The sequence below is a fragment of the Eriocheir sinensis genome, chromosome 58 (genome assembly GCF_024679095.1).
Source record: "Eriocheir sinensis breed Jianghai 21 chromosome 58, ASM2467909v1, whole genome shotgun sequence".
Lineage (NCBI taxonomy): Eukaryota > Metazoa > Arthropoda > Malacostraca > Decapoda > Varunidae > Eriocheir > Eriocheir sinensis.
The window spans coordinates 1,847,203-1,919,077 of NC_066566.1; the positions used below are offsets into that span (position 1 = coordinate 1,847,203).

The 71,875-nt window shown below is 41.0% G+C and overlaps 3 protein-coding genes and 1 non-coding gene across 9 annotated transcripts in view; 2 read left to right on the forward strand and 2 right to left on the reverse strand.

The window, feature by feature from the left end:
• LOC126985033 (DNA replication licensing factor mcm7-like) overlaps positions 1 to 4,614 on the reverse strand; it is a 9,841-nt gene extending 5,227 nt beyond the window's left edge. The window contains exons 1-5 of the mRNA XM_050839279.1: positions 4,459 to 4,614; positions 3,025 to 3,159; positions 2,481 to 2,590; positions 2,229 to 2,353; positions 813 to 993 (exon numbers count right to left, since the gene is read on the reverse strand). Of these exons, the coding sequence (XP_050695236.1) occupies positions 813 to 993; positions 2,229 to 2,353; positions 2,481 to 2,590; positions 3,025 to 3,159; positions 4,459 to 4,495 (588 nt within the window). The 5' untranslated portion in view covers positions 4,496 to 4,614. The remainder of the gene's footprint in view (positions 1 to 812; positions 994 to 2,228; positions 2,354 to 2,480; positions 2,591 to 3,024; positions 3,160 to 4,458) is intronic.
• Positions 4,615 to 5,736: 1,122 nt separating this feature from the next.
• LOC126985035 (DCN1-like protein 1) lies at positions 5,737 to 12,752 on the forward strand. 4 transcript variants are annotated; one of them, XM_050839284.1, is made up of 5 exons: positions 5,737 to 5,878; positions 7,839 to 8,052; positions 8,537 to 8,705; positions 9,168 to 9,381; positions 10,034 to 12,752. In XM_050839284.1, the coding sequence occupies exons 1-5, from the start codon at positions 5,876 to 5,878 to the stop codon at positions 10,205 to 10,207; spliced, it is 774 nt and encodes a 257-aa protein (XP_050695241.1). In that variant the 5' UTR covers positions 5,737 to 5,875; the 3' UTR covers positions 10,208 to 12,752. The 4 variants fall into 4 exon arrangements, with proteins under 4 accessions (XP_050695241.1, XP_050695242.1, XP_050695243.1 ...); XM_050839285.1 differs by lacking the exon at positions 5,737 to 5,878 and adding an exon at positions 5,924 to 5,945; XM_050839286.1 differs by lacking the exon at positions 5,737 to 5,878 and adding an exon at positions 6,201 to 6,222.
• A 1,465-nt stretch (positions 12,753 to 14,217) lies between these two features.
• Positions 14,218 to 41,069, reverse strand: LOC126985034 (nuclear protein AMMECR1-like). 3 transcript variants are annotated; one of them, XM_050839281.1, is made up of 7 exons: positions 40,868 to 41,066; positions 37,819 to 37,962; positions 26,445 to 26,608; positions 23,953 to 24,063; positions 23,552 to 23,757; positions 21,989 to 22,119; positions 14,218 to 20,168 (listed from the first exon to the last, which is right to left on the reverse strand). In XM_050839281.1, the coding sequence occupies exons 1-7, from the start codon at positions 40,919 to 40,921 to the stop codon at positions 20,133 to 20,135; spliced, it is 846 nt and encodes a 281-aa protein (XP_050695238.1). In that variant the 5' UTR covers positions 40,922 to 41,066; the 3' UTR covers positions 14,218 to 20,132. The 3 variants fall into 3 exon arrangements, with proteins under 3 accessions (XP_050695238.1, XP_050695237.1, XP_050695239.1); XM_050839280.1 differs by lacking the exon at positions 40,868 to 41,066 and adding an exon at positions 40,331 to 40,498; XM_050839282.1 differs by lacking the exon at positions 37,819 to 37,962 and having other exon boundaries at positions 40,868 to 41,069.
• A 25,540-nt stretch (positions 41,070 to 66,609) lies between these two features.
• On the forward strand, positions 66,610 to 66,691 carry Trnas-aga (transfer RNA serine (anticodon AGA)). Its single transcript has one exon. It is a non-coding gene; the product is annotated as a tRNA-Ser (tRNA).
• Positions 66,692 to 71,875: the final 5,184 nt, after the last annotated feature.

The following is a 71,875-nucleotide window of genomic DNA, read 5'->3' on the forward strand; positions in this document are numbered from 1 at the left end:
TTAGGTTATGGAGATGGAAATAAGCTTCTGGTAGTATTTACTTAAAAGACTTTAGTATGTAAAGTAGGGGGCATGTATGTTATAGCTGTGCATGGCCTCAGTGCTCATCTCAGTCTCATTGGCCCTTGAGCCTGTGGTGGGTGAGAGGCTGAGAGCCCAGTACCCAGGACACAAGACAAGTGCAACATCCATATTACCAGTTTACCTTCCCCAGGTTTCCCCAGGTAGCCATTTATTGGCCAACCTAAAAAAAAAAAAAAAATAAAATAAAAAAAAAAAAAAAAAAAAAAAAAAAAACTGGGTGGACTGCCCAAGCTGGAATTTGAACCCAGGCCCACAAATTCATAGATGATAGCTAGGCATGCTAACCACTTCACCACAGAGACGGTATGAGGTATATAGGAAAAACTAGCAATAATAATTACACTTAGTAACATTTTTTTAGTAATGATTTATAAAGGTGAAGAAAGAAGAAATGAAGACTGACTAAATAAAATTAGGTTCATGAGAATGAGAAGGAATATTGAGATTATGAAGCAGGATCTACTCAGTAAGATCTGCCTTTAATTTTCTTGAACAAGCAAGGAGAAAATAAAAAATGCTCACTACTTCCTTTTCATTTAGTGAAAACAGACAGTTTCTGATTTGCACTGGAAAAAAATAATCTATGTGAGGATCAGATTAAATATTTTGCATAAGATTTTCTGACATACAGATACAAACCAGTAAAATTCCCACAATTTTATACCAGGTTCATAAACATCTAAAATAATGAGGATTGGAGTTGTATCTGGCCAGCAGTAAACACTCACCGGCTGGTAGGTCTCAGCACCACACTGGTCGCAGGTGTAGGTGGCTACCTGCAACATGGGCTTCACCTCCGTGCAGCGCGTCACAATGCCCCGCACCTGGACCAGTTTGCCAATGTGGGAAGCCTTCACTGTGCGGATTGGCTGTGGCTTCTGTGTTGACGGTGCCCTGAAGTACACCTCGCTGTTGGAAGGAAACAACACTACTCAGTAACTTCTTTATTCTGATACAAGCCACCAATCAATTTATATTTTTTGTTATTAAGAACAATGAGAACAACGGTGGAGAGCATGACAGTGGATAGGGGGAGAATGGAGAATGTGAATGAATTAGGAATGGTTCTATATATGCATGTGCACAGAACTAGAGGGCAGTGAAGGGCAAATGGATAATAGGTACATTGGAGGGTTATGAAAGAAGTGAGCTAGAAAATTAAATAAGGTACAGTTGGAACTTAAATCTTAAATCCCGCCGCCATGTTGCCTCTCTATCTTCTATCGATATTTTCACACTGAATGCTCTTGTGAACTTGCTATAGTCTATCGATTTTAACTTGAGCCCTTGGGTGCGACTCACACAATGGACAACTCAAGTAGATCTCACTCTCGCACCCTGCACAGCCATGCAAAGGAGAGAGAGGTAGCGACCCTCTCTGAGGAGAGTAATGGAGTGATGTGGCACCAGCGTGGTCTCATGGGGAATCCCCGAGTCGCGCCCAAGGGCTCAAGTTAAAATCGATAGACTATAACTGAATTCCTTCCCCCCTCCTGCGGCCTCACCGCACACAACTTTCTACTCAAGCTCATCCTTTTACTGTCCAAATCCCTGACGCACGAGGTAACCAGCATCTTCACTCTTTCATCCCTCACGCTGGTAAACTCTGAAACAATCTTCCTTCATCTGTATTTCCTCCTGCCTATGACTTGAAATCTTTCAAGAGGAGGGTATCAGGACACCTCTCCTCCCGAAACTGACCTATCTTTCGGCCACTCCTCTGAATGCTTTTTATAGGAGCAGTGAGTAGCGGGCTTTTTTTCCCATTATAGTTTCCTTTTTTGGAATGGGTGTAAAAGCAGGAGTGGATTGTAGAGTAGTTGAATGAATTAAATATGGTACCCTGAGATGGTTTCTTTTGATTTATCATTTTCCAGGTCATTTCTTCTTACAGGCAACTGAAGTGAGGAACAGGCCAAAAATATTTTTATAAGAAATTTACAGGTTCTAAATAATAAGACCAACCAGTGAAGCCTATCATGAGAAGACACCAAAGCTTGTTAAATATTTGCTTATCAACTCTGGCAGATAAAAGGTTTGAGTTGAGTAAAATTTTCTTGTCACACAACTGATGAGAAGAAAAAAGTTCTGGAAAATTAAGTTCATGAGTTTTACCATCACAGGCAGCAGTCAGTACTACTCACAATCTCCTCATGAGTTCTGGTGGGTAGTTGTTCTGTGTGTTGTGAACCTCCCCCGGCTGGCGGAGGCGCTGTGTCATCATGAGGCGGTGCTCGATGTACACGTCAAGGGCATCACGCGCCACAGACTGTAGGGGGTCAAGGTGAAGGAGTTCACATACAAGCAAGTATAATCAATATAACAATTAGCACCATAGTAAAAACATTATGATAGCAACAGCCAGATGAGAGAACTGATGGTAATAAATCACTCACCTCTCTCTGCTTGTAGTCTGGCAGCATTTCCTGCACAGCCTCTGAGAAGAGAAGCACATAGCGACGGGTGTTCCCCACCACTGCTTCGGCTATTTCAGGGTCAAACTCAGCTGCAAAGTCAACGAAACTAGGAATTAAGCAAGATCTATTCTTCAACCTATGAAAAAAATTTCATCAATAGAAAATGTCAAAATCTCACTAACTTCAATTTTGCCAGAGACTTCTGTCTTCTAGCCACAAACACTTCCAAAACTCATACTTTTACATTCAATTATCTTTTTTCTTCATCTTTTTTACTAAATTATCTTTCCCAGCCCTCCTAAATCCTGCTGGCATAAAAAAAATTAAAGTGGCCTTGCATCCAATGCGGGAATGTAAAAAAATAACATAAGAGCTATCATTATAATTATCAATTAATGGAATGAAGCACAGAGGAGAAAGGGCCATCTAGCATAATGGACGAAGGCTCCACTACCTGAGCCATGATGCTGGTGCAAATTAGTGCAAATGCTTTGTTAATACTATCAGGATGCAGCAGACTCACCAAGATCATCGAGATCAATAGTGAGGCTGATCTGGTCGCGGTGAGCCAGCTCCACCAGCTGCATGGCATACTTGAATTTCTTGCGGCCGTCATCGCCAACCTCATGGAACTCTGCCAAGAACCTCTTGATTGCCTCTGTGATGGAGACATAAGAACATAATATTTATTGAGATATTCTTTGCTTTAATCAAGAAATGGGAGAGAACCAGTTAACTACAAAACCCTAAGGGAAGTCCCACCAATAAACATTTTTCCCCAGTCCCCTATAGCCCTGAGCATAATTAATATCAAATGCTGTGGAATAGGAAGAGTACATATACATGCATTAGTTACAAGATTTGTAACCCCAATACACCTAAGAGAATAATTTGTAGCCAAAGTTCCTTATCATATTTAATGCCGCATAGTGACCACAAAATTGATCAGAAGTGGCAGAGCCGACTTTTTCTCGCCATCCCTCAGAAGTAAAACATCTTGCCATGCATCATAACCCACACAGCATTGAGGAACACACCAGGAGTCACACAGCATTGAGGAACACACCAGGAGTCACACAGCATTGAGGAACACACCAGGAGTCACACAGCATTGAGGAACACACCAGGAGTCACACAGCATTGAGGAACACACCAGGAGTCACACAGCATTGAGGAACACACCAGGAGTCACACAGCATTGAGGAACACACCAGGAGTCACACAGCATTGAGGAACACAAATGAGTCACACAACATTGAGGAACACAAGCCAAACAGCATTGAAGAACACAGAATCAGCCCCACAGCAATAAATAACACAAAACAGCAGTAAACAACACATACTCAGCCCTATAGCAATAAATAACACAGTAAATAAACAGAACCCCCCCCCCCCCCCTCGCACAAGCTATATGGTGGCGCCAAGACAGACCGAACCCTTAAACATCATTACCCTTTAAATGAGCAATATTAACCCCGAGACACTACTATTAAACCACAACAATAAGTAACAAGCAGTAAATAACACAGAACAGCCGTAAATAACATGGGATTTAGGGTGGCGCCAAGACAGACCGGAACCTAAGACATCATTACCCTTTAAATGAGCAATATTAACCCCGAGACACTAATAATAAACCACAACAATAATTAACAAACTAAATAACACAGAAAGAAAAAGAACAGCCGTAAATAACATGGGGTTTAGGGTGGCGCCAAGACAGACCGGAACCTTAGACACTATTACCCTTCAAAGGAGCAATCTTAACCCCGAGACACTAATAATAAACCACAACAATAAATAACAAACTAAATAACACAGAAAGAAAAGAACAGCCGTAAATAACATGGGGTTTAGGGTGGCGCCAAGACAGACCGGAACCTTAGACATCATTACCCCTTAAATGAGCAATCTTAACCCCTGCACACTAATATCAGCCATGTCACCCTCATCACACCTTTCTCACTGTCGTAGTCGAGGACCTTCTGTGCCATTTCGAGGACAGGAGCCGCAAATATCAGGTGAAAACAGGTGAGCCTCTCTGTCCCGCCGCCGCCGCAAGCTCCTTTTCTTCACGTTTTGGCGCGAAAAGGAAGGTCGCTTTCGGCCCCTCACGTCAAATATTTACAAAGGCCCCCAAAAATGTCATAATTCGGATTCTCATGAGTGGTGGTGTAGGTTCACGGTACAGAAGAAGGGTTAAACTACCACCAGGGTCATAAAACTACCCAGTGGAAATGCCCAAAACTCCTACGGCAATTATTTTCAAAGGACATAATTCGGGTTCTCATGAGTGGTATTTTTATTTAACGGTATAGAAGAAGGGTCAAACTACCACCAGGGTCATGAAACTACCAGTGGAAATGTCTCAAAGTCATAGGAAAGGCTTGTCAAGTATGTGTTTGGGCGCCGAAATATGGCCCTGAGTTTCTTGTTCACGTCAAATATTTTCAAAGGCCCCAAAAATGACATAATTCGGGTTCTCATGAGTGGTGGTGTAGGTTCACGGTACAGAAGAAGGGTCAAACTACCACCAGGGTCATAAAACTATCCAATGGAAATGCCCAAAACTCCTACGGCAATTATTTTCAAAGGACATAATTCGGGTTTTAGTGAGTGGTATTGTTGTTTAATAGTACAGAAAAAGGGTCAAACTACCACAAGGGTTATAAAACTATCAGTGGAAATGTCTCAAAGTCCTAGGAAAGGCTTGTCAAGTATGTGTTTGGGCGCCGAAACGAAATGGCCCTGAGTTTCTTGTTCACACTAAAAATATTACATGATTTGAACAGGTATTTGCTATCTACGTATCTCTGAGGCATTATATTATTTTTTCAGTGTAAATTCTTCAAAATATCAAATTAGATGTTTTAAAAAAGAAACAAAGGAAAAAAATGACTCATCCGCAGCTTATCATTTCAATTGCTTGCTTGTTTGATTGATTGATTTGGAAGGTCTATATTGAATACATCACTACCGTACGCGTATTGTACATGTATATGCGATTTAAAGGGTGGCACAAGAAACTGCAGTGACTTTTCTCTGTTGTTGCCCTGAAAAGGTATTCTAGGGGGTCATTTTAAAGAGATATAAGTCTGGAAAATCTACATTAAACACATTACGACCATATATCCAGACTGTACATGTAAAATTCCATGGATATCACAAGAAAGTAAAGCTTATGAAACTTATCTCCATTGTGGTCCTGAGCGCGCACTGAAGGGAATGCTATTAAAAGGGAGCAAGGCTGGGGTGAGCATATATGAATTGAACCCGCCTAAAAATAATAATAGCAAGGCACAAGGCCATTATTATTATTTTTTCAGCGCATGCGCATTGCCTTTGTTTAGTTTCCTCCCTGATCAGCTGGAGCGATGGTGAGCGGGGATTTACGGGGCGAGGGGGATTACTGGGGCGGGGAGGAGGCGCTTGGCGATAATAATGGTGGGTGGGAATGTTTAAAGGAGTATGGCCCCCAGGGGAGCCCCAGAGCCTCGCCAGGGGCACCAGAACCCCAGTCCCAGTCGCCCCCAGTGGTCCTCAGGCACGGGCCACCAGCACCAGGGCCAGCCAGGGAGTTTTTATTTTGGTTCCCCCGTGCACACCCCAGGCTGGGGGGAGATAACACACCTCCTGGCCTGGCGCCCCTCTTGCTCCCCACCCAGGCTGCCTCCAGCTCACCCACACAACAAGAAGCCTTCGTGTGTCATGCATACTAATGGTCCTTGCCAACTTCTCACTCCCCCCCCCACCATTAGTTAGCTCTTCCCATCCAGCGGGAGGAAAGCAAAGTCCCATGTTTCCAGACGGTCCAGGCCCCCAGTGTGGCTGTTTGGGGGCCACAGGGGAGGTTTGGTTGGTCCAAGGTGCTCGGGCCATTCCTGAGGCCCTTGTAAACCTGTTGCCATGACCATGAAAGTCTTGAGCGTAGCAATCCCTGAAGGCAGGGGCCACTGTCCTGGGGTGCTGGTGTGATGCCTCCTGGCTTGGTGTTACTGATTACAGGCACCTCAGGGCAGGAGGAGGTGCCATCTGATGTATGGCTGGCCTGCTGCCAGCTTAAATCCCTGCAGCTTCTCTGCTGTGACTGCTGCAGTTGGCAGCCTGTTCCCTGTGTGTAGGGCTCTTGAGAATGTGCTGCACAGGAGGCAGTCAACAATTGTGCTTGGATGCCTGTATGCTTCCTGGGGGCCCTGTTGTCCGCTGGCAGGCCATGTTATCCTGGCAATGTGAAATGCCCCGAGATTTTATTTTCTCTTTTCTACTATTGTCTCGGCTCCACATGTCCTCTGTGTGTATCAAAACACTCGAGAAATTAATCAAGACAAGGAGAGGGTATTCGCCGGCTGCCTGGGATTGAACCCGCGACCAGCGTGACGGGAGAGCCACTCCTTACCGAGTCGCCCAAAGAGGTACCCCACTCGCCAAGTGGGTTATTGGAGGCTCCCTTATCAGGCCTAGTCGCCGCACTATAAATGTCCCGAGGCAGGTTGATGTTCCCAGTGCCCCGGTGCACACGGTACAACAGCTCTATTTGGCGCAGGGTGTCCCAGCCTAGTTTATTGAGCATGGCTAACACACTTGCCTCTGTTGTATTCTTGCAGGACAAACGTGCTGCTTGTCGTTGAATGCTCTGTATGATTCTTGTGTTTCTCTTCGTGAACAGGTTCCAGGCGCTATAGTCCATCGACTCTAACTTGAGCCCTGTGGCTTGGGCCGGGGAAACCTCCGTTCTTTACAGATCTAGCGATGACCTGCGCATGGCGATCTGTCTCACTGTTAGTCTGTACGTTATCTATTTATGGAATATATATATACTCATAATACGACTGCATGGTGTTATGAATGGCTTGGGATTAGAGGGAAAGACAACGACTGAGTTGCACCCAAGGGCTCAAGTTAAAATCGCTAGACTATAGTAGCATATTCCAAGAGGAATCTAAGGAAGGCTGTATGATGAAACAAAGAGCTGAGACCTTTGAAAATATGGTCTCATGCTATATATAGGCCTAACGCACCTGATTGATTACTGCCACCGGGATCATTAGACAGGTGTGACGTGCATAGGATGTAGTAGATTGATCGGCCTTTGTAAAACTGTCATGATCATGAAAATCCCATAAACTTACCCAAGAGCATTATATAAGGATGGCTGTAGATCATGTAATAGAGCTGAAACGTGTGAAAAGTGTCCCAAGCTATATATAGGAATTAGGTATTAAGTTTTTTTTTAATCTATTGTTTGTATATTATAGTTTTTTATGTGCCTTGAGAACTATTGGTAATTCAACCCTGCAACCTTGGTATGTGTTTTAACCTTGCTTCTCATCCTTGCAGCACAAGCTAAAATCAGCTCAGAAGGAAAAAGTCAAACAGTTTATATCCTTCACTCAAGCGGGTGAGAAGACAGCCATATATTGCCTCGCTCAGAATGACTGGAAACTTGAATTGGCCTCAGACAACTTCTTCCAGAACCCTGACCTTTATTATAGAGAACAGCGGCCGTCAGTCGACAAGAAGAAACTCGAACACCTATACAACAGATATAAAGGTGAGTCAGAATGGTGAATGCAACCTAAGTGTTGGAAAAAGACTTAATACATTTGTGTGTGTACAGCATACTATGCTACCAACATTATTACTTTGTCCTTATCATCACCACCATCCACATAATAATTACAGTACATGTTACATGCAGATGATATATTAACATTAGCTATTGAAAATGTTGATGGACAGATAGGAAATGTTCACCAGTTCATTCACAATATTCCTGTTGCTACTTATATCAAGGAAAAGCTACTGTAGGGAACTGAGCTGAGGCATGAAAATTAAATATCATTGAATAAAATTCTATACAAAATTATACTTTATGATAACATTTCATTTTTCTGCCTTTGCTCATTCTACAGAAGAATGTCTCCTGACTTGTTAGTAATTAGTAGGTATGGTGTGTATATATTAGCAACCATACCCTAGGCATATAAATGTCCACGGTTACACACAGTGTTTACAGTTCTTTGTTAATTTTTCAGATGGAGGGGAACCCAATAAGATCCTGGTGGATGGGGTGATGCGGCTGTTGGATGACCTTGACCTACCCCCTGACTCCCGCCTTGTCCTCATCCTGGCCTGGAAGCTGCGGGCCGCCACACAGTGTGAATTCACCAGAGATGAATTCATGAATGGGTTTACAGAACTGGGGTTAGTATGTTTGTTTTTATTTTGCTATATCTGTGATTTTTCATTCCCTCCAGAGACTCACTTCACACCAAGAGGATGGTTAATGTAAAATTAACTTACCATTTTACTTCTATCCTACTTGCTTCTTTGATCAGTGCTAGTGGTCTGCCAAGTACTCTTCACTTTAACATTTCAATTTGATTTGATCAGTAAATAAAACTGTCATCTTTTACTTGTCTAGACCACTTCTGGACATTAGTTTCGTCCATTCCATGACACCATGATCAAAACCTCTTGAAATTCATACCACACCAGTTTTACATATTTTGATTGCTTCTTAAATCTTATCCCATCAGTCTATATTCATTATGTAAGTCATTAAATCCAAGTCCTTGACCATATTTCATGACAATAAATTATATTACTAACAGCAATAATCAATTATCTGTGAATATGCTCTCATATTTACCTTTTTTTCTGCAGGTGTGACAGTATTGACAAACTGAAGGCCAAGCTCCCCACTCTAGAGCATGAATTAAGAGATACTGCAAAGTTCAAAGACTTCTACCAGTTTACTTTTAATTATGCAAGGAATCCTGGGCAAAAAGGGTTGGACCTTGATATGGCTTTAGCATACTGGAACATCGTCCTTCAGGGGAGGTTCCGTTTACTTAGTTTGTGGTGTCAATTTTTACAGGTAAGTTGCGGGCTTAATCATAGCATTCATCTCACATACCTTGATATTAAACTATTATTATCAATATCAGTGACTTCTATTTCAATGCTGATTTATGCCTTAGAATGAGGTGACTTTTTTTTTCTTTTTCTTTTTTTAATAACTGGAAATTATTCTGAGTCCTGCCAAGGCTTATACATGCATCTCACGCCTTTTCTTCATCATGTGTTGAGGAATTTTAATTGTTGAGACTGTCTTGTTTGGCAGAGTGACTGTTACAGGATCCACATTGAGGAGACAGTCCTGTGTAATGTCTCTTTTCTCACACCCAGTGACAGTATCTCTCTACCCTCTGTAGTTAGTTTATTTTTCTGTACTGATGAGCATGTCTTTTTTTTCTTGTTTTCTACCTTTAAGTAAGCTTCCTCTTTCTCACTGATGATCTCCCAGTGACAGTTTTTCTTCCTTACTGTCTTGGAGCAATTTTTTTTGCCTCATGGCTAATAATTTTCATCCCTTCCAGTGATAATTGAATATTTACCAGAATTTTTGCAGTTTTTTCCTCTGCAAAAATACCTCAAATGCTGTTTTTTATTCCTTCCATTAACAACCTCTCTACCTAGTGACATATCCCATCTTCCTTCCATTGACTGTTTCTCTCTCTCCTCTGCAGGAACACCATAAACGCTCCATACCGAAAGATACATGGAACCTCCTCTTGGACTTTGCCTTGATGATCAATGACGACATGTCCAACTATGACGAGGAAGGAGCGTGGCCAGTGTTGATTGATGACTTTGTTGAGTATGCCAGGCCAATCATTCGAGGCCAGCCCACTCAAGTTTAGGGTTTGGGCTTTAGTGAAGCTATGACTCATTAATACAGCTCAAGAACTATGTTGCTTTTTAAACTCTTAAAAAATTATACAACCACATGATACATACGCGAGGATGCAATTATCCCATAGTCCTGTCACTAACGACTGGACCTGTGTTCTAGAAATGTGGTGTTCAAACTGCTACGGTTATCAAGAAGCCTGTCAGAAAGAGGGAAATTTTTCCCAGGAAGTCGACAGATATCAGAGAAGTGGTGTTACATGCAAGAGAAGAAATACTAACTATCCACAAGAAAATAATATGCAATTAGTTAAGTTTTGGCCACATCAGCTCCAAGGTTTCCACTGGAAGACTCAAGAGTTTGAAAGATGAGTGTTGCTTTAGTGCTTCAGAAAAAAAAAACATCCATCCTATAGAATATCAATTAAACATTATATACAAGGTAATCTTTTGAAAATTTATGACAAAAATAGAAAATGAAACAAGATACTGTGAGTTTGTCTGTCCTTACAGATACTGATAAGCTGTGACATTTTGATGAGTGCTAGAAGACAGTGATTGTAACCTTGAAGCAAGACAGACGGCATCACTATCTTGTTGCAGAGGTTTTCATTTTAATAATTTTTAGAATGAACAAGTCAAAAGTATGTTATAAATGTTATGATAGTTTTCCTCCCATTGGTGTGCAACTTCCCCTTTGGTAACCTTTAACAATTAATATAAAAATTAAGGCTTCACTTTTGTTTTTAGGGAATTTTTCATGTTTTTGTTGTTCAACATGTATTGACAAGAACCTTTTTTTATTACAAAACAGCTTTTGCCAGTAATTGAAGATGAATAAAAAACAATTGGATACTCAATACTGACACTTTTTGTCAACTTTGATGCTGCCTGACATCAACTTTCCTTGAGGTTTAGAGAAGGTAGCTAAAGGTGTTGAATCCTGTCCAAAATGCCATTGGTACCCTCCTGTTGAGCCTGCTAAGTAATGCTTGTTACTCTCACAAAGGACTGAGTGAAGTCAGAGATTATGATGCTAGTTTAAGTTATCATAATGCATATTTACATTTTTTGGTGCACCTTAGTATGAGTAATGAATTCAGTGGTATAAAGTATGGAAAACTGACCTTTACAATTTGAACAAGTAATATGATATTTCCATGGATTTTGTTTCCAGTGAGTTTGTCCCACACCCAGCCAATGTTGATATTGGGCTTGTGATGATATTAAAATTATTAAATTTAAAAGATGAATGTGTAGGTTGATTATCATTATATAGGGATCTGACATGATAATTTATATTTTATACAGAAGCACTAATTTAGTGTACAGTATTAGATCAGATTGTAGTATTAAAGTTGTATAACTTTCTTGCTTCATTAAATGAAAAAAAAAAAATATTAGGCCAACTATGTTCTCTTTATGTCCTTTACAGTGTCATGATATTTTTGAGCCATGTGCTTAATTATATTGTGCAGTTTGAGAGTGCAACACTTTTTAAACCTGCATGTTGAAAACTGTGAATAAGTACACGGACAAATGTGTCTCACCAAGGAAAACTTTACTATGAGATGTAGACTTTTCTATAAAATTTCTAAGAGTATGATCTGGACTTTGTTTCAAACAGCTGAATCACCTGTTCAGGATAAGATAAGTTTATGGCATCAAGACTTGTAAACATACTAGGATAAAATAATCCACCCATTATTGAGATCTCAAGTACAAGTGCCAGAAAGATCCCTGCCAGAGCACTGGGTTTCCTTGTTATGATGGATTGTTTCTCTTGGTGCAGTAATCTCTGGCAGACATTTGTGTGGCTGCTTAGTTACCTGGGTAGTCTTGTTTCCTTGCTTTATGCACCTATTTTGTGAAGCAGCTTTTGTTAGAATGGCAGAATTTTCAAGATTTTTTCACCACTTTAGAAAGGAAGTACAATCTTCTGAAAAATAGGAACATAATCAGTTGAAGATTTCTTGCAGTGCAACAAGGTGGTCCACTTGTTTCTTCAATATCTCATAATTTAAATGATGCAATAAATTTGTCCTGAACCATAGTTTGACAATGACTGAATATGTCTTGTATATTTAAAAAGGTACACATTGCTAGAGCATCAGAAATTAATATAATGGAACTGGTTAAGTGGTTGAAGTGGACAGTGGCATTAGTACTGATATGAAATGTGACTTTAAGTTTAAGTAATTGCATTTTCAAAGCTAACTGCTGAAAGCAGATGATGAACCTCCAATATTAATAGAAATAGTGCAGGAAGTGAAGTAGCTAATTGTTTGCCCACTTCATATTGAATTGGGATATATTCTTGCATTACTTTCATAGTTTGGTGTTTAGAATTTGTTGTCGGAATGTCTCCATTTAATTTAGGTAAGAAAATCTGTTGAGAATATTTAGTTTGGCTGAATAATACTTTTATAACTAGCAACTCTTTCCTCCAAATTTTTATCCCTTGGCACATTAACAATTCTCTTTAAGCCTTAACAGGTAAATACTGACAGTTCTGTAATACTTTCTACACTTGTAAATAAAATTTTGATTACTGAATCTTGCATTTACTTTCAGGGATGTACCATATCCATGTTCTTATCAAAACATTTAATGAACATTAATTCATCACAGTATCAAGGAAATGTGGTCTACAAAGGGAAAAGTGAAAGAGCTAAAAATGTTCATGCAATTTATTTCTGGAGATACTGCTAATGAATCTGTGCTGCTCTGCAGTGAGCATCACAGCTCTGCATGCTGGACTTTGTGACACACCATTATCCAAGTCAACCCACAGCCAGTGTTTAAGGGAATGTCAAGCTCCCGATGGCTTTGGGGTCTTCACACTCGGTACATTTATCTTAACACAGCTGCTGTGCCACATGCATAACAAATTAGAGCTGCCAGGCAACACAGTCGTCATTCTTGTGGTCACATTCTTCTGGTACGATGGGAGACTCCTCATTGAAGTATGATTACGTAGTACACTCTTGTTAGGTTCTCTGGCAATTGAAATGGTTCAATAAAACCACAATACGACGTGCCTCATAAATCAACTGGAAACTCACTTCCAGTGTGCTGTATAACAATGTTGGTGTATCATTCTTTAAGTTATGTGGCTGCATAAGAACAATCTCTGTTCATAGGTGTTCGTACCATTGTGCAGGACCAGCCTGGAGATACAATATCAAACTAGGCGCCACAAAACATAGAAATGGCACCAAAAGCTGCTTAACTTACTTCAAAAGTGGGACATTTTGATGACACCACTGGAATAAGTCATTCAATTGACAATTAATACCTTTGACAATGTTTTTGATTCTTGGCGCAGGGCTTCTTCAATTATCTGGAGAATGTGCTACAGAATAATGACAACTCTTTCTGTTTATCATATCTGACTAATATATTTATGGAGAAATTATCCTCCTTAATCAGTGCCCAGTACCAGTAAATGTTGATTAAGGTGACCATTGGTATTTACAATGACATTCAGTGTACAATCATCAGCTGAACATTTTTCACAGTATTTTCCAGTCAGAGTAAGTTAACACTTTTGTAGAGTGTATGATGCTGTAATTTCTTCTTACTCCTAAGTCTGGATATTCTATATTTATGTCTTATATCCTCCAAACAATAGAGAGCTTTTTCCACTCACACAATTTAGATAGCAGCTTTCAGAAGTTTGATAAAAAAAAGTATGCTGCAACAGCCATGTGGAATCCAAGCCAGAAATATTTTCCTGACCAGTTGGCTTAATTTCATCTTTTTGGTGTTGCTTGAAGATTCTTGCCTTCCACTGTTTTCATGTGATTCTTGTGTTTGAGCACCAGTATATATTTCAAGATATCTGCATGTGTGTGATGCATCCTGTTCATACTTATCTGATTGACACAAAAATAATCATATTTGCTTCAGTTATTCAAGAATGTACCTTGAAGTTTGCAAACCCTTTCTCCTACACCATGCACACTCAATATGACGGCTAGAAAGTCTTTTCAGCTCAGTATGAAATAAGGACGAGAAATAGTGAAAAAGGGGTTTATTATTTTCAATGGAGATTCTATATGTGATTTACAGTAACTGCTGCTACCTGTGAAATGTATGCTATATGTTCTATATAAAATGCAAAAGTTTTTTTTTATTTCATACAACATTCACTTACAATTAATGCAGTCATTCAAAACAAAGGATGAAAAATGTCCTTGCATACTGCAGATTCAAGTTCTACTGGCTCAGGGAGCAATTACGTGTTGAAACACCACTGCCGTGACATTAAGGAGCAAATTTCATATGTTTTTTTAAAATGGCACAAAGTTAGAACTTCAAATCATAAGTGGAAAATATTTGTTTTACATAGCAAAGAGAAAGAATACAGTAGTACTTGCATCAGACACATTATTCACTTATAAATAATCACTGCAAACCTGTTAGTCATTACAAGTTACAATGATGGCCCTTGAAAGGCATTATAACTATTTGCGAGTAGAAAAAAAACCTTGCTGAAGGGCCATGTGCAGCTTATAATGACCAACAGCTTCACAGCCTTTGCTATGGTACAGTAATGGACTCCTCCAGAAACAAAACAGTAACCCTCTGTGGAAGATTAAGTCTTTGTAACATGTAACTCTTGTTCCTGAATTTATATTGTAGTTTCAAATGGTATATACTGGACACAATTGTTTACATCAAAACATTTCAAAACTTAAGTTTGGAAATTTCATAACATTATGTGAGGCAGTTGTGTTTGTGGAGTTGCCCAGAGGTCCCCAGGCTGGCAGAAGGCACCTGAATTCAAGACTCCTGTAGCACAGGACAGCAAACTTAATGCACATGCAGCCTTACTCACAGAGCCATGGTAGTGCTGAAAGGCCCAGCTGTTCTATCAGTAACTTACACACGTACTTCCTGGCACTACCAGTACTTCATTTTGACCAGGGATTTCCAAAGAATAAACATTCCTATTAATAATTTTTGATCATAATCATAATGTATAGTACCAGACAATCTGGATAATAATTTTGCTGAATCATCAGCCTACTGGAGGGAGGTGTCTCAACTCAGGGGTTCAAGTGCTATATGAAGAAATAATCTAATGCTTCACAAAGCATTATAACTGTAATAGTGGACAAAATTTCCATAGTATATTTCACTCCATTTTGTTCCTGAATATGTAATCTAGGTAAAATTTTAGGTTCAACAGCAATTTTCGTTTGAACTGCCTTGTACAAATTTTATAAGCAAATCTATTTTATAAATTTGCATTCAGTTGCCATGCAGTGGGATAATCCTAAACAAAATATTTCAAGTAACTTACTCTTAACACAATGGGAACTGTATTTGGGCATTTCCAAACCGCAAATTGACAGAGGACAGAAAAAAATTCAAGTCCAGGAGGCCCCTCCAAGGTGCCTGAGCTGCCTCAGGAGCAGCTGCCATGCCATTACTGGGGACCAACTCCTGGCAGCCCTCCAGACCCTAGGCAACCTTTTTAGGAGGAACCTCCTTCAGAAAACAAGAAAATAACTGAACAAATGTATCTTTGCCAACTTTGGTCATGCCTTCCACGATGCAACTATCAAGCCAAAAGCTGTCTTAAGGTACAGTGATTCCTCTCGAATATGCAAAACATTTTCAAGTGACCCAATTATGTTACAAACAGCCAGTGCTAGCACTTTCAGTTCATATGTTTCATGTATAGAATTCAACACAATTTTGTTTTTACTTTCAACTTGTAAGGCTTTACAAATTTTGGTGAATAACATGTTTTCAAAAATATAAATAATCCTCATCACTGAAAACATGATCTTAATGAAGTAAAGCACACACAAAAACTGTCTCAACAAGTCTGAATCCTAGACCAGGATGTTATGCTATTGAAAAGGGTAGAACTTACATTAGTGAATTACCAATAATTTTAAGTGTAGCCTTATCTTGTAATTTAACATGCACACAAATCTGGGTAATTTTTTTTTCTACTTTTTTTTTGCAATATCTTAAACATACATCACTGCTTGTGGCTTCATTTGTGGGGTATAGTAATGTAGCATCACTACAAGTACCTTCGTCCAAGGCTCACAAACACTAACAGCAACCTGCTGTGCAACATTAGTACTTCTATGATAGGTAGACCTGGCCACAAATACAGTGGTCATATGAATTTCCATTCCAATTAAAGTCCAGAAGAAAGTGAGTGAGCCTGATAAAGGACATAAAACTACCTCAAGCTCAGGAGTAACTTCAAGAACTTAAAATTCAATGACAACTAACATAAAAATCTGTAACATGCCATCCTAAATTTGGTAAAATATCAATAATTCATTTTGTCAACAAAACATGCACAAATTTTATAGTGATGAAAATATCTGAAATGTAATGAAAACAATTCTCTTTATCAGTCAATACTTTTGGGTGTGGACAACGTTGTCACAGGTTATGGCTGTGTCACCTTACCTACAGTAAATATAATCCATTCCTAGAGTTTAGGTCCACACTTTTTTAGCATGGTAATTTATTGGCATGAAGTCTGGTCATCATCATCTCTGGAAGGTGTAATAATATGTACTTGCTCTCCTTGCTGTTGTGTGGTGGGGCTGGACACTAGGATGAGTATGTACAACATTCCTAAAGAGATTTACATCTGGGAGCGACAAGCCGTTTCTCTAATCAATATAGTATTAGCTTACTTAAAAAGTTCAACAATATACAAACACACAATGGCAGTGTTTGGCTTCCTCTCTCAACTTTCACATTATACTCTAAGTAAGGTCATATACAGTAAAACATTCATCTACAAAAATGGAAAAATGGACACTACTATTTGCTGTTTACTATGAAATTGCACCATTTTTATCAACATTTCAAAATTACCTGTACTGCATAAAAGCAATACTTGGAAAGCTAAGGATATGAAAAAGAACTAAATCTGCTATCATGATAGCCACATAGTTGCATATGATATTGTCCACAGAACATACTAAATCTGAGTGGTACAGACTGGCAAAGGACTATTTTATATGCCACCTGTGATTGACTTTCATGTCCCTGTATTATTTACCTAACTTGAAAAGCTTCTTTAACTCTGAAAAATATTCAACATAGGACCATACTGCTAGTTTCAACAATTGATGAAAATGGCTGATGAGAATTAAATGAGGATGACAATACCTATATCATCTTCCAACTATTGTTACTGTGCTGACTCGGTGTGATATCGATATACTTACATCGATTAATGCCTTGGCAGTGAGCAAGCAAATATCAGTGATTGAGAAGCTCCTCTCTTTTATGTAATAATCAGGTACAGTTGGCATTATGATAAGGCTAGCTTTCATAGTGTTTTTGTGTATTCTCACAGTCTGAAATGATTGCTTCACCAATTTACCTTTGTCAAGAGAATAAATCATTATTAATTAACTAATACCAATGCAAAATTAACCAATTTCAAACATTATCACACACAGTTTCATTGTGACCAGATTTACCTATCAGGAACCATGTGATGCAGCATACAGCAGCGTGTGTCCTCTTTCTGCTCTACCGTAAAACAAAAGTTCATGCCAAGGTGAGATTATGCATTACAGCATACACAAAAAATGAACACACACAAACAAACCTAAGCATCCCATACTAATCTAAACTTTACAATCATAATCCTGTATCCCTCTATACAGACATGCAGGCAACTTTTTATGTAACTTTTTATATATTTACATTTTTTTGTAGGCTTTCAATTTTATCCAGTGATTTTCTTTCAGTAAATGATGAAAATGAAAAAAAGTTAGGCTCAAATGAATATTACATATCTTATGGTGACTTTTTGTCTGAGCCAATTATAATCTCAAATATCCCTGAATGAGTGAATCTTATGGTTTCCATTTAGTGGCTCACAACGTAACACTTGCACTCATTACCAGTCCGTAGAACCTCAAGAGCTGGAACAAGTCAGTCAATAGTTATATAGTTTCAGGAATGTCAATCCAATCTGTGCCATCTTATCCTCAAATATATATAAAAAAAGACTACACACAAACAGTTTTCATGTCTCTTCAGTTTAATGTGTAAGTGGATGAGGCATAATCAGTTCATATAAAGTTGGAGCTGCTTCTTTTCTTTCCTTGGCACTCAGTACAACTGCCCTATACAGCAAGCCACCTTTGGTATAGTCTATCACATGTTATCACTGAGATGCACTTGGTACCCTCTTGTCAAGTTTACATGAGGAAAGGTGTTTGCATGAAGATAATTAATGGGAGCACAGTTTTTATCTCAACCACTTTTCAAATTCTTTTATCAAGCTATTCCCACATAATGAGATGAGACATCTTTATGGATTATGGTTCACATGTGGTATTAAGTAAAGTTCTCTTCAACAACACTGTACATGAGATCTTCCACTAGTAAGTAACAAATGAGCATCACCAGGTGCTCGAGACTAGGCAGTCTGATATAAAATAAGCGGCAAACAAACCTCAGTGGCAGACGAGCAGTGCGAGTAGCTCCGTGTTGCACCATTTGTATATGGCTCTTCAACCGCCAATAAGATACTGCAGACCTTCTTGAAATTACGTATGCTTCCACGTGACAAGAGAAGTGTTTTTTCTAAACTTCTTTCAGCCTGTTCAATGCAATGACCTTGCTATAAGGTAACACTGGAGGCTTATCCATCTTGTGAGTTTTGTCAGCCGCTGAATGTGAAAGACTGGTGTGGTTGGGTTGTTAAGATACCCAGTGATCACAACACACACGGACGGGAGTGGGAAGGCCAGCCCGGGGCTCACTGACATTGTAAACAAAGAATCAAGAAAGTGTATATATGCATATATAAAACTAAGGGTAACCATCGTCGATGTTCAAGCAATGTGTTTATTATCATAGTGAGCTGACCACTTCTTCCAAACTCCACACACTATCATGGGTTCCGCTGACTGCTATGTGACTATCTTCTAAGGCTTCGTTTCCACTTTCTTACACTGTATCACATCATACAGGTATCCACTGCAACTATAACTTGGAATAGTTGCAGTCATAGTTACCACAAAGTCTTGAGTCCTCCAAGTACCAAGCTCATTATGAATTTGAGCATGTGTATTTGATTAGAGATGAGGCTTTATGAGATGACGCCACACTCATGGGCAGCTCTACACGTTTCTTCACTATCAGTTTCACTTTCAGCCTTTCTAACATAAACTGGTTTCCATACAAAATTACTATGAAACTGTGAAATCAATTTCAGGGCCAAACTCAGAAGAGGTGACACTCAACACTAAACAAATAAGCTAAAATAACTAAAACCAACCATCAAGAATTAAAAAGGCCCCTTAGAAAGTCTGCCAGCCTGTTGGATGCTCTGCGCAGGCCATCCAGGCATCCCTCCCCTTCCGTGGCTGTCCTGTGATGGGAGCACCAAGCGGGACATCCCCCGTGATTCATAAGTGCTCCATCCTGGGCTGGAGGGCCGCACAGAGCAAACTCATTATGCCCTGAGGTGGTGACGCACAAGAGAGATGCACCAAGCCCTGAGTTGCCCACTGAGTCAAAGCCCAGTGGTGGAGTGTTGGTGTTGGTGGTGGTGGTGGTGATGGTGGCGGATGCTCTACCGCTGCTATTGATACTGCTGCTACTGCTGCTACTACTGCCTCTAGCTGAAAAATGAGGGAGGTGGAGAGGTGATGGAGACCTGGGACCGTTGTGATGTTGATAATAGAGATGAGGATGGTGATTATGAGCAAGGAGTGGATGACTATTGTTTTGTTGGGTCATCATGTGGTTGTTCTGGTAGTGGTAAGGGGGCTGCGGGTACTGGTGGCCCAGGTGGTGGTTCGGCTCGGCTACACTGGTGAGCTCAGGGCCCCGGGGTATGACATTGTTGCCCCGGCCCCCCTCATTGGCACTTCCAGGCTCAAAGGTTCCACATCTTCCATCCCTAGCGTTTAGCAAATGCTAGCAGCGGCGGTTTCTCCAGTAGCTCATGTAATCCTGCAACAAAGCAATATGATGTCAGATCCTATGTTGAGTATTTTGAAAGTTTCATTCCTGACCTTAATTATTATTCTTTTATGAAAATTGAACTCTTAAGAGATGAATGCCATGCAAAAACTTGTAAGACAAACTGGGCAAACAATGGCTGCATTACAATCAACTCCAAAATATCATACGGAATTAATGACAAACTTGCAGTAACAGATGATGTCAAGGTCTGGGACAACAGTAGCTGAGGAACTTGTGTATGTCTTCTGCTTCTAATTTCACTTGAGCAGGCTTTCCTGTTTAAAGACTTTTCATAGCTTCCAAAAAGAAGAAAAAAAAAAGAAAAAAAGAAAAAAAAGATGTTGGCACAATTTCAGTATCATAGCAATGTAGGTGTTGTTTTTGTGTCCAAGATGTTAAGACACTTCCTAAAGTAAATCACTGGATTGCTGGGAGCTGCCTGTACTTGAAGAGCTATTACACACACACTGCTTGTGGTGGTCCTGTCCTGCCTTCACGGGGTGGTCTTGTCAGCAAACCACATTTCTTCTTTTACACTTCTATTTTTTTTATTTTTCACAGGGTGAGACTAAAGGGAAGGCTAGGTACTGTTGATTGTACTACTTTGTTTTTATGAGCCTTTTTTTGTGTATAATACATCTTCATTAGTGTTTGGACTTTGATCTTGGTGCCTGTAGTTACTTGGCAATCTGATGGCCTCAGTTCCTCTGGGAATAAGCATTGCACCAGCCCTGCCAGCTGCCAACAGCCCCTTGGGAGGGGAACAGAAAATGGCTGCAAACCGAGGGGATCTCCATTTTTCCTTGGGAAGGGGAGCAGGAGGGAGCTGCTCTTTTAGGCAGCATGTATGAATGTAAATGGACTGAATTAAAAATTGAAGAGAAGTTACAGAAGCATTTAGAAGAAAAAGATAGACATTTTAGGTCATAGTGAAGCACACCTGAAAGGGAGTAGTGCATTGGATTATGGAAGTGATGATGAAATGGCTGGTGAGGAAGGTGTGATATGGATAGGAAATGAGAAAGGAAGAGGGAAGGAAGAGAGTGCAATATTAGTTTCCCCAAGGGTATGGATGGGATTGGATGGTATGGATCAAGGATAGGGTAGAATCGTAGATGATTGAGGAAAGAAAGGCAAGATTGAAATTATTAAATTCTGGGAGGATTTAGCCAGTTATTGAAAAGTATTGGGAATGAAAGAAGACAATTTGTTAGGGGATATGAATGTGAAATTTGGGAGCAATGAGATTGTAGGTGTGTTTGGTAAGTGGGGAGTTGTAGAAAATGAGATGAGAGGTAGATGGATGGTAGGATGGAGTAGATGAGATGATACTTAAGGGATTGGGTCTTGTCAAGCAGCTTCCATCACAAATTAATCCACAGGCGTAGGTGGACAAGAGGAGAATGAGAGGAGCTTGATTACATAGCTGTGAATGATGGGTTGCAGCAGGATGGAAAGGTTGAGAGAAAAATGTTTAAGAGTTCTGATCACATTACTGTAGCAGCAAAAGTAAGGATGATAGGGAAATGAAATGATTTATGTAGAGCATGGAAAGAAAAGTAAGGGAGAGAACAGTGAAGGGCAGACAGATAATAAGTGTGCTGGAGAGTTATGAAAGGGAGAAGTGAGAGCTAAATATGGATGGAACCTTCTAAATGAGACCAACCAGGCATCTTGATGTTTCTACTTCCCATGAGTAGTCCCTTACCTTGAGGCTGGTGGAGGAGGCCACAGTGTGCTACGAAGGCTGTGGCCACTTTGCTAAGGGAGGGCCACAAGAATGTTATCTGTTACCAAGGGAAACTCACCTGAAAGGTTACTGATATTTTTTCACTCTGATAGCGAGTTAGCTTTATGCTGCGCCTGACCTCAGTGGTGACCGGTCCCTTATACCCTCCTTTCCTGAGTAGTGAGTCAATGGTCTGTTCATGGTCCCAGCCTGGAGGAGATCAGTCAAGAATGGGTGTTTATAAATGAAAAGCTACACAAATACAAATTTAAGCTTAAAACCTTAAAAAAGCAATTACGGTGCTCATTTTCATTTCGTTTGTTCTTATTTTGCAAAATCACATTTGGTGATAAGATTAAAATACGGCCAAAGCTCAGATTTCACACAAAAATGCTCACATCCCACAACCTGACAGACATGGAATGGTTGTAGTAAGTAATGGTAATAACTATTACAAGGTTTTTCAGTTGTTAGCAACAGATCACAATTTCTCTACAGTAACAGTAATGGAAGTAGCAGCTAATGGATTAATAGAGAATAGTATACCTATATATTTTTCTCTGTTGCAAACTCCAGAGAGTATGTAATCAAAGCTTCCTTCGCTAAGGTCAGACACAGTGCACACAATCTTTAGTCTGTGCCGTCACTGAATTTGTAGATTTGTTTGATACAAATCTATGGTTTTGTAATCACCCTGCAGCTTAACAGACATGGAGATACTTTTCAAAAAAGTTAAATACTGTGAGTACTGGCATTACATTATAAAGTATTAATAACTGACAAGGTGATGATAAGAATAATAGTATTAGGTGACGGCTGATACTCCGCTGCTGTCTGTCGTGCTTCCACACACTCTGAATCCCCCTTATTTCCCAGAGGTGCAAACAAGCAATGTTTTTTTGTGTGTGTGTGATTTCTACCTAAGGTGCAGCATCTTCAGCCAACTGCATGGTACATAGCTGTATCCCCCCAGCCGCGGAGATGACCAGAGGAGGAGGACGCAGTCTTCATGCGGTGCGCTGTGGCCGCCAGATGCTGTGTCAGGTCAGATATGCTGACTCCTCACTGATTAACTCATGTCTTAGCCACAATGGCTTCTGCACCAAAACCAGCCTTATACAAAGAGTATATACATGGCTATAGTATTCTGGGATCTAATTCACTTTAATCCCATTCTATGGCAAGCATCTCTGTGGTGTAGTGGCTAGCACACCTAGCTATGAATCCAATGGCTGTGGTATGAATTCCAGCCCAGGCAGTCAATGTGCAGCTCACCCAGCTGTTCATCCTCCTTTTTGGGCTAGTCAATAAATGGGTACCTGAGGAAACCTGGGGAAGGTAAACTGTGGTAACCCGGATGTCACATTGGGCCTGTGCCCCTGTGTCCCACAGATTTGTAGCTAGCCATATTAATCACTGAACCATGGAGAAACAAATATATGGTAAATTTAGGGAAAAATCAACCCCAATCTGCCAGCCTGGAACAAAGAGTAATTTTCCTATTAATTATTCACTTCACAGTTTGTGGATTTGGATTTCATGAACATTTTTGTGCCTTATAAATGTTAAATGCAAAAGAGCACTGTAATGAACTCATGCATTTATGTTCTACAGGTGACAAAGGAGACGGTGGCATCTGTACCCTGCTCCGGAGCCACCTCGGGCAGGTAGGTAGCTGTCCTCTTGGCACCACGCTCATTTAGGAACTCTATGCGGATGCCGTGAACCCCAATGTCCCAATCCCTATAATCCCGTCCGTCCTCAAAATGCCGAAGAATGGACACGGACACTCCGAGGCGCGGTAGCTCATCTCTACCGATTGGCTGGAAGCGTGAATCCTTAAATGCACTGGAATGGAAGAATAATTTTTGTAGTTAAATGACTCTTCATGCCCCATTATATTTATGTCACCATATCAGGAAACACTAAAAAGCCTAGAATTAGTAAAAAACCTATCTGTATTTGGCTTTGTAATATCAGTAGGTAATGGCTGTTGCTTCTGCTTTTGATAATGATGATGGTAACAACTAATACAATGTTTACCTGGTAGCTGCATATTCTCTGAGACCAGCATGAAGATTGATATGGCTAAATGTTCCCATACAACCTCGTAACCGTTTGTCTTTCCCAACTTTCCAGGTCACAAACAGAGGGCTGAAAAAAAAACCCAGCCTGTGTCAAACAGTCTCCAACTGAACAAAATTGGTTGAGTACAATCCATTTCAAATACATGAATAGGATCTTTCCTAGGCATTAATCTTCTCCATAACATTTTCCTCACATAATCATTTTAAATTTCGAGCTCCTACCAACCTGGTCTCTTATGCCTAGAGAGTGAGTGATTGTGATGAACAGGATAGGAGGGGTGCAGCAGATCTTATGTGTAGATATACTTGTCAAGCTGTATGAATCAGAGGTGAAAGGGAGTGGAAAACAGGAGTGCATGTCAAGAACACGAGATAAAAGTGAAATCATATATGAGTGAAGGAAAATGTGGTTCTCTCTGTGAGCGAACAATTCAAAAGGTTAAGAACATTTCACGGGTTTCATAAGTTTAAGCAACTTTGAAGAGTGAGTGTTTGAAGCTTGGCCCTATATAAAATTAGGCTACTTTGTCTCACTGGGTTCAGTTTTCTCCAAATGATTCTCTTCTCTTTTGGTTGTACAGTGGCTTAACCCGGTAGCAGCGACGGGCCAAATTTGTGGCTTTACCGCATACCAGCGACGGGTCAAATTTTTGGCTTGACATAAACCTCCCAAAATAGAGGATGCATAAACTGATCACAAATCTGTTAATATATCTTATATGATTTGCGTGTGATGATTTTTTTCTCATCAGTTCGCTTAGAGGAGCCTTTAAGAAACATGATCCCTGCAGCTACTGGGTTAAGGCATCTCGAGTCTTTTATCGTGACAAAAATGCACTTGCCCCCTAGAGGTGCTGTTTTTCCTTGCAGAGTTTGCTGTTTGTGTTGCAGACATGTCAACTTATGATAACAAACTGAGACGACTGCAAATCATTTCATAATCTCTTAACTCATTATTATTTTTAATTGACATAACATATATTGGAGGGAGAAACTTGGGTTACTAAATAAGCTTTTATTCACATTACCTGGTAAGTATTTCAAATACAATGATGTTATTCAGCCATAATATATTCAACCAATCAGCTAGCATGAAACTTTCTGAGGAAAAGGCATCTTTACGGGCAAGTGCATTTTTGCCTCGATAAAAGAAAATAGACTATAGTAACACTACCCCCCCTTTTTAAGTTCTTTCTAGAGGAGCTTTTGTTCTCCATGTTTTGTTAATTTCGGTTATCGCAGCTGATAATGATGATGGTGGGTTTGCCTTGTATATCAACATGGGATAATTTGGAAGACTATACACTGGGGACAGCTTCCTGATGGTTTGAAGGAAAAGGCATGATACATTCATATAAAAACAAAAGTGCAGCTTCACTGAATAGGCACCAATAATTTCCATGTAAATATTCTTCTGAAACAAAGAGCTGGAGACAAACAGCAACACACTACTGGTCAGCAGAGGCGGGTGTTTTGAAGAGCGGCTGCAGGGCTTCAGTGCTGCAATTGAGACATTTCCCGCAATGGTTTACCGTATTTGATGGCTTAGAAGATGCACTTTTCCCCCCCCAAAAAATGTCTCTGAAAATCACTCTGCATCTTATAAGGTCAAGGTTCAGCTTTGGGTCACTGGTTTTAGTGCAGCAGTTGTTTGAAATTTCACACTTCCTTATGTTTTGAAAATGTACTAAAATATTGCAACAACTAGACTTACGATGAAGAATAATAATAAAGAAATATGAAGCACAAGCATTATACCCATTCCCCCTCTGAATGTCGCTGTTTCCGCCATGTTTGTTTACATCTCAAAGCAGTACCCTCGAGTCTATAAGGACCAATTCCGGTAGGTCTCAGAAAATATTAAGGGTTATAAATGTAAAGTATTGGGATTTGATAAGGATCTGAATACATGTGAAAAATCTCCACCTGACACTCATGGTTCAAACCCGTTTCTTATATTTTTTTTTCAAATGCCTGCCGAAATTGGGGGGTGCGTCTTGTAACCCATGCGTCTTGTGAGCCGCCAAATACGGTAATTATGATTCTAGAGATGGTGCCTCCAGGTCTTTAGTTTGGTAGTGGGTGCTGCTGCTGTGCTGGTCTGTCCCACTCAACTCTACCAAATAGTCCCTTTCACTACAGCATTCTCCATAACATTTCTTAGATACTTAAGGATTTATATGAAATAATTTTGATTACTGATAAATTTTGATTTGATAAGGCATATTCAATTTTGAAGTTTTCCAGACAATAAATGGGGTTTGCCTGTGTTATGGCTTCTGTAATTCTGAAATTAATTTTTCTATGCTTTAAAAAACTTAGTGTTAGTGACATGGTTAATCAGGCATGACCCTCCCTTGCATGTGTGTGTAGTCACGCTGGCAGGATGTAGTCAGGCTGAAGTGGCAACCCTACCATGCGTGAGCTCACTCCCGTCCACACACTCACAAGGGCTCATTGGTGAAGTCTGGGGTGCTGGGGGTTTCCATGTTGTGGAGGTGGCTGTACAGGACGTCAAAACAATAGAAGCACATCTCAGCGCTTGCAATGGGGATAAGGCCATTCCGGAGTGTGCCGTTGGTGGTGGGTGTGGTGCCATTGTAGCAACACACCTGTGGAGTGGGACACATCAGTAGCAGCAACACACAGAGACAGACAACCAGGAGCTGTGATCAGCACTGGTGACTCATGCTTTTCTTAATTATAATAAAATTACATTTGATATTTGATGTGCAAAGTAGCTAAATTAAGTCTTGGATTTACTCTAACATGACAAGTAAGTTTTAGCAACAATAAAAAAGTGAAGATTAACCCAGTAGCAGCGGGGACCATGTTTCTAAATGGTCCCTCTAAGCGAGAAAAATGAGAAAAAATCATCACTCATACAAACCATTTCATAATCCATATCAAAGCATTTGTGATCAGTTTATGCATCATCTATTTTGGAGGGTTTATATCATGGCACAAATTTGGCCCGTCGCTGCTACACGGTAAAGCCACAAATTTGGCCCGTCACTGCTACCGGGTTAAGGAAGAGTATAATTCTTGGCATTCTGAACTTTGGTGTAGCAGAATAAACTTATGAATGTGATCTTATTGAATGGGGTATATTTAGAGTTGCCAGCCAGCAAGTGTCACCACCAACTATGTCTTTGGGCCCACGAAGCTTGAACTATTCTTCCAATTATCATAAATTACCTGTCTTTCTCTGAGACTTGTAACAATTACACATCAATACAATAAGTGATACTATCGCTCATAAAAATGTAAGTGATCATTCTCGTTGTTTTTTTATTGGTAAACGAGAGAAAATAATGAGTGATCAACTACCTTTTCATTAACAATAGCATCACTTATTGTATTGAAGTGTACTGTAATTGTTATAAGTCCCAGAGAAACACAGGTTATGTACAATAATTAAAAGAATACTTCAAGCTTTGTGGGCCCAAAGACATACTCTGTGGTGACACCTGGTAAGGATGAATATAGCCCATTGACAAACATTTTTGCTATTGAAAAGAACCAAACTGTAAAGTCCAGACAACCAAAAATTCACACTTGAAATGAAACTTGCAAACTCTTCAAAGGAAAACTACGGCTATCTCAAAATTTTAAATATTGAGGAAGATCTGAATTTGCTGTAAATAAACTTAACCATGATCAGCTTCAACATTATAAAGGATTATTTTTCCCCAGTTGCTAGTTCCCACAAAAAGGCCACATCAGTGTTGTTTACAGTGATAATGAATGAAAACCTCTGCCATCCACTTCAGAACAAACAGCACCACAAAGTGTCTGAGGCTGAGTCAACCAAAGCCCTGAGGCCGGGCACCCAAGAACCAAAATCAAAGCTATGAACCTGTAATTATGGTGTGCACTTTATCCAGCATCTGAGCATTACTTAAAATAGTACAACACAATGAAGTAACCTTGCAGATATACAGACATCTAAAAAGGATCATGAAGCTGTAAACCTGACCCTCCCGTCCTTCTCAATATGATCATATTTAAGCATGCTGCTATTAAACGAAAATCATGTTTACACAAATACAACCATGTAGTGAAGGAGCACTTTTTGGAAGCAACCACTTTGTTTAGCTGTTACATAACTTAATCTGTGTGACTTCACTTTCATGACTGGGATTAAATGCAACACTGATGAGCCAATGATGCATTTAACAATCTCAGGCCCAATTTTGAAGCTCAGCATTGGAAGAAGCAATTGGGTATAGTGCCATGGAACAATTTTGTGACTGTAGCGAAGACAAGAATGAGTCTGGGCTTGAAGGGAATGGTCGTTGTGTCCTGGAAACTGTTTAGTAGTATGTATGCCTTTTTTTATTTTTTTTATTTTAAAATAATGTTCAAAGGTGTTGACTTCTACATGATATCACTTTTGTGGGGGTTAAATTTATTTCTCAACTGAACACATCATTGTCATGCGGGGGTTACCTTTACACAATTAAATATGGTTACCTCTGTGAAAATTGAATAGAATGTGGACAGTTTTTAATGTGATGATAATGAATATCTGAGACGTGTGTTGTGAGAGGATCAAAGGCCCTCAAGAAGTATTGTTTTTAATCATCAGATAATGAATGTCTGAGACATATGTTGTGGGAGGGTCAACAGTATTCAGGACATCCTAATTTTCATCATCAGATGGTGAATATCTGAGGTGTGTGTTGTGGGAAGGTCAACATTACTCAAGAAATACTGTTTAAGCCTCAGGTATTGGAGACCCTATGATGTCATAACTCCCTTATCACAGAGGCTGATGTAAAAATATTTGGCAAGTATTTTTCCACTTCCAATCAAGCCTAAGACCAAAAGATGACTGATGAAACAGTAGTAATCAAGACACAAAGACAAAGAGTGATATGGGTTTATAACAACACCTCCAGGGGCTGGGAGCAAACAGATGATGGTAAAGCCACTTTCTTGTTCCCGAGGGCAGCGACCAATCATGAAAATCAGCTGTCTGGTTATTAGCTTGTGTGTGAGGCCAGGCACACACGGAGTCACAGGCACAGCATGCGGTATGGTTCACTACGATTCTTTTATCATAATTAGTACCAAAGAAAAATTCACAACTGTAACCTGGTGCCTTAACTATGTATCTCCTTTGCACTGTACTAGTGCAGTAAAATATCATGCCATAACTTCGTACCCAATATCAAACTACATGGAGTCATCTGGGAGGGCTGAGAGAAGGCCACACCTTCCACCTGTGGCCAAGCCTTTAAGGACAGGGTTCAGGTCAGGACAGGGTGGGTTAATTACCGATGCTACCCTACTGACCTCCCCTCAGGTCTGGTGAGGGAGCCGAGACAGGTCCACATCCAGCTTCAAGCAGTGTGGCTAGGTGCAAAAGGGACTAAAAGGTACAGAAAAACATTTGTACCTTCATACCATACTGTGCTATAAAAACCATTTCATACTGTAATATTGTACCATACTTTTGGTATCCTTACAGTTGTACCATACCAATGCTCTGGTCACAGGTCACATGAGGGATGCAGCACAGAGCAGAGCAGAAAACTCAGTGTGTGCCTGGCCTTAGATTAATTATTCATCATTGGAACTGGCAAGAGTTTCTGAGAGCAGACAGGAGGAGTGAGGGGAGGGTGTGCAGGCCTCATGATGTGTGTGCCTGTGATGCTGGCTGCAGTGGAGGCAAACTTTTCACTTGCACATCCAGATTATTTATTCTTAGTACAGTTGGCAAAAAAAGCATTGGACATCCATGGGGTGAAGGAGTAAAATTTGAGCAAAATCTAAAGACATGGTATTGTGCTGGGTGGGCACCAATGGCTAGTCTACCCACAGCTGCTCACTCAGCCAACACAATGCCGTGTCTACAAATTTATCTCAAATTCTATTCAATTGACCCATGAGAGTGTGATACTTTTTATGCTGACTGTATATTGTTTTCAACCAATAATTTATTGCAGTTTTTAATTTTACTCTGCTTTCACTTTCCTGCTTCTGCCTTGGATTCAGTTTATGTGTAAGAAAGGGAAAGTTGTGTGTGTGTGTGTGTGTGTGTGCATATACCTATAGTCGGTTCCAAGAGAGCAGGTGGAGCTAACCCTTCAAGGATGGACTCACAGAATTGTTATCATTGCTTAGGTAGTAGGCTATGTCATAGCAAACGGAATTTGCCACAGGTTGGATCTAGTGAACAACAGCCAATGAGACCATCACTCAAGCAATGATGCCAAGTCCGCGAGTCCATCCTTGAAGGATTAGGCCAGCCAGGTCTCGTGGAACTGACTACAGTCATAAAAACAGGATTAAAGTTAGTCTTGTGTTATCCAGCTTCCCTATTTATTTTTATCCAATTTAGCTTTAAATTCATGGATGTTCCTTGCCTGCATCATGTCCTCATTCATTCTGGACACCAATACTTATATATGCATCACTAAATTTCTTGACATCAATACCACATCGGCATCTTTGGCTTGTGTTCACGGTCCCTTGTTCTTCCATTATTTCTAGGCAGGAGATTCACCTTTTGTTTTCCAACTTTGTCAATTCATAACATCCAATCTCCCCTCATACGACAATGAAAAAAATAATTAATGGTTTATTACAAAAATGGAGTTGCAAGCTGAATGCTCAAAATACATGACGCAGGAGTGTGTGTAAATGTTCACATAGTTGTGCTACACAGAGCTGGGCACTGCAAACACAATCCAGGGCATCATTCCAAACATCAATAATTCTAATGGGGAAACTAAATTTCTGAACATCATCGTCCTTCTTAGCTTGTACTTATGACCCTGTATTCAGAACATCCTCCCTGTCTTCATCTTCTTTTCAGTTTACTGCTTTAAACATCACAATCAAGCCTCCACTTACTCCTCATTAATACAGTTTTGTCAGCTTTAGATTATTATCAAATCTCTCTTCACACAGCAGCTGTGCTAAACCAGGCTGATTAAATACCAGCTTTCTGTTTCCTCTCACTTTCTTAAGGTATTTTTTTTCTGTAAGGTGTTGTCATATACTATGTAAAATATATGTCAAGTTTCCCATACTAAGGCAATGTATACATTGTGTATGCTGGAAAATATTCCAGACTTTAAAGAAAAGCTAATTATATCTGGTAGGTATGCTACACAGAAAAAGAGGCTTTTGTATTTAATGAATGTTGGCACAACCATAAAGGGCAGGAGAGTAACATAGTTTTAATAAATAAATGAGGCTTACTCTTAGTTAATGATTGACAACAACAATCAAAGGGGATGCTGTAGTATATTGCTTGCACTTGGTGTTTGTTCTGGCTTGAAGGTGGAGTGGTATGATGCTGTGGGCCTACATAGGTTTGTGATAGCCATACTCAATAATGTTCAGATTTAGGCAGACATCAGTAGAAACATCATGGTAAGCTGAATCATAAATGTGGAAGAATTTTCACTGAAAGTAATGCATGAAAGTTAAAACAGTGAACATAAAACTAATAAACTCTGAGAATGGAATAAAATTTTAATGAAAATGATCTACAAAGGAATATGAAGCTGAGTGCAGCATTCATGTACCTCCAATAATGTATTTGTTTGTCTGCATCTCATTACCCTGTCCCATCATGAAAAAATTCCCAAGGGAGTGGCCACGGCAGAAGCATCTCCGATTTTCCCTGTTCCGGCACTTTCTCTCAAGTTTAATCCCTCGCCTGCCAATGGCCCATTCGCAACTTGGCATCTTGATGCCAGAATTTTAATTTTCTCTAAACTTCCTTGGACAGAGGGGTGACTTAACTATTTTTCAATGCCAATTTGAAAAGAATTTGACTTTGTTCACAATGGCAATGTACGATAATAATAAAGATGTGTCCTTATAACATGATTTGTATCTATTTGAGCATAATGAAACTATTCTTATGTTCTAAGATAAAAACCTTCATGTAAATGGCTATACTACAAGCAAGTATGAATGGTATAGCAAAGGACCAGCAATTTTATCATCAACTCAGGCTTGTTTATTCCTGAAGGGAAACAGGGCTGTGAAGAATTGAAAAACAACAGGCACCACTGCCAAAGTCAATACAATATTAAATGTGCTATGAAAATAACTGGCAATCATAAAAAAGTACAAACAGTGCCCATCTTCCTCTCAAGTTTCACCACATAAACAATATGAAAGGTAAATAAAATAAGAAAAATAAATAAAAGAGTAAAAATAATGTGGTGTACTAATGAGGCCACCCCATGAAGGCAGGGCAGGATTTGGCTACCATAAGCAATGTGTTTGGCAGCCCTCGAGGACAGCGTTCCCAACAACTCATGGCTTAGCTTCATGCACCCCTCAGACACCAAAAACTTGGCCTTATTGGTTATGATCCTGCCACAGTACAAAGTAGTTTATATACAAGCTCAAAGCATGTATATAAATATATTGGTAAGGAACAGCTGAGCTGTTTTGTCTGGATATCTTTATGATATGCTACACATAGCTGGATAAAGTCATGATATAATGTGATAGAATGCATGGGTCGTGAATGATGGTACTTTTAAATAAGCAGAAGAATGAATGTTTGCATGACTGTCATTTCCTCTCAGGGGTTATGAAGAATGAAAAAAACAAGGTGTTTACAAGCACAGGAAATTTTTCAGAAGTAACAAATCATACACTGTTTTTATTCATGTAAGATTTTATGTATATATATATATATATATATATATATATATATATATATATATATATATATATATATATATATATATATATATATATATATATATATATATATATATATGCAAATCAATGGTAAAAAATCTGAATGGGGCAGTGTTACAAGTGGAGTCCCACAGGGGCCAGTGCTGGGTCCACTGCTTTTTATCATTTACATCAATGACATGGACACAGGAATTAGTAGTGAAGTCAGTAAGTTCGCAGATGATACCAAGATCGGTAGATTAATCCAATCAGACCAGGACGCTAGCGTTCTCCAGGAGAGCTTGACAGACTATATGATTGGGCGGGGAAGTGGCAGATGAAATTCAATGTCGGGAAGTGTAGTATTCTGAATGAAAGTAGGAATAACCCCTCACATAATTACTCCTTAAATGACACTCCTCTAAGCAGGTCTGGGTGTGAGAGGGACTCAGGAGTCTAAGTGAGCACTGACCTTCGTCCAAGGGCCAAGTGCATTCAGGTTAAGAATCGTCCAAACAGGGTACTGGGTTTCATCTCGAGGAGTATAAGCAATAGGAGTGCTGAGGTCATCTTCAAACTTTACTTAGCTCTAGTTAAACCTCACCTTGATTACGCGGTCCAGTTCTGGTCACCCTACTATAGAATGGATATCAAGATGTTAGAATCTGTACAGAGAAGGATGACAAAAATGATTCAAGGTGTGAGAAACTTGCCTTATGAGGATAGACTTAAGCATTTAAATCTACACTCTTTAGAAAGGCGAAGGTTGCGAGGAGACCTTATCGAAGTCTATAAATGAATGAAGGGCTTTAATAAAGGGGATGTCAATAGGGTTTTGGTAGTAAAAGAGCCAGGTAGGACACATAGCAATGGTTTTAAGTTAGACAAATTCAGATTCAGCAAAGACATAGGCAAGAATTGGTTCACCAACAGAGTGGTGAATGAATGGAACAGGCTTGGCAGTCATGTTGTGGGTGCCAATACCATAGATACATTCAAGAAGAGATTGGATAAATTCATGGATATTTTTTATGCTTTTTTCGATTTTCCTATTCTAATAGTGACAAAAACTTGCGCATGAATGAGAAAATAGCCTCTGCAAAATCTTACCTTAATTGGTAATTATCTTCTGCCCCCGGCAGAGAGATGAAAATCATACTTTAGTAGTAAAAACATCTTTTCTTTAAATTTAAAAAATATTTCAAAATGCATCAAAATTATTTCTAATAGCTACGAAGTTGATGAAAAAGAATATATACAAGGGTACAGTTACATATATATATATATATATATATATATATATATATATATATATATATATATATATATATATATATATATATATATATATATATATATATATATATATATATATATATATATATATATATATATATATATATATATATATATATATATATATATATATATATATATATATATATATATATATATATATCTATCTATATATATATATATATATATATATATATATATATATATATATATATATATATATATATATATATATATATATATATATATATATATATATATATATATATATATATATATATATATATATATATATATATATATATATATATATATATATATATATATATATATATATATACAGGTAACTCTCAATTTACGCTTTTTTTTTTTTTGAAATTTTTGAAATAATCCAAATAAATATTTAATTTACACGCTTTTTTATATACACGATATTTTATGGAGTGGCCACCAGATGTCTCACGCAACTGGACTCACACGGCGCCGCGGCCACACAGCTGAGCTCAGTTCTTCCCGCGCACCACTTGAACAACAATACAGTACCCATGCTGCCACGCTATTCAACATTATAGGGGTGGGCAGGTACCGGTACCAGTACCAGCTATCTGATGCAGTACGGTACCAGACTGCTCGCACCGTACCAATACTAGTCAGTTGCTCATGGTGTCCCTCATTTCTTCCTCACACAAGTGAGGCTGAGACTGAGTGCCTGAGTGGATATCTCGGTGATATGGATATTCTCTCTCTCTCTCTCTCTCTCTCTCTCTCTCTCTCTCTCTCTCTCTCTCTCTCTCTCTCTCTCTCTCTCTCTCTCCACTGAATGAAGTGAATATTTATTTTTCCATAGAAACCTACCTCTTGTTTGATTTACATTGTTTTTGATTTATGCGACCTCTTCAAGAACACAATACTCGCGTAAATCGAGAGTTACCTGTATATATATATATATATATATATATATATATATATATATATATATATATATATATATATATATATATATATATATATATATATATGCTGGACCCCAGGTGGATTAAAAGCAAGACCATTCTAAGGGCAGATGAACTCATGTTTATCAGTCAATGGCCATCCAGTCCCAGCAATGGATGAAATAGCGGGTGGTGGACCTCACAGCCCGCTGCTGCCTTGTAGGGTTTGTCTCTTTTGTTCAGGCAAAGGCTAGGGCCATCACTTAAATAGGTGGTAGGGTTTGAAAGGGCAAGCACTCGGAAAATCTTGCGCCAAAAACTGAAAATGGCTCGAATTACGAGCCATAAACCGTCCAACCGCTCATGAAGCGTGAAATCGGACGTTAAACGAAACCATGATGATGATGATATATATATATATATATATATATATATATATATATATATATATATATATATATATATATATATATATATATATATATATATATATATATATATATATATATATATATATATATATATATATATATATATATATATATATATATATATATATATATATATATATATATATATATATATATATATATATATATATATATATATATATATATAAATATATATATATATATATATAGGAAAATTGTTATTTACGAAAGCAAGAGAGCAAATGAAGAGATTTTCTAAGCGACAAGGGTCAGGAGAGGATACTGAGCTATCTTGTATCACAAAGGTTGTTGACAAGAAGCTGCTTCATCTTGTAATAACAATGTAAATATTGAGTGTGAAGTAAGCCTGGGGGGGGGACCCAAGCAGCCAGCATTACATGATCATATGAGACAAAGGCACAGAAGTGTACACATGTATGTATATTACCTAGAGATGATAGGAAAAAATATACCTCCAAGACACATACATGATGTAAAAATTACCACAACAATGTCAGTGGTCAAAAGAATTCCTCGGGCGAGCCTGTTGAACTGTTACACGGCATGGGAGAGGTTTTCAAGAGGTCATGAGATGTGCTATGTGTCTGAAAGCTTTTTGGGGGGAGGGGTGGGGGTCAAATGATGAGTAGTTAAATGTGAAGGTAAAATACCCCCTATGCATTACTGTAGCATAAAGTTGAAGGCTGAGATGTTACAAAAAAGTTCAAATACCTTGGTGCTGTACTGTGCAGGCATGAAAGAATGAAGGGAGAAGGTTAGGGGGGGAGCAGTGGTGGGCAGTCGCTGAACAATTTGACAGCTATAAAAGACAAGGATGTATATATAAGGTGAGGATGAGGCAACAGTGTAGCTTTACTCACTCCAACACAGGCCTAAATGGTTCAGTAGCAATTATTAGTTGAGTCCCACTGTGGAGGGCTAGGTGTGAGGCATCAGGATTTTGAAAGAGGATGTTATCTTTACGATATTCAATGCTCCAGAAGGAATTATAGTTAGAGTGCTTCATCTCAGTGAAAAACATTCATATATGCACATTTTTAATAATTTAAACACTAATGGATAAAGAGGAACCAATGATCATCATAAAGGAACACAACTGGCAGTGCCATTCAAGAGGATTGCCTGGGAGTAAGATGAAGACACTAGATGTCCTATATAAGTTTGGGGGATTTGTAAGTATTTTACTACTAAGAGAATGTGTTTTGAAGTGAAACTGAAAACTTAATTTACAATCATGGCACCATGAGTTCTTTTTTATGGAATAGGAATGGCCAAAGTACAAATTAGATGTGGAATGCACACTTATGGAAAAAAAAACAGTAATGAGAAAGATTAGAAAGTGAAAAATAACCACCTGTGCAGTAAAAATTACACAAAATGATATAAAAATATGTTAGAGCAAGACACAAAACTGGAGGAGGTAAACAGCATATCCATTGAGATACACTATGAACAAGACCCTCACTCATCAGCAGCAAAATTTTCTTGAGGGATAAAGAATTCAGAAATGATAGACAGGATTGAAGATAGAGTTAGCTATTTATGCAAACACTTTTAAATGACAGTTAAGCAGCCAAAGCTCCTTTGCACATAGCTAGGTGATAACTGACTCTCCTCAAAAGCACCCCAGTGACACTGAGGGACACAGGCAACGCTTGAGATAATTAGTTAACGCTGCACATGTTGGTCTGACTCCTGTAAGGCACCTCAACACTCACCCTGTGTGCTGCCCATTGTGAACACTGCAGTGCACCCAGACACACAGGATGGACACAGACCAACAAGTCTAGTATCAAATATTCCAGTCAGTGGAAGCATTATAGTGCATTTACCACTATATATCCCCTGAGCTTACATCAGTGATTGAATATAAGCAGCAGTTACAGGAAGATGCTAAATTTATGTACGGTAATTGAAATACAACTCTCTCTCTCTCTTTCTCTCTAGACACACACACATGTATACATGATTAGGCAAATACACTGAATCACAAAAAGGCATCCTAGAGCTCACACCCTTTCATAAATGACAGCCTTCAACTAGCAGCACAAGAAAAGCTCTCCTTCTCTCCACCCTCCTCTCTAAGGCTATGTTCTGTGGCATGAAGCACTCTAGCTCTCCATGGTGTGAAAGTGGGTGCTATCAGATGCTGCTACTAAAGTACAGTACCTGTGCAACTGTTTGAACTATCAATTTTTTCAGAAGAAAACAGACTATAAATTGTTATATTGAGGAATGATTTGAGATATGAACAGCCTTTGCCTTCAGCACAACATCCACTTAGGAGTGAAAAGTGCTTGTGGCATATCAATAATTTCTTTTGAAAAATCAAATATTAAAATGTTATTTCTCTGTCTCTCACTCTGCACCCAACCACCAGGCAAACTTTATGCAAACGAGAATAAACAAAAAGAAAAAAGAAAGCAACAATGTAATGCTTCAAAACAAGAGCACTCTTCAAATGTGTCAAATTCAACTCACGGCACGATTGCGGGCAGATGTTGGGTTCAAATGTCCATATGGATACCCGCATTTTTGTCCCTTGGCCGTGGTGGAGTGGGAACAGTGCCTGATTGATGTACGAAGAGGCTGTTGTTCAATTCCCGACTGGTTCTCCCTTGCCATCTGATCACAGTGTGGAAAGAGAACTACTGTCAGTGCAAGGTGTGAGGATCCCATCCATGCTGCCCTCCTGGCTCCCTTTGAGCTCACTATATGAGAGGGAGATGTGGCACAACACTACTCAACTGAGGCAAAAAGCAGCAACCCTAGCATAGCTTTGTATATATGTAGCCTCGGTCCATGTGCCCACTTGTGCATTATCCTGACCCTCCCGAGTATTAAATGAGATGGACACTTGGCCAATATTACTATTACCCAATGAATCCTGTTCTCTAAAGTGTACCTGAACAATGGGAGACAATACTGAATAGATACCCTGATACCATTTTGTGATCCTTTAATTCAAATTTTTTAAACAAAAATATTTTTCTACTTTGAAAAAAATTATATGAATCATAAAAATCCTGTCTGCAGAGCATATTTCACTGATAAGTGAAAGACACAAACTTCTAAACCTGAACAAGGAACAGATGTACACAAAACATATATAATATAGTCTGTTGCTCTCTTCCATGGTGTGGTGGTCAGCATATTAGGCTGGGCACCATAAGGCTAGAGTCTGAGCCTTGGCAGCTGGTGCACACACCATGTGCCAGTCAATTTTTCCTCTAGACTGTTTGATAAATGAGTATCTAGATAAATCTGGGAAAAGTAAACTGTGGTAATTTCATTCTTAGAGTTTGCTCTGCATTCCAAAATAAGGAATTCACATTTACCATTGGTTCAAAGGCCAAAGGTGGAACAGAACACAGCAAATATGCAAAAGTCAGTTTATTCTCCCTTCTTTACCTTTTATGCAGAGAAAATATGTTTTGACAAATTTTCACAAGGAACAATTACTGCATTAAGCAAGTCTTTGTGGAATATCTGCACCCTAAGCCTCTTACCAGAGGGTTTTTCAAGGGCAGCCTCCCATGATGGAGGCATTTTACTTTACACATCCAAACTGGATGCTGATACACACATGTGGATACTTGGCAACTTTCAGGATGCAGATTTCAATTTTCTCAACATTTATTTAACAATAGGTTTTATTTTCTTGTAAAACTCACTATAAGCTTTTCAATGAAGTTCATGTCCAACTAAAGCAAATGAATAAATGATTAAATAGGAAATTCAGTGAATTTAGTTTCATTTTGTGTGCTCTGATATCTTTGTAAGAAGCAAGTCACTGCCTATTATTATTTTAAGACTTTTGCAGGAAAGTGAGCGTGTCAAAAAAGACCTACTACTTTCTAGCATGTATAAAAGCTTGACTATTTATTTTTTTGTAAAATATGTGATTTAAAGTCAAAAGTCTGGGATAGACAGATCAAATTTCATGGAGGAGGAAATTTAAAAGAAATTTTCATTTTTAAATAAATCACTAAGTATGAGTGTTCTGCACATCAATACAAACACCAATGCTACATTGTAATAAAATATTTCTATAAAGCTTGGATACTGAAAAAAAAAAAATAAATAAAAAAAAAATGCTCCAGTGATACACAGCAGCAGTCTATGCGACATTTACTATGCCCGTGCACTACTAGTCATTTCAATGGCTATGTATGAGATATGCACAGCAACAGGAACTCATTTCCACACTGAGATGAAACACAACACAGAGGACATTCTTCTGTATTGTAGTCACACACACTAAGACAGTGAGCCTAAACACCGCCCTGTGTGCCCCCACAGCACTACCCAGCTCCTCATACACATATTCAGACAACCAGCCAGAGCTCTAAAATTCCACAAAACATGAAAATTTTAGAAGTCCAAAAAATATTCAATAGTATTTATGAAGTGGCACTGGCCATATCATTATCATCATCATCATCTGCTTTCAGAGCTCCACCCACCACCAAAATACTGTACTGCATGGCTTTTGGTAATCCTTAGTTTTACAGAACAAATTCATGAGTAGAGTCTTCCTCCTCTCACTGCCATTTTAAATTAAGACAGGTCACTGGAAGAATATGGGGTATACCCCATACCCCATAATTTTTCCTGAATGTATTTGGCTGGTGACATCTAGGAAAAAAATCAATTATGTTGAAGTAGGCAAGGAAGGCTTAGGTATCTAGCTGACAAATCAAAGCAAACTATATATACTTAAAGAGGCTGATCTAGGGAGAAGTAGGATCACAGATTCTTCCTTGTTAGTGAGACATCACCATAAAAGAGTATCATTATTTTCCCTTTAATATACTATGTCAAATTACTTATCTTCTTCTCCCTATTATTCTTTCCTTGGATCTGGTCTCAGCCACATGCACAGGAGCCTCAAACTGAAGGCAGGGGCAGGCCACCTTCCCCTCCTCCCTTCCTCTCAAGGCCACAGAGGAAGGGAGGTAAACAAAGAACAGCTGTGTTCACCATCACTCACCAAGACAATAAAAACCAGGATAAAAAAGAACAGAGAATGATGCAGCAAGTCGCCCCAGTAAGGCCACCCTCCCACCACCACTGCTTCCCCGAGACTCAGCATCACACAACCCAAAATTTCACTGTGCTTCCCTTCCCCAGACACATGCAGGAACTATGCCAGGAAATGAGTGTGGCTGCTCAAGGCAACTGCAGCCTTGACACAATTTCCAGTACGGCTCCGGACATTTTTTCTCCCACTTCCTCCAATTCCACAGCCCCATAACACACAGATAGCCACAGAATCCACGACACATACACAAAAAACACGAAAAATGCACCAGAACAATATGCTAAGATGGATAAATTTAATCGCTAGACTGTAGGTAAAAAATGACAGTGGGACGGCTCAAGATGCACATATCAGGAAGTCATCAGCCACAAGAGGTGATGAGAGCTTGGGAATTGTGAAAAATAGGTTAGAGTGATGCTAAGAGGAAGGGAAAGGTGTGTAGGGGGCGTGAAATAAGGCAGGGCAGTAACAGGTGAGGGGGAGCACCTGGGGGCCACCGTTGAACTTGGTCTTCTTGGTCCCGCAACACCCGGCGGACATGGTGGGTGAGCCGTGGGGTGGGTGAGAGGCGCTGGGTGAGCTTGAAGGGACAGGAAAAAAGCAGTTTCTCTCCTCCCTGTTTCAGTTTCTCTCCTCCCTGGCAAGGCTTCCTCCTCTCTCAGCTGATCCAGCCGCGTTCACCTCCGCCAATATAAATATTACATTATTCTCCACTCACGTTCTAAGCACCGCCCTATATCGCCGAGAAACTACTAGGAAAATATTTTGTTGGTATAAATCGAATGTATGAGGCGATTTGGGTGTGTGTGGTTGACGTGCGAGGTGAAATAAGGGTTTAGGAGGTGGTGTATGTGAACGCGGCCTCTTTGTTTCTGCCACCTTTCATTTTTAAGGGAAAAAATAGGTCAGGGGGATTTCGTGGGTCTTTTTATGAGCCAAGGTGGTGGTGGTGGCAGGCGTCGATGTTAATGCATGCAGAGGGCCGTGTTTCAGCCTTAGACGGGCCTAATTTGAGCCTTCAAAGGTGCAGTTACAGAAAACTAACCTCTGTAGGGCAGGCAGTTTTCTGTGAAGCAGCGACCCGCGCCATTCTCCTCTCATTGTGAAGGAAGACTAAATGAATGTGTGGCGAGAAGAACCTAAATGAATGAATGAAACTAAATGCATGTGAGGCTATAAGACTATTACCAAAGCTCTTTTAAATCTTTCATGTTACTATTGTTATCAAGCAGTGTATAGGTACCTTAGGCCTACAAGTACAAATACTGTAAATTACAAAGTCTGTATTCTGTAACCCCGACACACCTTAGCAGACGCAGATAATGAAGGATGAAGGGAATAAAGTAAAACACGGGAAGTTGGTATAAATAAGGACTGGCAAACAGAGATAAGAAGACAAAGTGTCATTTATATTAGGAAACATTGCAAACTAAGAGTTAATGTACCATACAAGTTCATTCGAAGGACATTGAAAGTGGGAGAACTGCCCATAGTCTCATTATGTCTTCGTGTATCCATTCCTGAGTTTACGAAAGGAGACTTAATTTGGCATCACAGAGTTACGTACGCATGTAACTTTGTGACTGGTTATATGGACATGCCATGTAGAACGATGACTGTGCAGAGAAAAGTACGCAGTGGAAGTGGAAATGGAAGATAAAAGATAAGAGAGGAAGATAAAAAAGGGGATGGAGAGAGTGTAATGACGAACTGAAAGACAAAGACGATAGGGGAAGACGCACGAGAGCGAGCGAGGGGGAAGGAGAAAATGGCGACTCAACCTACGCCTGGGGAAAGGTAGACAAAGAAGAGAGGGAGGCCGAGGCTCCCTAAGTGTACAGCAGCAGGACGGTATTATTGATTCGTGGAAGGGAACTGCTGGAATGTTGTGAGCAGTACGAGAAAGCAAGAACCATAGAACAGCTGTGAGTGGGATTCAGTCTTGTAGGAATGTAGGTAGTAATATCTATCTATCTATCCGAATAGGGCGAGCCTTACTAATACTTTTTTATAGTGGAGGTAGGCTACACGCGCGCAAGTTTTGACTGACATAATTACTGATGGGAAAATGCTGCATATTCAACCATCCATCATGAATGTTTGTGAAGCATTTCATATTCAGCGGGATATGATCTGCAATAATTAACCAATATTCTGGTGGCAATGATAATAAACTTTTGTTGATGTGGAAACCATGATTCAGGCCATCCAGCACTGACTCGCTCTTCAAATTTAATGCAATATATGATTTTTTTTTTTATATATACATTTAGTGACTTATTATTTGCCAATGCTTTAGCGAAATAAGGGATACATTTGGTGGGATAACGTGTTGTGAACCATTCTCAAATATCTTTATGAATATTCTGGTCATCCAACAAGTGCTCTTTGATTTGTAATGCTTTATATTCTGTTATAAAGTGACAGGTAACAATTGTGCCAACCCTCAGGAGCGTCAATCAACGTGCCAGATTGTCTTACTGAGCCTCTTGTATTTACCGACTTCCGACCCAAAAACTGTCTCGTGGACCCCAATAAGGAGATTCACTTATAATTATCGTTTAAATAGTTAATTCCTGATGTTTCTTGGCATTAGTTAGGCGTCAGAAACCGGTAAATACTATGCTCTGAGTACGATAATCTGGCAACGTTGCCGTAGATCATTGCACGCGGCGCCATATCGCTTGAGTGTGCCGAGTTCTGTGACGGTGTTTATTTTCCTCATTTTTGCGTATTGTGAGGACGAAACTTATTTTTGGTGCGTTCTGCTGTGTTTACTGTTAATCTGCGTTATTTACCTTGATAGAACACTAACTTACGTGTTCCTAATGGCTGCCTGCTGGAGTGCCTGGCGAGCAAGGAAGGATTGATGGCCGTGGTACTTTCAGGTGAAGTGTATTAGCCTAGGATTAAGTATAGTGAATTAATGGTGTGTTAGTCTAGGAATTAAGTATAGTGAAGAGTATATTAGTCTAGAAATAAAGTATAGTGAAGAGTGTGTTAGTATATAGTAATAGTGTGTGTGCTAGTCAGGGAATAAAGTTTAGTGAAGAGTGTGTTAGCATAGGAATAGTGAAAAGTGTTAGCCTAGGTTAGCAAAGGAATAAAGTACTGTGAAATGGGTTAGCCTAGGAGTTTAAAGTATAGTGAAGAGTGTGTTAGTATAGGAATAGTGAAAAGTGTTAGCCTAGGGTAACAAAGGAATAAAGTACTGTGAAATGGGTTAGCCTAGGAGGTTAAAGTATAGTGAAGAGTGTGTTAGTATAGGAATAGAGTGAACAGTGTTAGCCTAGGTTAGCAAAGGAATAAAGTACTGTGAAATGGGTTAGCCTAGGAGTTTAAAGTTTAGTGAAGAGTATGTTAGCATAGGAATAGTGAACAGTGTTAGCCTAGGTTAGCAAAGGAATAAAGTACTGTGAAATGGGTTAGCCTAGGTTAAAGTATAATGCGGAGTGTGTTAGCCAAGGATTATATACCATAAGGATAACTCACTAAGCTTTTGTTTTACCCATAATGCACCGCGGATGACGTCACACATGTAAACAAATAGTGCTGGGGCGGCAAACTGGTTCACTTAACTATGTGTTCAGTGAAAATGGTGATTTGTGGTGCATATGGGTGTTACAGTGGCTCAACTGCGGAAAGTCGTCAAGGTGTTAAGTTCATTAGGCTTCCTAGAGACAAACACACCTTGAAGAAGTGGATTTTGGCCTGCAAACGAAAAGATAAAGTGAAGGTGAGGTCTGTGCGGGTGAGATCCAAACATTTTCCAAGAGTGATAACATTAAAGAAAAGCCAATAAAGCTCTATAGTGAAAGTTTGGTAAAAGTAAATTCATTTAGTTCAAAAATTGTGTAAATATTGTACAATATATATGTATGTCTAAAAAAAAAAAAATACTTTCATTATATATGACAGGATTAGTTACCCCTGCAAATTAAGTTGCAGAAGCTAATGTTAAGAAAATGTAAGTATCGATGGTAAACAGCAATATCTCTGCAGCTTGTTTACCATGTTTCTCACATTTTCTATATTATTGTATACTATTAGCCAACACAACAGCTGCCTAATTTAATTACTTATCCTTAGCAATAAAAAAGCGCAAAATCTGACCATGAATAAGAATAAATAAGGATTTTCTAGTACATTTTATACCGTGAGAGTGAACCAGATGACATATCGCAGTCATGACTTCATCGATGACGTTTCAGTGAGCTATCCTTATAGTATAAAATTATAATCCTTGGTGTTAGCCTAGGAATAAGATAGAGTGATTGATGAGAAAAGCAGTTATTTGAAGCGTATTTGCCTAGCCTACTCGCTTTTCTTCTGCCTAATCGTTTTATTTTTGTGTGCTCGTTTGATTTATTGTTATTTAGTATTACTTTTGACTTTTTTTCATGTTAATTTTTATGGGGCGACCTGAATGTTTCTTTTTTCCCCTGCTGAACCGTCCTTTATCACTGGTGAGAGGCATTCTTTATTTTTCCTCCTTATTTCATCATCTTTACCCTCCACCTCCTCCTCCTCCTTCTCCTACTCTTCCTCCTCCTCCAACTCACCATCATTATCATCATCACCAGTCATTACCTTTATCAGTATTACCACCACCACCAGAACCATCATCATCATCATCATTATTATTATTATAGTCGTCATCGTCATCATCAGTAATGACCACAACACAGCAGGTTCCACAGTCCCTCTTTCCTTATTTGCTTCGTTAATAGTATACTAAAAATTATTGCAGCTTAATTAGAATTGTGGAAGCATATAATGATTCATGCACGTTATTTTTATTGCTTTGTTTCTCTTTGGTGTGTGTGTGATCTTAATTATCTTTTTCTTGTTCGGCAGGTGTGTGAGGACTTGTCAACACGACCAAGAGAAAGGAAGGTACGTGAAATCAATGCAATGTTGTGTATTGGATGTGTATGTTTACCTAGGGAGTTTCTGCTCTTAGTGACTCTCTCTCTCTCTCTCTCTCTCTCTCTCTCTCTCTCTCTCTCTCTCTCCTCCACTACCACCATCAAAACCATATATTTCATTCATTTCCATTACAAAGAGCGGAAGATACGTGCAACTCAGGCAGTGTTGTGCGTTCCTCTTTAATTTTTCTATTTGAACTGCATGTGAAACTCTTCCCATCACCTATGTCACCTCCACCACAACCACAACCACATACGGCTATAATTCTTATGGGAAAAAAAAAGAAAAATCCGCGAAACTCGACTCGTACTCACAAACACTTCGGCCTGCGGGTTATAGAGATTATCATGGACAATTTTTGAGCTTAAATGGGAGTTTTATAAGACCTCTGCACCATGAACGTGAAAAGTACCTCATAATAACTTGCCAAATCTTCTCTGTTGCCTTGGAAATTATTTGTACCGATAGAGAACCGATTTATTAAGTAATGGTGACACTCTACCTATCACCTACACTACCACCTTCAGTTACTGCATCCAATACTACCATCAGACCTTACAAATACGTAGATTTTTTTTTTCCAAGGAGAAAGGTACGAAAAACTTTACTTGTGTGTATTCGTGTTAGAGTCTAATTCCTCGAACGATTTTTACCACCAACACAAAAACATCTGCGGGTCATCACTGTCACATTTCATTATCCGTAATTTCACTAATAAATTTTCTGAATCAACTCTCTCTCTCTCTCTCTCTCTCTCTCTCTCTCTCTCTCTCTCTCTCTCTCTCTCTCTGCATCTCGCCTTCCCTTCACCCTTCGTTTCTCCTCTCTCCTTTCATAATCTCGCTAATCTATCCTCTCACTTAGTCCTCTCTCCCTCACTCCTATGTACTTTCCCCATTCTTTCTCTCTTTGTCTGCCTTTCCCTTCTAATTCGTTCGTTTCTCATCCCTCATCTCCCTCTTTCTGTATTCAGGGACAATAGTATGAATGTATGGTGAGACGGGAGGGAGGCTGGGGAAGGGGAAGAGGAGGGGGTTATACGTTGTAGATAGTAGAGGAATAGGAGAGAGGGGGCTTCTGGTGTAGGGAGGTAAGGATGAAAGTGACATGAGGCGATCGGTGGCAAAAGGCGTCTACTCACGCTTACGAACTCGAGAAGAGGGAAGATAATTATAGAGTAATGGGAGACTGCGGTTGGGACGAGAGATGGACTTAGGGCGAGTGTACAAGATGAAAGTGCAGGGACAGAGGGACAGGAGACGGTGGTTAGGTTAGGTTAGTGTCGAGGGAGCAGTATGGAGGAGGAGGAGGCGGCGGGGGTTGAAGGTGTCTATGTTACGGAGTTCGAGTATGATGAAGAGATCCGATAGCAAGTTGGAATCATTCGCTATAGCTGCGTGGCGTGGGTGCTCATCTCCATCTCGTTGGCCCTTGAAGCCTGTGGTGGGAGACAACCCATTAACTCGACACAGGGCCAGTGCAACATTCAGGTTACCACAGTTTACCGGCCCCAGGTTTCCTCAGGTACCCATTTATCGATCAACCCGAAAGGAAGAATGAACAGCTGGAGGGGTCGTCCATTTATTACTACTCCATCTATTACCTCAGTTTATCCATTCCGTGAGCATACAGGAAGGAAGGCAAATCATCCATGCACGTGAGGATCTAGTCTATACAGCTCTATCGGCGCTGGGACTGTCCTGTACATGGGGTCTCTTTGTCAACGGGGGATTACTCTACGCCCCCTGTCGGTAACTTGTGAACTAACTGCTACCACGGCCTTCCTGCTCTTCGTCTTGGTGGCCGAGGAGGCAGACCAAGAAGCGAAGTGCCCCCCCCCCCCCCCCCCTTCTAACCCTGACGTCCGGGGTATTATGAAACAGTGGACGAATACTTGAGAAAACACGTGGTTAGGTATTGGTTTTCTCTCGTGGTTTCGTTCGGTCTGTTTTTAGCGATTGTCAGGTAGGTGTTAAACATATGTTTTGATTTTGTTTTTTATCGGTCAGATGATGCTATGAAACAGTGGACGAAGACTTAATGAAATACGTGAATATGTGATGATTTTGTCTCCGGTTTTCACTCAGTCCGTTCAAGGTGATCGTTTGGTGTGGGTGGAAAGGAGGGAGGGGGGGGGGGAGTGCGAGGGTATCTGGACAGCTTTTTTTCCCCCCTTTTCTCCGACCCCCGTTTTCTATCGCCTGAAACCAAATCCTTACGTGACAAACTGCCTGAGACCGAGTTAAGAGATCGATTAATCATGGCTGAATACATCCGGCCGTCACTTTACGCCTCTCATTCCCTTCTCCTCCTTCTCCTCCTCCCACACAACCTCCCTGGCTCCACTCCCCCCTCCCTCACCTCCTCTCCCGCCCCCTCAGACTCCGCGGGGACTGTGGGAATATTAAGCTTCAGGTGAAAGGTGGAAAGCTTTACAAATCGAGTCATAAGCCGGCCGTAACTCATGGGTGCCCGCCGTGCTGACAGTAAGGGTGCCTGAAACGTGCTGAACCGCTGCTGACCCGGCTCTGTGCCCACCAAGACCGCGCCTCAGCAGTAGTTACCCCCCACCCCCCACCTCTCTCTCTCTCTCTCTCTCTCTCTCTCTCTCTCTCTCTCTCTTTCCGGTAATGTTTCGTTCAGGGCAAAAGGTGACTTGCGATGGTGGCGTAAATGGCTGTGTTTTGAGAAGTTCGTCTGTGTGTGTGTGTGTGTGTGTGTGTGTGTGTACTATTTCTTTCGTCGTCACTCAGTACCGGAGGCTTTCCCTCTTCAGGATCGTGATCTATGTTATTAGGGCAACATATAAACTGCGGGCATTTAGGATTGGTGGTCTCTTGGGACCTCCTCCTCCTCCTCCTCTTAGAACCTTAATAACAGCCCAGGTACAGAGGCGACAGGTAATTGGTGTTCTTCCGGGAGTGTGTAAGGAATGGGGGTGATGGGGGTGGTTGGGGGGGGGAGGCACGACCCGCAGTAGGAGGCACCTCTTCCCTTCCCTTTAATTCCTCTACCCTTCCCTCCCTCACCCCCAAATTCTCCCTTCATATGCCATGATTTAACACACCATGCCATTGGTAGTTATATATATGAGATCAACCACCAACAGATTAGTATTAGTGTTATTGGCTTATAAGTATGAAAAGCTACACGGTTCCTCATCTCTCTCTCTCTCTCTCTCTCTCTCTCTCTCTCTCTCTCTCTCTCTCTCTCTCTCTCTCCTTATATACACAGAGGTGATTGCACATGGAACTCGGTGCTGTGTATGTAGTATAATGTATTGTATTATAGTATCTTGTATTACCTGAAGAATGAAAGCAATGATAGAGATCATGAAAACACTCACAACACATACATGGTAGTTAATATCTATGGTATATACTATTGCGTAAGGTTAGGTCCGGACGTGCCTCCCAGACCGAACAGCTGATAAAGGTAATGACGGTGTTTCTGGTCTCCGCTTTGAGTTAGCAGAACGGCCACGCACGGGGTATAGAGGGTGTTATTAGCCACATTAAAATAATTAGTACTTGGATACGCGTGTGTGTGTGTGTGTGTGTGTGTGTGTGTGTGTGTGTGATCTTTATTATCCTATTTTGTACCATTTAAAACAACTACTTATATACTTCTTTGTACATACATGCACTTGACTCACGCCGTATCCTCTCCTATCCCAGTGAATGATAAAGGACTCCCTATATACAAACATCGGGGTTGGTGAGGCTAGGTCGGGTTAAGGTTGTAACATGTGTAAAAGGAGATGCAAGTTGACAGTTTTATCACGTGAGGTGTGGCTAAAACTGCGGTCACTAGAACGAGAGGACATCATCGTTCATCTGCATCCCGCGACTGCCTCACAAACTCGGCAAAATTACTCTGTCCAGTCCATTGAGTGTGCCTTGCCATCACGAACACAACATATCTTACGACTTTTCCTATTGTGTAGTTTCATATACGTATTATTTAGCACTTCATGATCTTTGCGGCTTAGTGCTTGGGTAGTATTGATCCACTCCAGTCGCCACTGCCCCACAACATTAAACAAGACTACGGAGAAACCAGATGATATGTGACTCGAGGATAATCTTGAGCATGATGGAGTACTCTTAATATCAAACAGAGAGAGATGGAGAACGCTGGGAAGCACTTGTCCTGCAGTCCTAGTATGGGGTCTAGTAATGGGTGAAGATGACGTGGAAAAGTTAGTGTGAGGATATATTCAAAGTAGTGGACACAGCAGCCCTTGATAGTTAAAGCAGGGCGAACTGTTCCCGAAGATAGGACTCGTACGTGTAATTCACCTGCATCCTTTACCCGGTCTAGAGTTTGGTCATTGCTACAGTTAACTAACTAAGACTATATGAAGTGGTCTGACCAATCTGTTATTAAAGATGGCCTAGCTCATATAGTTCACCTGCGTCATTTTCCTGGCTTAGAATCTGGTCTTTGTACCCTCATTATCTATCAAGCTTATATATACGTGGAAAAGTCTTCGTGCCTGCTCGAGCGTGTAGCACCTTATGTACACAAGGTGGTGGACACGACAGGCCTTGGTGGCTGGTGCGGGCCTGTCAAGATGAGGGGATGGACAGGGCCGCAGCATGCACGGCTCCGCACGCCACTCACGCATGTTTTGTAACCCTGTTTGCCGGTGCCGAGTGCCTGCCGAGGTTCCTGAGGCAGCTTGGCAAAGGTATGGTAAGGGTAAGGAGGGTAATGTTGGTATGCTAAGGAGTGCTTCTTACTGGTTTCTACTCGCGGAACCTCTGCTGAAAGGGAAATGTCAAAAGGAGTAATTTTAGTCTACATGATAGTATGTATTTGGTTGCTATTTTTTTACTTTGTTCGTTCGTTTGTTTTTTCATTCGTTCGTTAGTTAGTTTGTTAATTAGTTAGTTAGTTATACTAGTTAGTTTCGCTTCTTCTTCTCTTTCTTCTTCTTCTTCTTCTTCTTTTTATTATTATTATTATTATTATTATTATTATTATTATTATTATTATTATTATTATTATTATTATTATGCTATTTATTTTTCTAGACAGCTATTGTGCCATCTGATCGTTTTCCGGAATTAATAAGTGTGTGTGTGTGTGTGTGTGTGTGTGTGTGTGTGTGTGTGTGTGTGTGTATCCTCTCGTGAGCTTGTGCGTGTGCGTGTACGGCTAGAGGTGGGGGTGGAGTGGGGATAGGGAAAGGTTTTAGTTGCAGGTAGTTAGTGAAGGTTGTGGTGGTGGTGGTGGCGGCGGCGTTACCTCACCGCTGAGTTAATAATACCTGGTGGAGAGTCACGCTCAGGGCGGCCACGCTTACCTGCAGGGGTGCGTGGGGGGCTCCTTCATTCCGAGGCAGGGAGGGAGGCAGGGGGCAGAGCATGAGGAAAGGAGGCAGGAATAAAGGAAAGAAGAAAGGTCGGGAGTGGGTAACGTGTTTTGAAGGGAACCAAAGATGTGAGGAAGAAAGGAGGCAGGCAGGGGTCAGTGTGAGGGAAGGAGACAGGGAAGAAGGTAGGCCGGCAGGGGAGAGTGTTTGGAAGGGGTGCAAGGAAGTAAGGAGGAAGTGCAGAAGGCAAGATACCTATCCTGCTGCCTGAGAGAGAGAGAGAGAGAGAGAGAGAGAGAGAGAGAGAGAGAGAGAGAGAGAGAGAGAGAGAGAGAGAGAGAGAGAGAGATTATGGCTAGAAACTGAGAAATGACCAATGGAAAAGCTTGCATCAATAAACCTGTAAATACTGTTCTCTCTTCTTCTATGCATAATCTCCCTAAGTCAAAATTCTTTCTATTTTTCCTACCCTCTTAATAAATCAAGATGCTCAATCGCTAATATTATATCTGAACCTTTGCCAAACACCTCACCCAGAATCGAATAGCTTGAAATCACATACCTGAACTTCTGCTTAACCATCTCAAGTTGGATACTATTTCATCTACCAGTCTCCTATCTTTACTACTCCCCTGATAAGTTATAACTCTTACTCCCTCACTGAGAATCGTTTGGCTAGAAATCTTGCATCTCAAGAAATGCTAAATAATCTTACATTGGATGCTATTTCGTCTACACACCTGTCCATCAGATCCTCGTCCATCCTCCTTATAAGTACTCGTTCACCCTTGCATGCATGTAGTACTTCTGCGGCGTGCGTGCGTGTGTGTGATTACGGGGTGGGCGGGAGACCTCACTTACACGGATGGCACCTCTGAACAGACCAGAGTCGAGGGATTTTCTTCATATTGCTATTATCTTCTTCACTCCGGAATTCTCTCACCTATTTCACAGTCAATGCCCCTCACCAGCCACCACCACCAATGCATCTCCTGAACGTACCCAGCCACCCAGCACCCACCAGGCATCCCCATAACCTGTGCTTAGTATAGCCCGTCTTTATACCTTCCATGCCCACGTCTTTGGCTCATGTCTTCCATCTCTCGTTCCTTTACCTCATAGTCAGAGTAGATCACCATTCCCATGCTTTTTTCCTGCCCCAACCAACTCCAAAACCTTTCCTTAGTTCAGTCCATTCTTATACTCACCCATATCCCCCTCTGTGTCCCATCCATTCCATCACCCTCTTCCTTACCACATAGAGAACATCACCTAACCCACGCCTACCAAACACCCGACCAAATACCACCTAACCCCACAACCTCTATTTAGTACACCCCATCTCTATACCCATCCATGTCTACTATGTCAACACAGCCCATTCTTCTCCCCACTCATGTCCTCATCCCTGCCTCACCCATTCCACCACCCATCCAAAACCCATCCCAGCCTCAGTTCACCCCATCTCTACATACCCACCCATGCCATCTTCACTGTTCAACCCATATCCCACTCATTCCCAAATAACCCACACCCTGTTCTCCACCTCTCACCCCACCCCACAGCCCCCTCCTTACTCCATGTCCCACCCCTTCCACTGTTCTTTTCCACTTGTTACACTTTTTCCAGTTTCTCGATTTCACTTCGAGACTGAGCAAGGCGGGGTGGGATGGGTGGGTCGGGTTGGGGTGGGGCGGGGTGAAGGAGGCGTTTTGTGGGTGGAGGCCGCGGGTGTCTCCCTCTGTGATCATGTTCCGTAATCACTATCATCCAGGATCCCGCAACTCCTCCTCCTCCTCCTCCTCCTCCTCCTCGGTATCATTCTTTTCGTTCTCCATCTGTTTCTCCTCTTTATCGTCCTGTGTCTTTCTGTACATATTTTTTCTTGGTCTTGTTTTTGTCTTTTTCTGTTTTTCCATCTTCTTATTGCTTTTGTTCTTGCTTATCATCATTATCGTCATTATTATCATCATCATCATAATCATCATCGTCGTTGTCCTAATCATTATTATTATCATTGTCATCAGTAATATTGTCTTCTCTTCCTCGTCATCTTGTTTTTTTGGGTCATTATTATTATTATTATTATTATTATTATTATTATTATTATTATTATTATTATTATTATTATTATTATTATTATCAGTAGTAGTAATGTTGTTATTTTTTTATTCATTTAGCTTTTATTCACATATTCATGCATTCACTGTACCCATGCACGCAAGGAGAGTAAACGGTGAAGAAGAATAACCCACCATTGTCTCTCCGATGAGAAAACGAGAAAAAAAACATCATGCCTATTGTGGTTCTTCCTCTTTCTGTGACGACTGTGATTTTCTCCGTCAGAAGGATGAGTGAGAGGCGCTTTATCTCGAGAACTAAGTGGGTCTTTTTATGAAATTGTTGCTGATTGACAGGCAGTTTCATTTTTCTTTTTTCTGAAATTGGTACTTATTGGCAGGGATTTTTTATTATTATTTTTTTTGCTTTCGTGTGTTCGTTCTTTGATTCGTTTGTTCTTTGTTTTTTGTTCTTTTTATTTGTTCTTTCTTGTTTTATTCTTTTTCCTGCTGGTGCGCCTTTTATTTACTTATTTTTTTTCTTTCTTCGCTCCACTCACTATATTAATTGTCCTGTTCTTTCTTTTTCTTCCTTTTGTTTATTCTTTTTCCTTTCTGTTGTCTTATTCCCTTTTTTCTTACGTTTTTTCCTCGCTCCACGTACTATATCATCAGTTAACCGAGTCTGAATCCAATCGTTTTAGAGGAATAACTTAAATATAACCTGCGCTCACCTGCAGCGGTTTAATTAGGTCCTGAAGGCATGCTGGTCATTACTTGCTTGCCCTAACCTTTCTTGCACTTGAAGGTCTCTGACTCGTACATATTGATAACTGGAGACTAAAAAATAAAAGGAAAAGAAAATGTACACACACAAAACTCTCTCTCTCTCTCTCTCTCTCTCTCTCTCTCTCTCTCTCTCTCTCTCTCTCTCTCCCCCCCGTAGCTGTGTGACCGCAACAGAGAGAGAGAGAGAGAGAGAGAGAGAGAGAGAGAGAGAGAGAGAGAGAGAGAGAGAGAATTCCCAGTAGTTTCGAGTGAACGTATGCTAAGACGTATTATTACACAGGTTGCAAAATGGGTTTGAAAAAATAAATACACAAATAAATAAAACTTGTGTAGTCAGAACGCTTTTATAACACCGTCATTGCACATGATAAAAAGGAAATATTACTTTTTTATGAAGTTTGATTGTGTTCAGTCCAGGAGTATGAAAAAAAAATGTTGCCATGTATTCAAGAGAAAATGACTACCGGTAACTATAGCGTAGTCCGTTCAAGCGAGTTGGGTAACAAAAAAAAAAAAAAAAAGAAGGCTAACCCTTCGGCAAAACTTGCGTTCCTTCACCTCCCAACCCCCCATCGTGACAACATGAGTCGGCGGGCTGCTGTCATTAGTTTGTCGGTTATTTACAACAGTAACACGTGAATGTGAAAAAAATATAGTTAATCCCATTCCCTTCACCCTGTGCCACCTACGGTTTGAAGATATCAAGGAAGTGTCAAAATATATCCTAGAACAGTGTTTCTTATTGTGACATTATTAAACATATATATATATATATATATATATATATATATATATATATATATATATATATATATATATATATATATATATATATATATATATCAGGTCCGTAATTTTGGCAGATTTTTTTGCGGGGACAATAGGGCATCATAGTTTCGAGATTGGGGGGGGGGGGGGGGGTGGGTGGCGAGCAAGGCTATGCGCAAGTGGGATAAATTTTTTGAAAATAGACTTTTAGGGTCATTTTCAGGCCGACATAGAAAACATGGGGGGGAGGGGGGGTATATAGCCCTCTAGCCCCCCCCCGAAATTGCGACCCTGTAAATATACATCAACTTTCCTATTTTCGTTGGCTAACCACAAGGTTTTGGCACCTACAGTTACCAATAACGTCCTCCTGAGGCTTTGAAAATATTAATTGTTATAACTTGCAAACGAGTGTGAATAGGAATGTAACAGCTCTCAAAGTGGGGCAACTATCCCTCCTTGACCCCCGCTCTCGACGCTCATGAAGAAATGTTATCATGCAAGCAGGCAGGCTATTGAAAAAACCACCACCACTGCAGGTGGGGTTGGTACGCCTGGCGACCATCAGCTGACAGATCATCAGCGGTACCAGATTATCGTACATCATTGCATTATCAGTTTTGTCTAATAAAAGCTATCCCCCGTATCCACACACACCGATGATGGTATTCAGTCAAAGCTATCATTTAAAACTCCGTCATTAATACATTCTATACGAATGGAAAGAATACATTAATGTTAAATGAAGCTGAGTTGAATGTTGTATTTAGGAATCATTGTCGCACCTATGGAAACGTGGGCGCGGGTTTTCATCAGTCATTCATCGTCTGCACCATGCGCTGAGCCCGCCACGGCGACAACAATTCAGTGTTTACGTCACATTGACCATACCTCTGGATTTATCGGGGAACATACCACCTTCAGGGCAAAGAAAGCCCTGCTATACCTTTAGTGGAGGACATGTCCGCGTCTACGGCCATGCAAGGTAAGAAAAACGTGGCCGAGCACAATATTAACACTGGGGTAGCCATGCTCTTGACCCTCGACCATATTCCATTATTTTGGGTGGTCTCGTCATAGCTCCCTGCCTTGATGGCGAGGGTGTCGACCTCTCCTAGCGTGTTACCTTAATTTTTTTTTTGGCCCCGATACCCCCAAGCTATCTTCACTTCATGTCAGCCTGGTACCCCCTCTTTAATTTTTGTTAAGTTTACCAGTTGGGTTTGGTTCAGTTCAGTCACTGATGAAGGTTATCATGACATTTTTCTTCTGTAAATTTCAATTTGCTGTTTTTATATAAGAGAGCACTAATGAAGTTCTTTGGGTCCCACTCCTTTGCTTTAGATTTTATTTAGAGTTTTCGTTATTCTCTTATTTCATATTTAATCTACTTTGACATGCATCTTTTATCCTGATCGATCTAATTTATTCTAATCTAATTCTTGGGCAATAATATGATTTGTATTTTATATTTTTATTGCTTCTGTATGTTGCAGTAATCAAGTTTTGGTCAAATAAGTCAAGGATATTTTTATTTTCATTAATATCTATAGCCATTACATCCTTGACGAGGGTGCTGTGGGTCACTCAGTGGTTGATCACACTTTTCTGTCTCGCTGTTCATATATAGGTTCCCTCACATTCTGTCATGTCATTTAGCATAGTTAACTCATAATTATTCATTCATTCTAATACAAAATCACCATATTTATGTAGTTGTCTTTCTCCTAAAAAGTCAACATAGCCATTTAATCTCAGCAATGTCAACTTTTTACTAGGCTACTTTCTTCCACAGTCATCTCCTCTTCTATTAGTTTCTATATTTTCCCGTTTCTCTTACCATCGTTTACTGATGGATGATTAGTATTACTGTTCGTCCCAACATACTAACAACTACATTCACGAAGTAGTGGTGTTTAATTATTTTTTTATCTTTCCAATTTGTTTCCTCTGTGCAGTCATTAATTCTCCTTTTCTGTCATTCATCTCCCTGGTATTTCTTGTCTTATTCAGACCTCTTGTTAATACCTATTTGTCAAACTTTGTTGTGTCAGTGATGTACGTATACTGTCTAAATATTTTTCAATCAATTTTTCTACTTTTACTAATTTAGTTTTACTAAGTCCTTTTATATTAATCAACTTTAGATTATATTTACTCTTTGTGGTGTTCTCACTTTCCTATTCATGGTAATACCTCCTTCCTCTCAGGAGTTTTCCATCCCTGATGTACCAACCTTTTCACCATTGTATTTATTTCCAAGTATAATTTTTTTCATAGAAAATCCTTAATTTTTATATCTATGGCTCATATCATGGAACTAGTCACAAGTTTACACAAAGAAATACCCACAGCAAGGGAATGAAAGGAGAACTATACACAGACGGATGTTGTACGCAAGCTGTAGCGTCACAAATCTTTGTAAAGGCATGCTGAGGTGAGGCGCATTTCGTGTAAGTGTTGACAGGGTGCTATAGGAGGGGGAGGGAGTCCTTTGGTGTGTGTTGCATACACTTGATAAAAAGTGTCGACGGATATTACACCTGAGTTTCGGGGTCTTAAATCACAGGCGAGGTGTAGACATAACGTCAGTGGCGTCCTTCGGGTGGGATGTTGCAGTGCTGACAAAGGTATGATCAGGCGAGGTGTGTTGCGTGATCTAGGCTGGCCGGGTGGGTGTTGCGAGGCGGCCAGAGTGCGACGGAGGGCGGGATGAAGGGTTGCCGCCGGAGCCTCGGGCGAAGTGGTTCTGTAACAGCGAGAGCCGAAGGGGTGAGGGAATGACGGGCCTGGGCTGTGATTGGAGCCATGTGAAAGGAAGAGTGAAGGTGGCGGAGAGGCGGAAGAGGGAGGGGATTCTGTAAGGGGAGTAAGGTTTCAAGGGTGAGTGGGGAGAAGGGGGAAGAGAAGAGGATGGTGAAAGAAGTGAAGAGGAGGGTTAACAGGGAGGAGGAAGAGGAGATGGAAATGGAGGAGGAGAAGAGAAGAAATATAATGGTAGGAGAAAGAAGGAAAGAGAAGAGACGAGGAAGAAGGAGGAAAGGATGAAAAGGGAGGAGGAAGATACAAAGAAGAGATGGGTAGGGAAAAGAACGATGGAATAGAGAAGACTGATAGGGAAGAGGATGATGGAACAGAGAGAAGATGGAAAGGGAGGAGAAAGATAAAACGGAGATGAAAAAGAAGAATTACCATAAGGAGGGGAAGAGGCCTATGGAGAGAAAAAGATAGGGAACAGGAAGAGGAGGAGGAGGGGAGAGAGAGACCTATAGGGGGAGGAAATGAACAAAACTAACGGTGAGGAAGCAGAGCAGAACTAGATGACTGGAAAAGGAAGAGAGCTGGAACGGAGAGGTGGATGATGAAAGGAAAGGAAAGGGAAAGGAAGGGAAGGGAGTGAGGAGAGAGGAGGAAGCGTGTGTGTGTGTGTGTGTGTGTGTGTGTGGGCGGGGAGTTGATGGCAGAGAGCATGAGAATCAGAGGAGGGAAAAACCGTGCATGGCAAGCAGTGAAAGTTGATGTGAAATGAAAAGCATAAGAAAAAGGGAAGTAAAAAAGATAGAAATTGCTCCACCACCTCCACCAGAGAGACTTATTCCGGTATTGCAGCAGAGAGAGAGAGAGAGAGAGAGAGAGAGAGAGAGAGAGAGAGAGAGAGAGAGAGAGAGAGAGAGAGAGAGAGAGAGAGATTTAGACCACACAGATGCCATTGTCCAGACTAGGTGGTCTGTCCTTAAACATAGGTGAAATTATATCAAATCAAATGCCACCAAGAGTTCGCACTTCTATTTTATGGAATATTAAGGTGAAGGAAGTGACGGTCGAGATTGTTTTCAACTGAATCTATGGTGTTGCACTCGAACACTGAAGGTGGGAGCTTATTCCATTTCCGCGTTACAACGTTAGTGAAGAACAATTTGGTGCAGTTTTAGTTTATTCGTCTACACTTAGATTTTGAGCCATTACTTCTAGTTCGAAATGTGTCATCGATCATGAACAAGTTAGATTTATCCACATTCGTAAAACTGTTGATTATTTTGAGTCATTTGATCAGTTTTTCTTTGTGGCAACGTTTCTCAAGGTTAAGAGATGAGAGCCTATCGTCGTAAGGTTTATTGCGCAAAATCATCTTTGTTTCTTACCTTGAACATCTTTTAATTTAGCAATGCTCTTCGCGCGGTGGGGAGACCAAAACTGTACTGCATATTCCAAGTGGGATCTGACTAAACTATTGTACAATGGAAGTATTACATCTTTATTCTTGAACGAGAAGTTTCTTTTAATGAAGCGCAGCATTCCGTTCGCTTTGTTTGACGCATTAATGCATTGCTGTGAGAATCCGAGAGAGAGAGAGAGAGAGAGAGAGAGAGAGAGAGAGAGAGAGAGAGAGAGAGAGAGAGAGAGAGAGAGAGAGAGAGAGAAATGTGTGTGTGTGTGTTCGTTCACTCCTTACGGAACGCCACGGGAGGCAGGTATTTGCAATTTTCCGGGTTTTCTTCACGGCGCTGCTTCATGAGAGAGAGAGAGAGAGAGAGAGAGAGAGAGAGAGAGAGAGAGAGAGAGAGAGAGAGAGAGAGAGAGAGAGAGGGTTAAGGGGGAGGCAGCACCGATGTTATCTCCAGCAGTGCCCGAGGTCAGGTCGAGCAGGTCAACTGGCGTGCTTTAGTAAGCTTCACTTCTATTTTTTCTTTTGTTTTCCTTCTGTTGCTTGTTGGTTCTGTCTCTCCTTTCCCTTTTATTTCCATTCCGTTGCTGTGTGTTTATTCTGTTCTTGGGTACTTTTTAATTTTTTAATTTTCTTGAAGTGGTATGTTTTCTCCTTTTGTTTTGTCTTGTTTTCCTTCAGTCGTTTGCTCCTCCTTTCCTTTTTTGATTTTCTTACTGTTTTCTCTCTCCCCTTTTTTTTTCTTATTCTTTCCCTCAGTAACCTTTTTTTTATTTTCTTTCGTTATTTTTTTCCCTCCATGTTTGTTTGCTTCCTAAAAAAAAAACTTTAATTTTCTTCCATTTTTTCTTTCTTTCTCTTTCAGTCTCTCTTCCTTACATTTACTTTTTCACTTCCCTTTTCGTGATTTTCTCTAACACCCGAAGTCTGACCTCCTTTTTTTTCTTTTCTTTTTTCCTCCTTGCCGTGCCAGTCAGTCGGTTTATGACCCTCGCGTGAGACAGACATTGACTTCCTCCGCTGGGATTTTTTTTTCATATCTTTATTTTTCTTTATATTTTTCTCAAACTGATGTCAGACTCTATTTCGACCTCCGAGAAGGAAGACGAAGGGAGGAAGGGAGTGAGGGACTGGAGAAGAGAAGGAAGGAAAGTGGAGGAGGAAGGAGAAGAGAGAGGGAGGTATTTTTATTCTTTATATATATTTTTCTGATTTTTTTTGTTTTTTTTGTTCGTAAACTGATGTCAAATTCTGTTCTCCGAGAGGGAAGACGAAGGGAAAAAGGAACTAGAGAAAGAAAAGAAAAGAAGGAAGAGAAGTGGAGAGAGGAGGAAATGAGAAAAGAGACGGACGCAAATATTTTTTTCATATATATATTTTCCTTTTCTTAGACTGATGTCAGACTATTTTGATCTTCGGGAAGGAAGGTGAAGGGAGAGAAGAACTGGAGAAAAGAAGGAAGGAAGTGGAGGAGGCAGGAAAAGCGAAGTAAAGAGGGAAGTAAACGATTTTTTTCATATCTATTTTCCTTTTCTCGCAGACTGATGTCAGGCACCATTTTGCTCTCCGAAAAAGAAGACTAACGGAGGGAGGAAAGGAGAGAGGAACTGAGGACAAGGAAGAAGGGAAGTAGGAGGAAAGGAGAGGAGAGAGGAAGGAGCAGACGAAAGGATGAAGGACGGAGGAAGAGAGGAACAGCATGGGGAAAAGAAGAAAGGGAAGATAAGGGGGTGGAGGGGGTGCGGGGGGGGAGAAAAGGAGATGAGAGAGGGAAGTTGAAAAAGAAGGCAGGGAAAGGGGAGGAGCTTGTCTTGCTGCGTCATTCAATTTATCTCGGTCAAGCCACGTCATAAAATTATTCCCAGTCTTTACCAGTCAATAACTATAACGAGTTTGTGATGATAAAGCTTGTTGTTGATCGAGTGCAAATGGATAGCTAGGAGGATGAATGGCTACAGAGATACCGCCGTGTGTTTTCTGTTTATACAAGCTGAGGAGAGGTGAAGAGAGGTGTCCAGGCCTCTTGCAGACTCCTTATGTTCTTATGTATTATGTTGTTATGTGTGTTCCAAAGGCTGACTAACTTATTTTCCAAGAGAGTGATATTAACCGGGAGGGGGAGGAGATAAAAGGTAAATAGATGGATGGTTGGATAGGTAGATGGATAGATTAGTGAGTAGTTAGCTTTGTTGGATAGATAGGTTGATAGGGAGCTAGTTAGGCAGGTTGAGAGATAGATAGATAGATGGATGGATAGGCAGAGAGAGAGAGAGAGAGAGAGAGAGAGAAGCCTGAGGGGAAAAAGTTGAGGGTACTAGAGGGTGAGAGATGAGTGAGGAGGAGGAGGAGGAGGAGGAGAATATATTTTTTATCGACATGCGACATTTTTCACGCAATATATGAATAATTTTGTCCATGAATATCTGCTTTACGTGTCATCATCACTCACCTCCTCCTCCTCCTCCTCCTCCTCTTCCATCTTTGTCATTCTTCCTACCAAATTTTCTGCTCCTTTTCGCGTCCTCTTTTTTTTCTTTCTTCTCCTTTTCTCTTTTTCCTCTTCGTTTTCCTTTTCGTTTTCTCTTATTTATATCCTTCCTAATATTGCTTCTCTCTCTCTCTCTCTCTCTCTCTCTCCTGCTAACCCTATCGCCTCCCTTTCTGCCCTTTCTTTTCTCCTTGCCTTCACCTCTGCCCCTTTCACTTACCTCCAGCCTCCTCCTCCTCCTCCTCCTCCTCCCCCCCTTTAGTCTCCCTCCCCTTAAGTCTCCCTCCTCCCTCTCTCTTTCTCTCACCTGCATTTCTTCATTTATCTCATTCACCTTATCTTCTTTCCTAACTGTTTTTCCTTTATATCAGCCTTCGTTCTCCTCCTCCTCCTCCTCCTCCTCCTCTCTTCATCTCCATTTTTTTACCTTCTGTACCCTATCTCATCCGTTAACCCTTCCTCCTCCTCCTCCTCCTCCTCCCCCCTTTACTACTCTCCTCTTCCTCTTCCTCTTTACCTGCACTTCATTTTTTCACCCTTCCACTCCCTTGTCTTTTCTCCTCCTCCTCCTATTCCTTTCTACTTTTCCTGAACCCATTCCTCCTCCTCCTCCTCCCCCGGGGCTGCAGATACGGCACGGGTGACCTGGGGTGACGGGGTAATAACAGAGGGGCGGGGCCTGAGGGTGCCTGCTGGGATGGATGGATGGCGGGGGGCTCGGGGGGCTGGGGGGGTGGGGGGGTTGCACATACCAGGTCGCTGCCGCTGCCCCTCCTGCTGTGTGCTGACTGCTGTGTAGCCTCTCTGTCTGCTTCTATTTCTGTCTGGCTGTTATTTTTTATTTTTTTTACGTCTACGCCTATAGCGCCGGTAGGCTTGCTTGAGGGGCCTGGATGGTAGTCGGCCCCAGCCCGTAATGGCACAGGCAGGTGTTTATAGTGGCGCCATCTTCTCTCTGGCTGTTTACCGTATGTTTGTTCGTATGTCTTGTTTTTTTTGTCTATGTCTGTCTGTCTGGATGTATATGTGTTTGTATGTTTGTATGTGGCAAATAATTTAAGGATTAGGAGTGAAGATGAGGAGGATGAGGATGAGAGGGTAAGGATGAAGATGGGTTAAAGATGTGGGTGTAGGATGAGGATTAGGTTGACGTGCTGGGGAGGACGAGGAAGGGCGTGGGAGGTGATGTGTGGGGTAAGGGTTAAAAAGGGGGTACTAGGTTTATGAGTCGCCCCGAGCCCCCCTTTGGGTCACCACGGGCCCCCCTCCCCCCCTAAATCCTTGAAGAGGAGGAGGAGGAGGAGGAGGAGGAGGCAGGCAGGCAGCGTAAAATTCAAGCGTCCTCGTGTGTGTGTGTGTGTGTGTGTGTGAGAGAGAGAGAGAGAGAGAGAGAGAGAGAGAGAGAGAGAGAGAGAGAGAGAGAGAGAGAGAGGAGGTGAAAGAGAGAAAAAATGAAAAGGGGAGCATATAATTATAAAATGAAGATCACAATGTATTTATGGAAGAAAAGGAAGAAAGAAAAAGAGAGAAGGGGAAAGAGAAACTTAAAACTGCAAACCAAATCTGAGCTCATTCAAAATACGTGGTGCAGAATGCGTGAATAGAAGATAATAATAATAATAATAATAATAATAATAATAATAATAATAATAATAATAATAATAATAATAATAATAATAATAAGAGAGAGAGAGAGAGAGAGAGAGAGAGAGAGAGAGAGTATAACTGACCCCTTGTTCCTATAAATATCTCGCGTGTGTTCCATGTTCTTGGGTTTACCTGGGGCTTTAATTAGGTTCGTTATCAGGTGGGAAAGGTGTCGCTGGCCCTGTGTCTCTTAAGTGTACGTAGGCTACCCATACTCTCTCTCTCTCTCTCTCTCTCTCTCAACACAGTATCCCTTCTATTGCATGCTTTCCCTGCTCCATTTTTTTTTGTTACCATAAAGAGCTGAGGCCAAGGGCATAACAAAGTAGAAAGGGAGAAGATAAAAATACTACTACTATGCCTTTATATGAAGAGTATAGATGCCATAAGAGTTGTCAATGTTAGATAGTGAGGCGCTTTAACTGCTTTGACACGCCTCTCTGTAAGGAGCTGAAATCTTAGGAAGGAGGGAGTACTGTTCGTTCCATTTTTTTTTTATCTCCATCTCCCCTCAATCAAGCCATCCCCTTCCCGTGCGCCCCAGACCGCTCTTTATACGTCCTCACATCCTATGCTGCATCTTCCTTCTCCATGTCCACCTACCACTCCACCCACATCATCACTATACTCTATGGCCCCCTCTTAGCCCCATCCTTCCCTATCCTTGCACTTCTCTTGTACTCATTCCCTTCCTGTTCACCCCAGACCATGCGCTCTTGACTTCCTCACATCCCATGCTGCAACCTCCTCATCTACGTCCACCTACCACTCCACGCACCACTCCACCCACACCACCACTACTTTCCATGACCTCTCCCCAACCCCTCATTCTCTCCCTCCTCTCTTGTGCTATACTGGATTCCTTGACGTCACCCCAGACAAATGTATTCAGATATTCGCTTTGTGTGGGCCCTGGTAAAGGCGGCGAAGGACAAGCAGAAACCAGTGACAACGAGGATTTGATCAAATGTCTTGGGGCGGTATTGGATGCGAAAACGAGAACAAGTTCCCGGAAATGCCTTTATAGAATTCTTGCTGAAAACAAGAGATATGGGGGAAGGTGGAAGAAAACACAGGAACGTCGTTTGGTAACACTGGACGTGGAGATCTTTCTGAAATTGGAGACAACATCTTGCCATTGTTGCGTGGTGTTGTTGGTGATGAAAGCAAGCGAGGCACGTTCCCCGGGAAGTCTATCTATAGACTCCCAGCCGTGGACGAGAGGTATTAGGGAAAGATTGAAAGCTTTTTTTTTATATTTATTTTTAAACTCTATAGACACCGAATGAAGTGTCTGGCCAACCCGGCAAAGGCAGAGCTATCAGGCCATCAACAGCTTAACAAAACACATTTTTTGATTGACGTGCACAGCTTTATTTGCTATTCATGCTATAATATTGGAGGACAGTCAATAACTCCATTCTAAAACGCTGAGTGACCACCAGACGACATGCAACCAACCGATCCTCCCTTCCGACTCACCACACAGACACAGCCACTGCACATGACACATCCGAGCTCTGTTCCTCGGAGGAATTCCTCAAACTCTATGCAATGGCAACATCGGCTCTTTAACTATTAACCATCTGAGTCAAGCACTCGGGCACTGGTATGCTGCGGATAACAATGAATCAAGGCGTTTTTGTTACCTTTTTTAATGCCCTTGAACTGACTCCTCTACTGTAAAAAATAAATAAAAATGCACGTCTGGCCACTGAATATAAAAGACAGAATCACATGTACCAACCAGCCAGTTAAATATCTGTAAGACCGATGGATATTCCTTCCCCTTATTTCTTGGGTAATAAGAGTATTCGGGATCACAATATGGTCTTCTGTATGTATAGATGCCACACGTAACCACTTGGCGTCATTTCCTAGCACAAATATTTTATCAAGATCTGTTTGCTGCACCCCGGTAGTTATGGTCAAGCTCTTGGTCATGGTAATAGCCGTTTGCCACAACTCCCAATAAGCCACAACCTCTTGGCGTCATTTCCTAGCACAAATATTTTATCAAGATCTGTTTGCTGCACCCCGGTAGTTATGGTCAAGCTCTTGGTCATGGTAATAGCCGTCTGCCACATCTCCCAATAAGCCACCACCGCACGAAGGTCACAAATGTCAGTACACGCAGCGGGACACGTGTGACTTATGTGCAAGGAACCTCTTCCCTCACCCAGGCACCACCCAAACTCGCTCCGTGCTGCCCTTGCTCTCTCTCTCTCTCTCTCTCTCTCTCTCTCTCTCTCTCTCTCTCTCTCTCTCGTGTGTATGTTTAGTCGATATAATTTTTCCCGTTTTCTATAACTCTAGGGATACTGAAATATGATGAATAAAATGATACAAAGATAGAAAAGTAGAGAAAACAGATTGGAGGAAGAGGAGGAGGAGGAGGAGGTTGTGGTAGTGATGAACAAGGGCAGTGGTTAAAGGAGGTTGAGGAAAAACAATAAAAGAAATCAGAAGGAGGAGGGTGAGGAAGAGGGGGATAAGGAGGAGGAGGAGGAGGAGAAGTGCTTGTGGCGAAGGAGGTCAGTAGGTGAGGCAGGTTATGAAGAAGAAAAAAGAAATAGAAAAGAGGAAAAGGAGGTAGAGGAAGAGGAGAAATAGAGGAAGAAGAGGGAATGTGAAAATGGTGGAGGGGACTTGGAATGGGAGGAGGTGGAAAAAAGAAAAACAAAAAGTAGGAAAAGGAAGAAGAGTAGTAGTAGTAGTAGTAGTAGTAGTAGTAGTAGGAGGAGGAGGAGGAGGAAGGACGAAGAGGAATTGTGAAAGTCTTAGAGGTGAGTAGGAAAGGGGGAAGGTGGAAAGAAAAGAAGGAAAAAGAGGAAGGGGCGTAGGAAAAGGGGGAAGTGGGGAAAAAGAAAAAAAAATGAAAAAGAGGAGGACTAGGAGAAGGAGGAGGAGGAAGAGGAGGGGAATGCATGAAAGCGGGGAGGGGGGGGGGGGGGGGTTAGGGCATGTGGCGGAGGTCACGTTTCGATCAATATCTGTTGACCTTTGCCGGAGAAAAGTTCACTTCCCTTCACATCCCATCAGCGCCGCCTCGTTACGACGCGTGCACATACATACATATATACATACATACATACATACATTCTACTTACATTCATATATGCATACATTCTGATATACATAACATAGACATACATGTAAGCAAACTAATGCATATATAGTTTAACACACACACACACACACACACACACACACACACACACACACACACACACACACACACATACACATGGATGCAAATTCACAAAAATAGATCACTGCTTTCAATTCCTCTACCCCCCCCCCCTCTCTCTCTCTCTCTCTCTCTCTCTCTCTCTCTCTCTCTCACACACACACACACACACACACACACACACACACACACAGCTCTTCCATCTCCCTCTTCCTCCTGACAAGATCTGTTACTCCCTTCCTCCATCCCTCCCTTTATCTCCCTGCCTCTCACACTCCATTCGTTCTCCATTAGCCCCATTCTCCATCCCCTCCATCACCTGGACTACTCTCCTTCCCTCCCTCTCTCTCTCCCCCTTTCTCCCTCTCTGCTGGTCTCGCTCTCTCTCTCCTGAAGGTGGTCGTAGAAAAGATCATCAACAAGGACGCGCTAAAACCAAGACGAAAAAAGACTGTGTAGGATGCTATATAGGAAACGTGGCGGGTGGTGGTATTATTATTGTTATTATTATTATTATTATTATTATTATTATTATTATTATTATTATTATTATTATTATTATTATTATTATTATTATTATTATTATTATTATTATTATTATTATTATTATTATTATTATTATTATTATACCACCAATATTTTTGCAACAACAACAAAAACAACAACAAAAACAACAACAACAACTACTACTACTACTACTACTACTACTACTACTACTACTACTACTACTACTACTACTACTACTACTACTACTACTACTACTACTACTACTACTCCTACGTGACAGTTATGGCCAAATTTAGATTGTTTTGCGTTTCGATAAGATTAGATTAAAACAGACTTATTAAGGTTAGGATTGCTAAGTTAACCAAGCAGTGATGGCCGAGTGGTTAAGGCGTCTGACTAGAAATCAGATGGGATCTTCCCGCGTAGGTTCGAATCCTACTCACTGCGAAGTTGAGGAGATATTTTTTTCGTCGCTCGGGGCCAGTGGGTGACTTCCTTGACCATGTTTAAATAGGTCGGTGGGCTGGTGCGTGACCCTTTGTGACCCTTTCTGAAGTGTACCGAGGGGGAGCCATATGGTACGACATTTATTTTACCCGAGTCTCACCTGTTTTCTGCCGCGTTGCTCAATTTACAGGTGAACTTTTGTGTAATAATGGCATTGATAGTGACGATGGTAATAATAATAATAATATCAATGATGATAATATTAATAATAGTAATAATAATGATAATAATAGTAATAATAACAATGAAAATAATAATATAATAGAATAAGATGAGAAGCAGGAAGGATAACGTCCGTGGTAGTGGCAATAATAGCAATAATAATGCTAATAATAACAATAATGACAATAAGGATAACAATAACAACGGCTTATTTACAAAAGTGCCGCAGCAAGGCTTAAAAAAAACATGCAGTAAGGGAAGTATAAAAGTTGCCTTTCTACATCTATGAAAAATTGTTATGTAATATTTAATCTGGTGTGTGTGTGTGTGTGTGTGTGTGTGTGTGTGTGTGTGTGTGTGTGTGTGTGTGTCGTCGGGAAAGGTGTGAAGACGGGGCGGCAGGTAAATGGCAGCGTTAATTAGACCCGAGAGAAGAAGAGATTACACCTGGATCAGTGGACAGGGGAGTGACGGGCCCCTGTGTGTGTGTGTGTGTGTGTGTGTGTGTGTGTGTGTGTGTGTGTGTCCCTAGATGGCTTCCTCTTGTTTCGTTGTTGTGTTTGTTTACTAATATTGATGCGAAAAACAATCATGCATGGGCGTAGAGACTCTGTGTGTGTGTGCGTGTGTGTATTTTTAAGGCGATGTGTGTGTGTGTGTGTGTGTGTGTGTGTGTATGTTTTCTGTGTAAAAAGATCGGGTTGTTTGTTTGTGTATGTTTTTAAAGGCCCGTGTATGTTTATGTGTTTTTATTTGATACATAATGAGCGTGTGTGTGTGTGTGTGTGTGTGTGTGTGTGTGTGTGTGTTTCGAGTGACTGTTCAGTATTGATATATTGCGCTGTGTGTTTGTTTACCCGGCACGGCATAAAACGCTGTGTTCTTTTGACAGTGTGTTGTGTGCTGTCTGATCCCCCCCCCCCCATCCCCCCTCTCCGCTTCCCTTCTGCTGTCTGTCTGTCTGTCTGTCTGTGTATGTTAGAAGTGACTGGCTGTATGGTTGCTATGATTTCTTCTGTCTGAGTGAAAGGCTTTGTTTTTACAGCGGTAGTGATGTGTGAGGGAGAGAGAGACAGAGACAGAGAAAGGTTAGTGATGTGAGTGTGGCAGACAGAGAGAGAAGAGAGACAGACACAGACAGAGACAGGGAGAAAAAAAAAACATATATAAAAGGAGGAGATCGTCAGAATGCGGAGGCGCGGGTGAATTATTGAGGCCGAGGACGGGGATCTGTTGTGATTTGTGAGATCAATGTATTTTTCTTGAAGGTTAAACTCCGGATGACATTTTCACTGGAATTCGATTTTCTTCTTATCGGGACTTTTATCGAATCTCCCGCGGTAAAAGCCTCTTCGTCGGCCGCGTTCCCACCGCCGCCTGATTTGTAAAAAGGCGGAACGTGGGTTACAATATGAGGAGGAGGAGGAGGAGGAGGAGGAGAAAAGGGGAGAAAAGTGATGGAAAACAGAAGGATAACACGAAGAAACGAGAAGAAAAATAACATGAGAAAAAGTAAACTAAAATGTAAAAGAGGTATTGATGTTGCAAAGATGGAGAAGGAGGAATAGGAGGAAGAAGAAGAGGAAGAGGAAGAAGGAATAGGAGGAGGAGGAGGTGAAAAAGGGGAAAAATGTGATGGAAAACAGAAGGATAATACGAAGAATGAGAAGAAAATAACATGAGAAAAAGTAAACTAAAATGCAAAAGAGGTATTGATGTTGCAAAGATGGAGAAGGAGGAATAGGAAGAAGAAGAAGAGGAAGAAGAAGAAGGAAGAGGAGGAGGAGGAGGAGGAGGAGGAGAAAAGGGAAGAAGAATGATAAAAAGCAGAAGGATAATACGAAGAAACGAGAAGAAAAATAACATAAGAAAAAGTAAACTAAGATAAACTAAAATGCAGAAGAGGCGTTGGTGCTGCAAAGATGGAGAAGGAGGAATAGGAAGAAGAAGAAGAGGAAGAGGAAGAAGGAGGAGGAGGAGGAGGAGGCGGAGCATAGTGTTCGGTAAGGCTCCGGAAGGCTGCCTCGACCATTCACAAAGACTAAAAAAAAAAAAAAAAAAAACCATTCCCTGCTTCTCCCGCCATAGTCCTCCCTCTCCCCCCTACCTACCCCTATCCCTCCCCTCTCCCCATTCCCCCCTGCACTAGTGAGGGCGTGCGGGCGTGCCTGTGGGGCGGGGAGGAACATTAGTCATGGGGGATTATTGCCTTAGATCCCTACTCCGAGCCCCTGCCTCCCTCCCCCCTCCTGCCCCCTCAGTATGACGAACCTTCCCTTCTTCACCTCCTCCCTCCCTTCTACTGCGCTTCTTCCCCCCTCCTGTTTTCTTCCTCTCCCCCTTTCCTCACCTCCCTTCTCTTTTTTTCTTCCTCTTCATCGTCTCTTCCCATCCCTCAACTTTGCTTCCTTCCTTCTCATTCTTCCTCTTCCCTATTCTCTTCCCTGCCTCTCTTCTTCCTTCTCGCTTTCTCCCTTCTCCGTCATATCTTCCCATTCCTCACTTTTGCTTCCTTTCTCCTTTTTTTTCCTCCTTCCTCTTCTCTCTCCTTTCTCCTCTCCTCCTCCCTTCTCTTCCTCCTATTTGCTTCTCTTTTCCCATTCTTTCTACCTCTCCATCATCTCGTCCCCAGCCTTAACCTTTGCTTTTTCTTCTTCTCCCCCTTTCCTCCCCCTCCATCCTCCTCCTCCTCCTCCTCCTCCTCTTTTTCTCTTCCCTCACTCCCTTTTTCTCTTTCCCCGTCTGCCTCCCTTCCCTTCTTCCCCTCCATCATATCCATCCATCCATCACTCACCTTTGCTTCCTCCTCCTCCTCCTCCTCCTCCTTCTCCTCTTCCTCCTCCTCCTCCTCCTATGCAGTTTTATTTTACAGCCGTCACCGTCACACTCCTCACCATTGCCGCCTCTCTCTCTCTCTCTCTCTCTCTCTCTCTCTCTCTCTCTCTCTCTCTCTCTCTCTCTCTCTCTCCTGAAAAATGTAATCTACTCGTCGAAAAGAAAATATTCAACGAGTTTTCACATAAATGCGTTAGGAAAGCCCTCGCCTTTCCTTCTCAGTTACATAAATATTTTTCTTTTATTTCTATTTCTTCTTTTTCCCGTTCTTTCCTTTCCCTCATTCACGGGATTTTCCTTGAAGGGGAGCGACACTGACTGGCTTGATGGATGGCTGACTGGGTGACTGACGCTGGTCGACTGACGCTGGTTGACTGGGTGACTGACTGACTGACTGGCTGACTTGCTTAATGAATGGGTGACTGGTATGGTTAACTGGTTGGATGACGGGGTGACTGAATGATGGACTTGCTAACTTGATGGGTGGCTAACTGACTGACTGACTGGCTGGCTGACTGACTGAGTGACAAATTGACTGACAAATTTACTGATTGACTGACTGACTGGACACCTGGCTGGCTAACTGACTGGCTGACTGACGTGAATGACTGATTAATGGGGGTTACCTCGGGGCTCTACATTTGGCTATCAAAAACACACCCGCGGCGCCGTAAAAGTGTTTCTCTTAAGGCCTCATTATGTGGAGGTGAGGAGGGGGAGGAGGAGGAGTGGGAGGTGGAGGAGTAAGAAGAAGAAGAAGAAGAAGAGGAAGAAAAAGAAGATAAAATGGTAAAAGAAGAAGAAAAGGAAGAAGAGGAGGAGTAAGATGAAATTGTAAAAGAAGAAAAGGAAGAAGAAAAAAAGAAGAAGAAGAAGAAGAGAAAGAGAAGGAAAAGGAAAAGAATAAAAAGGAGGAAAGGATAAAAGAAAACAGGAAAAAGGGAGATTCGTGGCTCTCTCTCTCTCTCTCTCTCTCTCTCTCTCTCTCTCTCTCTCTCTCTCGCGGCTTGGGAAATACGGCTTGTGGCGAGGAAGGTCTATAGAGATGGATGAGGAACGCCTTCAACCCGTGGCTCAGGGCGAGGGACATACCTTCAACTCCCTCCCCACGGCGTTCTATCATTTACTCACAAATCTGTATTATTTATTCGTGTATTCATTTACTTCCATATCCACTTACCGCATACTCACGTGTTTCCTCATATAAGTTGCTGGTTTATTTATTCAGCCTTCTGTTTGTATTTGTATTTTTTCATTTTGTTTATATAAGTAACTATTTGTTTATTTTTCGTTTATTGTCGTCATTGTTACGGTTTGTTCCTCTCGAAACAACACCACTGACTGACTGACTGACTGACTGACTGACAAGAGGACATTATTTAATAGCCTTTGAACAGACGCTCGGAAAATACAAAACGTGATATGCTCATTTTTTTTTTCAAGCTTAATCGAAGGTGAACAGAGACCTAAAGCTTGCTCCTCTCAAACTTGAACAATATGGCAATGCTCGTTTTGATCCTTGTGATTGGTTGTTTTAAAGCTCTATGATATTTTCCACTTAAAGGAACTCGGGTATTGCTTCTACCTCTATGTTTGGGAATTACTATAGTTATCCATTCCCTTTACCCTCGCCAAAGGTATGCCCTCCTCCGCCTTCTCCTGGGTATTCTCTTTCTCTTCCTCCTCTTCCTTCTAAACGAAAAACAGCAAGGAAGGGTCAGTTTAAATGGTGACGTCTGTAAAATTATTTCTGTAACACCTCCAGAGAGACTAAATAATCAGGTTCTGGTAAATAATCCCAAGAAATACTGTATCCATTGTTTAGTTTTCGTAAGTCGAGCATTCCGTTTTCTTCCATGTTAAGAAATTTGGTCATCTGTGCCCGCCACCCTCGTCTAAACCAGCCTCTTCCTCCTCCTCCTCCTCCTCCTGCTTCCTTCATACCCAGTCTTTTCTTTTCCTCCTTGTCCTCGTCCTCATCGTCGTCATCGCCCTCCTCCTCCTGCTGCTGCTGCTGCTGACCCCCAAATCTATCAGCCTTCAACGAGGAAACTCACCCCGATTTAAAGGAAACTTATGGCCAGGTGCCCGGATAAATAGTTAGCCATTAAAGGGCGCGCGGCGGGC

What these genes read in the sequence shown, in the direction of transcription:
- LOC126985034 (XM_050839280.1), bottom strand. Translation starts at nt 40,432, where the DNA reads ATGCTGAGTCTCGGGGAAGCAGTGGTGGTGGGAGGGTGGCCTTACTGG. An exon ending in TCCTGGTTTTTATTGTCTTG is followed by an intron (nt 37,963 to 40,330) that starts GTGAGTGATGGT and finishes CACTGTGATCAG; the next exon opens with ATGGCAAGGGAGAACCAGTC. An exon ending in AAATATCAGTAACCTTTCAG is followed by an intron (nt 20,169 to 21,988) that starts GTGAGTTTCCCT and finishes GCTTTGTTGCAG; the next exon opens with GATTACATGAGCTACTGGAG.
- LOC126985035 (XM_050839283.1), top strand. An exon ending in AATGGGTTTACAGAACTGGG is followed by an intron (nt 8,706 to 9,167) that starts GTTAGTATGTTT and finishes TTTTTTCTGCAG; the next exon opens with GTGTGACAGTATTGACAAAC. An exon ending in TGTGGTGTCAATTTTTACAG is followed by an intron (nt 9,382 to 10,033) that starts GTAAGTTGCGGG and finishes TCTCCTCTGCAG; the next exon opens with GAACACCATAAACGCTCCAT.